We start from the raw sequence: 70,721 nt of genomic DNA, 5'->3' as shown, positions 1-70,721 counted from the left end.
CAGCCAAGTCCCATTCCCTGCCCCACACGGTCTCTGCTGGGCATCATGGGGACAGGACCACTCCCTCATCTGCATCTGCTGGCACTGTGCCAGGCCCACCCGCTGCCAGAAGCCCCTCAGGCCCTGGCACTGGCAGAGGGGTGTTAGTGAGTCAACTGGTGCCAGGTGAGGTTGCCCAAGTGAGCACACCATTTGCCACAGTCAGCACACCTGTACAGCCGCTCCCCGCTGTGAATGCGCTGGTGGTCTCAGGTATTAGCTCTGTGCAAAGCTTTTTCTGCAGACAGTGCATTGGAATGGCCGTTCCCTGGTGTGTGTGCCCTGATGTATTCAGAGGTTTGAGCTGTGTGCAAAGCCCTTGCCGCAGTCAGCGAGCGATCTGGATGCTCCCCGGTGTGCATGTGCTGGAGCTGGGTCAGCTTGTTGGCATTGCTGAACCTGTTACCACAGTTGGCACAGCAGTACAGCTGCTCCCCGGTGTGTGTGTGCGCTGATGTCTGGTCAGCGTACTGGCATTGCTGAAGCTTTTCTTGCAATCGTCACAGTGGTACGGCCGCTCCCCTGTGTGCGTGCGCTGGTGTATCCTCAGGGTTGAGCTCTGAGCAAAGCCCTTGCCACAGTCGGTGCAGCAGTGCGGGCGCTCCCCGGTGTGCGTGCGCTGGTGTAGTTTCAGGGTTGAGCTCTGGGCAAAGCCCTTGCCACAGTCAGTGCAGCGATACGGCCGCTCCCCAGTGTGTGTGCGCTGGTGTATTCTCAGCTTTGATCTCTCTGCAAAGCTCTTGCCACAGTCGGTGCAGCGGTGCGGCCGCTCCCTGGTGTGCGTACGCTGATGTGCTCTCAGGCTTGAGCTCACTGCAAAGCTCTTGCCACAGTCGGTGCAGTGGTGCGGCCGCTCCCCAGTGTGCGTGCGCTGGTGTATTCTCAGCTTTGAGCTCTCTGCAAAACCCTTGCCACAGTCGGTGCAGCGGTATGGCCGCTCCCCAGTGTGCGTGCGCTGATGTTTTCTCAGCTTTGAGCTCCCTGCAAAGCTCTTGCCACATTCAGTGCAGCGGTACGGCTGCTCCTCGCTGTGTGCGCGCTGGTGTTTTCTCAGGGATGAGCTCTGTGCAAAACACTCATCGCAATCAGTGCAACGGTGCAGCCGCTTCCCGGTGTGTGTGTGCTGGTGCATTCTCAGGTATGTGCTCCGTGCAAAGCCCTTGCCACAGTGAGCACAGAGGTACGGCCGCTCCCCAGTGTGTGTGCGCTGGTGTATTCTCAGTATTGAGCTCTGTGCAAAGCTCTTGCCACAGTAATTGCAGCGGTACGGCAGCTCCCCGGTGTGTGTGCGCCGGTGTCTTCTCAGTATTGAGCTCGTTGAAAAGCTCTTGCCACAGTCGGTGCAGAGATACGGCCGCTCCCCGGTGTGCGTGCGCTGGTGTATTCTAAGCGTTGAGCTCTCTGCAAAGCTCTTGCCGCAGTCGGTGCAGCAGTGCGGCCGCTCCCCGGTGTGCGTGCGCTGATGTATTCTCAGGCTTGAGCTCTGCGCAAAGCCCTTGCCGCAGTCGGTACAGTTGTATGGCAGTTCCCCAGTGTGCGTGCGCTGGTGTCTTTTCAGGTGTGCAAACTGTGCAAAGCCTTTCCCACAGTAAGCACAGTGGTGCGGCCGCTCCCCAGTGTGCGCGTGCTGGTGTGTTCTCAGGGTTGACCTCTCTGCAAAGCCCTTTCCGCAATCAGTGCAGCAATATGGCCGCTCCCCGGTGTGCGTGCGCTGATGTGTTCTCAGGGCTGAGCTCTTTGCAAAGCTCTTGCCACAGTCAGTGCAGCAGTACGGCCGCTCCCTGGTGTGCATGCACTGGTGCTGGGTCAGTGCGGAGGGGTTGCTGAACCTCTTGCTGCAGTCGATGCAGCGATGGGGACACAGGCCCATGGGGAGTCTCTGCTGTGTAGCCACATCTGGTCTCTGGCTGAGTTTACCCCAGGGATGGACTGCGTCCTGTGCATGGATCCCTCTGTGGGCTGTTGGATCCTGCTTTCCTGCCGTGCTCTCCCCACACTCAGACTGTGTCCTCATTCCCCCCAGGATCCTGAGCCCTGCTGGAGAGAGCAGAGGCAATCCTGGTGTTAGCTCACAGTTAGGGCTACAGATTTGTCATGGATGACTGTTTTTTGGATGGGTGCCTACCCTGCAATGGCGGCTCCTGTCCCACAGGTCAGGACCCAACGCCTCACTCCGGGCACTGAGACCTGGCCTGCGGGGTTACAGTGCCACTTAGATTTGCCCCCGTCCCAAGTCATGACGGTGAGGGAGGCAGGTCAAATTTCCATGAATGGCCTTGCCCCCCAGATCCCCTCTACCCCAACCCCTCTGCAGCAGGCCGGGGTTAGGGTTGCAGCGCTGGCAGAAGGGTGCTTCTTTCGGTAGCAAGTTCCCCACGGGCAGGGCGAGGAGGGGGGCAGGGGTTGGAAGCACACTCAGCTAGCTGTAAAAACTCTTAGTAGCTGTTCTCTTTGCTTTATCTGGTTTTGTTTTCAAACTGATTTTGTGTTTATTTCAATCAGAGGGGTTTATTTACATGGTGCTGGTTCTTCACTTTCTCCTGTTTTATAGCATGAGGCCTGTTCCCCATTTTTTTTTTTGGGCTGTTATAATTATAATGGTTTGAAACTAGTTCAGTTAAGGGGCTACAATCCCTTCATGTGGATGCAGTGAGACCGGTTTAAAGCTGCTTAGAACACTGTAGCTTATTCCTGTGGGGGAGTGAGTCCTTTTCTAGGAATTCCTTTAGAAGAAATCATTCACTCTCGGCCTGAGGTTTCAGTCTTTGTGCAAAACTAAAACTAAACTAAAATCCTCAAGAAGGTGAGGGTTTTGGGGGTGCGTGTGAAGGATTTGAGGGGATGAGCAGTCACTCAGGGTTTGTGCGATGTAACCTGGAAAACACGTCTGTATTGAGTCACAACCCAAGCCTTGGCACTGCTGAGCTGGAAGGGGTGAATGGTGCCACCCAGCCTTTGGTCTGTGGGCAGTCTCAGGCATGTTAGGACTGAGGGCTGTGCTAAGCACTGACACTGAAGCAATGTAAGTGACAAAGGTTTCATGCTACAAAGAGGAGGAGAAGGAGAGGGGCTGTGACAAAGGCCACCCCACCACCCTCTCTCTCACACCCAGCCCCTACACCAGGGTACTCGAAGACACGGCCCACAGGATGATTTAATCTGGCCCCCAAATGTGTCTACTCCCCCCACAGCAGCTGCCTGGCATGCGGGGCAATTTTAGATTACAGCGAAACGCTGCAAGTGCTAGAGATCTGCTCTACACAATGGCATCCTCTGCATGGCATCACCTTACACTAGTCATATGTGACTGATCCTGCCCTGCGTTATTCCCAGCTTTTTCCTGGCTCGCTGGGGACAGGTTTCTCCAGTCTGAGAGGTCATGTGTGAAGTGAAGTGGCAGAGAGGGGGTGGAGTGGGAACCTGGAGAGGACAGCACCTTCTCTGCCAAGGGCCAGTGACTCGGGGATGCTCTTGCAGGGGGCAGAGGCATGAAAAGCCATCTGAAAAGTCTCTAGGGTGCCTCCAACCTTGGTATGATTTTCTGAGGTGTGGGAAGCCTAGCAGGTGTTGTGGTCTGTGGCCGGACAGGCTTGTCTTTCTACCCAGGTACTTGTTTGCCTCCCAGCAGCCAGCTCACACAGTCTCTCTCTTTCTCTCCGCTCCTCCCCACCACCAGTCCACGTACCCTGTCTCCTCAGAGTGAGGGATGGGGATACGGGGCTCAGGAGAGCTCTCAGTGAATGTCTTAGAGACGGCACACAGCGTCTCTGAAACTTCCCCAGCAGCTAGCACACAGACTGACTCTGTGTATCTCTCTCTCTCTCTCACACACACACACACACACACACAGTGTCTCTGGCTCTTTCACACTCACCTCCGCACACACACTTGTTGTATTATTGTTACTTCTTGGTACTTCCTATAATGCACACATATTCTCCGCAATTTTACTCTTCCGAAGTGTGTTACTTTAGAGTTTTGACTGGTCTGTGCATTTCATGATTTTTATTTCTCTTGCACTAAAATTTAATTAAAATTTAATTAGTGAGTTCTAAAATACCTAACCTCTCCTGGCTGGAGTAATTATCTCTATGGTAACTTTTAATATCTAGGCACATACCTCGCACATAACAAAATTTATTCTGCAGATGGATGGGAAAAATGAGAGGGAACATTGCGCTCACAGCCCCAGTGCCCTTTCCATTAAACAGCTGCGGAAGCTGAGGCATGTAGTGACTCGCTTCTAGAACTGAAGTGAGATCTTCCGCATCCTACTGCACTGTCCTACCCACTGGATAAATGAGGCCCCCAAAAGCTTCCCCCACCATGGAGATCTCTCTCGTTCCCTCAGCACCCCTCAAGTCTCCCACCCCACCACTGTCCCATATCACAATTCCACCCCCCTTCCCATTTCATCACAGCCCCATCTCTGATACATTTCTTCGTCGTGGTTTGGAGGCCCCATCGTATGTAGGTCTCATTCTAGGTCAGAGATTACCAACATACAGAAGAAATAGTAAGTATTGTAAGAGCCCCTCTGGTTGACCTAGAAGATTTTCAATGACTTGAAATTCAAAAAAGAGTCATACAAGAAATAGAAAGGCCAAGGCAAAAAACAAAACTAAACTAGGGATATAACGGGAAAAAACAAAGCATTTTACAAATACATGGGAAAACAAGGACAGGGTAGGTCCATTACTAAATGAGGAGAAAAAGACAAGAAGAGGAAATGCAGCAATGGCTGAACTGGTAAATGCCTCTTTTGTTTCAGTTTCTGCCAAAAAGTTAGCAGTGATCGGTCAACTAACAAAGTGAACATCGGTGTCAGTGGGGTAGGATCTGAGGCTGAAATAGGAAAAGAAACAGTTATGAATTACCTAGACAAAATAGAAGTTTTCAAGTTGGCAGGGCCTGATGAAATACATCCTAGAATACTTAAGTAACTGGATGAAGAGCTCTCTGAGCCATTAGCGATTATCTCAGAACTCGTGGAGGATAGTAGAGGGACCCAAGGACGGGAAAAGGGCAGCTATAGACAGGGGGAAAAGGACTACCAAGGGAATTACAGCCCAGCCAGCTTAACTTCAGTGCCTGGAAAGATAATAGAGGAAGTAATCTAACGTTCTATTTGTAAGCACCTAGAAGGAAATAAAGTAATAAGTAAGAGTCAATATGGATTTGTCAAGAACAAATTTTGTGAAACCAACCTAATATCCTCCTTTGACAGGTAACAAGCCTTGTGGATAGGGGAGAAGCAGTAGATGTCACATATCTTGACTTTATTAAAGCTTTTGATACTGTCTTACATGACCATCTCACAAACAAAGTAGAGCAATATAGGCTAGGCAAGGCTACTAAAGGTGGTTGCACAACTCAGGGTATTATGGTTCACAAACAAGATGAAAGGGCACATTGAGTGGGATCGTGCAGGGATCTGTCCTGGGTCTGGTTCTATTCAGTATCTTCATAAATGATTTGGACAGTGGCACAGAGAATACACTCAAAGTGTTTACAAATGATTCCAAGAGAGGCGTGGTTGCAAGTGCTTTAAAAACAGGATTAAAATTCAAAAGGATCTTGACAAACTGGAGAAATAGCGTGAATAGAAAAGGAAAAAATTCTAAAAGATCGTATTCAAAGTACTACATTTAGGTAGGAATAATCAATCACACAAATACAGAATGAGAAGTGACTGCCTAGGAAGGAACTGCAGCATGAGCGTGAATACCCACTTCTTCAGATGCAATACCCACTTCTTCCTTGCATCTGAAGTACAGATCCATACTAACATGGCTACCCCTCTGATACTTGCCTAGGAAGGAGTACTGCAGAAAAGGATCAAGCAGTTATAGTGGATCACAAATTAACTACGAGTTGAACAGTGAAATATAGTTGGGGAAAAAAGCAAATATCGTTCTGGGATGTATTAGCAGGAATGTTTTAAGCAAGATGCGAGAAGTACCGTATATACTTGTTCATTAGCCCGTTCGTTTATAAGCCAACCCCCCCCAAGATGGTTAGGTAAAAATAGCAAAAACTGTATGACCCTTTCATAAGCTGACCCTATATTTCAGGGATTGGCAAACTTTGGCTCCCAGCCCGTCAGGGTAAGCCGCTAGCGGGTTGGGACGTTTTCTTTACTTGGAGCGTCTGCAGACACAGAGCCCCTCAGCTCCCAATGTCCGCGGTTTGCCGTTTCCAGCCAATGGGAGCTGTGGGAAGTGGTGCCTTGACCGGTCGGGAGCCAACGTTTGCTGACCCCTGCTATATTTTAAAAGCTGTCATCACAAGAAACAATCAAAAGTTTTGCTACAATTATTTTAATGTAATCTAATGAAAAACCTGTTGTTATAATAACTGAACAAATATGTATTCACCTTCAAAATTACAGTCACTATTTAAAATCAGTAAATGGATATTTAAAACAAGTAACTTAGACCAATATGAGACTTTAAAAAGTCTTAAAATCCTTCAAAGTCTGAATTAGTCTCTGATTCACCAAGCAGTTCATTTAACTCGGCTTCAGTCACAGCTGCACCTGCATTGTCATCGTAGATGTTGGCAGTGTCGTCTTCAGACTCAGATTCCTTCTCATCAGCAGCCTCTGTTGTGTCATCATCAAATATGGCATCACCTTCTGACCCGTCGAGTGCATTGCTGATACAGCATTTCCTAAATGATTTTTCTACCATCTCCGAGGGAATGGACACCCACGCGTCCTTGATCCACTGGGCGACCAGATTGATTTCGGGCTTCATAAGATTCCCGCCTTTTGTCAACTTCGCCATGCCTGAGCACATCCATTCAGACCACATTTTGCGTAGCCTGTTTTTAAAGGGTTTGTTCAGGCAGACATCAAGCGGTTGTAGAACTGAAGTTAAGCCTCCAGGTATTACAGCCAAAGTCGTTTGCATATTTTTGGCCACATTTTTCACCTTATCCATCTTGTGTGCCCTGAACGTGTCCCAAACGAGCATAGCAGGTTTCTTGCAAAGTGCTCCTGGTCTCTTATTCCACACTTTTTCCAGCCATTCAATAGTCCCACTTTCATCCATCCATCCCTTTTCGTGTGCACGTACGATGACACCAGCAGGAAATTTCATGTTTTTAGGCAAGGTTTTTCTTTTAAAAATAACAACAGGAGGGAGCTTTGATCCATTTGCCAAACATGATAAAACCACCGTAAAATAGATTTTTTCATGGCCAGGGGTTTTAATTAAAACTGTTTTTTCACCAACACCGGTTACCGTTCTGTTGCTCAGGAGATCGAATGTCATTGGTGTTTCGTCCATATTTCCTATTTGTGACAGTTCAAATGCATATTCCTTTCGATATTTTATAATAAACCTTTGGAAAGATTCGATTTTATCTTCCAGATCTCTCGGCAGCTTCTGCGCTATCTTAGTTCGCTGACAAAGACAGAGACCATGACGGTTCATGAAGCGAGTACACCAACCTGCTGATGCGACAAACATTGACGGCTTTACTGACTTGTATTTGTCATCTTTCGACATTTGCAGAGCACGCAGACGAATTCCGGTTCTAGTGACTATGTACCCATTTTGTTGACATTCAACAATCCAATTATTGAGATCTTTCTCTAGCTCAGGAAATGAAGCGCACCTCGTTGGACATTTTTTCTTGCTTCTTGGCATGTCTTTTAGTGTTGTTTTATTTTTTCGCCATTCTCTTACTTGCTTCTCATTGATACAGAATTCACGAGCAGCGGCGCAATTATTGTTTGCTTCTGCATATTCAATAACTTTAAGTTTGAATGCTGCGTGATAAGCAGACCTTTTTCTTTTGATTTCACCGTTGTTCATTTTAAATACTAGTATGAAAATAGATTATTATTATTATTATAGTTATAGATTTTGTAGGACTTTATATAGGAATGTCACCTGCTTTATCAAATTATTATTGTTCTTTGTCTATTTCAAAGGAGCCCTGTAGATTGCCATGTCTGTGGCGATAACAGGCTATTTCAATTTTATTAGAGATTCCATCGATTCTGCACGTTATATTTTCATACTGGCTCGAGAATTATGAGGTCCATTGGTAGAAATGCATGAAGAGATCAAATTACACAGTAGCGGACTGACACCAGTGCTATAGTACTATTATTCATTGTATTTCTCTGACTGGCTTGTAAGGCGTAGCATTTTGTGAAATGCATGGGTCAAATGTCATGCAGATCTGCAGCACTGCTCTTTTAGTATTCCTTTCAAGCCAATCTAGTCCACTAAACAAAGCCTTTGCAACTTTAAAAGGCTGCAGTATTGACATCAATAAATGGGTCGGCAAACTTTGGCTCGCGGCCTGTCAGGGTAAGCCACTGGTGGGTCGTTTTGTTTACTTGGGAGCGTCTGCAGGCATGGAGCCCCTCAGCTCCCTGTGGCCGTGGTTCCCCGTTCCCAGCCAATGGGAGCTACGGGAAGTGGCACAACTCCCATTGGCTAGGAACGGTGAACCGTGGTCACAGGGAGCTGAGGGGCTCCATGCCTGCAGATGCTCCAGGTAAACAAAACGCAATGTATTATATATTCAATTCAATGATTCCGTAGAGTTTAAAATCATCAAATTTTGGTGTAGACCCATTTATAAGCCGACCTCCGCTCTTTGATGCGTCACTTTTTTACCAAAAATATTCAGCTTATGAACAAGTATATACGGTAATTCTTCCACACTATTCAGGGCTCATAAGGCCTCAACTGGAGTAACTGTGTCCAGTTCTGGGCCCGACACTTCAGGAAGGATGTAGACCAATTGGGGAGACTCAGAGGAGAGCAACAATACTGATTAAATGTCTAGAAAACAAGACCTATGAAGAAAGTGAAAACATTGGGTTTGTTTAGTCTGGAGAAGGAGGGGAGGGAAGAACCCTTGACAACAGTCCTCCCAGACATAAAATATTGTTACAAAGTGGAGGGTGATAAATTGTTCTCCTTATCCACTGAGAACAGGAGAAAATTTAATGGGATTCAATTGCAGCAAGGGAGATTTAGGTTACAGATTAGGAAAAACTTCCAAACTCTGAGGGTAGTTAAGCACTGGAACAAAATTACCTGGGAGGTTGTGGAATCTCCATCATTGGAGGTTTCTAAGAACAGGTTAAACAGACACCTGTCAAGGATGGACTAGGTAATACTTAGTCCTGTCTCAGTGCAGGGGACTAGACTAGATGACCTACCTTGGTCTCTTCTAGTCCCACATGTCTATGATTTCTACGATTCAAAGATATCAAGGCCAGACAGGCTCATTGTGCCCATTCAGTCTGGCTTCCTGCCTATCCCAGCCAGAGAATCTCCCCAGCGATTCCTGCCTCTGACCCAGGAACTCCTGGCTCGGTTAGAGCGGGGCTTTGAGAGAGAGTCGCCCCATCTCCACCGACAGACTCCCAGTGAGGGAGAATCCATTGCATCCTGAGGGGAGCTCTCCTAGTGGTTCATTCCCCTCCCAGATAAACACGGGCCCCTAATTCCCAGCTTCAATTTGTCTCTCTTCAGCTCCTAGCCAATGGAACTCACTCTGCCTTTGCCTTCCACATCAAGGAGCGCTCCACTAGCAAGTGTGTAAATCAGAAGGGATCAGATTATGACGACTCACCTGAGGGGGGGTTCTCAGACCCAGAGTTTACCCTGGAGCCCTCGGCATCTCGGATCCAGAGCTCTGCCTCCCCTATCTCGATCCGATGGATTAAGTCCGGTTTGGAACCTGAAGAGCCTGTTTGGAGGGGAATGTTTTATTACTAAAGTTTGGGGGGCAGGGACTCATTTATATGTTGGTGCAGCCCAGCACAACAGGGCCCTGACCTCGGTCATGTTTTTGCATGCACCTAGCATGACGGGACACTGCTGTCAGTCGCTGCTTCAGAGGAAAGCCCAAGAGATCTCAAGCAGGAGAATAAAGAAATAAACCATCCTTAGATGAGATTTCTTCCCATCTCTCATCAGGCAAGTTCAGTTTGTACTCTGAATCGGCAACATCTATACCCCTTCTCACTTTGCAGTGGGGGCAGAGTTTAAAGCCTTGCTGGGGTAACTCTAGATGTTCCATAGAAATATCCCATTCTGCTAACACCTTGGCCTCTATGCTAACTTGTGGCACCACATTCCATAGGATAAGTGTGTGACATGAATTTCCTTTAACCCACAGAAAATCCAGTGAACACCCATTAGTCTCAGATTAAGAGAGAGGGTGAATAGAAAATCCACAATCACCATCTTTCTGGTCATTATTTCACTTACTCAACTATCTCCTGAAACATTCATCACAGGGAAGACTTTGGAAAAAGGGAACATTGGTCCTTTGCCATCTTATAGCTGTTGAAACGTTTCGGGCATGTCATTAAGGCTCATTGGCCACAACATGTCATGGCAGGTGTCACCAGGTGGCGCCGGTACACAGACATTCCAGTTCATTTGCATTGTTCAACTGTACAGATGTTAAATTTACTATGTTCGTTCTTTGCGGGAAAGTGGGGAGCTGTTGCAGCAGCATTTTTTCCCTGCCTTATTTGTCTAACTAGAGTCATTTCCTGAGGCAGAGTTGCTGCCCTCAACGTCTGGCTGGGATTCCTGGAAGAGATTGTTGCTCCCGGACTGTTTGCTAACACCACTAATGTGCCATGACTGAGGTAGGAAACGCAAATAAACAAGTTACACTAAGGGCTGGTCTACACCGGCAATTTAAAGAACTGCATCTTTCCCGCTCAAGGGTGTGACAAAACACCCCACTGAGCGCAGCAAGTTTCAGCACTGTAAACCACCAGTGCAAACAGTGCACCAGCGCTGGCAGCTATGCCTTGTGGAGAGGGATTTTTCAGAGCGTTTTTTTTTTAGAGCTGCCGTGCTTTAGAGTTGCCAGTGTAGACTAGCCCTAAGATTAGCCCCAGGCTCTGTAGCCCTGAGTTCTCCCCCAACAGGGAGCTGACCTGAAAGGGGTTGGCATTTGCCACCACTCAGTGATAGGGTGGCACATGGCAGCCAAAGCCTTGAGGGAACCCAAATATTTTATACATTTGAATAAATGAAGGGAAATCAGTCCTTACCCAGGGAAACGAGGGTCCAGTAATTCCTCAGCATCTGGTCCCGGTACAGCTGCTTCTCTGGCTGGGATAGGAGCTCCCACTCCTCCCGGGTGAAATACAGAGCGACGTCCTCAAACGCCACCTGGAGCTGCTGGCACAAGCGTTCCACACTCAGCACCTTCCGCCCCAGCCCCCAGCCCGGAGTCTCAGCAGGGGACGCGGTTTCTAGGGGAGCGACTCCCAGGAACCCCCCGCCCAGCACCTGTGACCCAGGGACACTCCCCCACCCAGCTCCCCCAGGGACCCGGGGCCCTGCTGGCCGGGACAGGAGTCGCCCTCGGCTCCCCGCGGGGCTCTGGGCGGGGCGCTGGGAAGGGCCCGAACCCCAGGGCAGGGAACAGGCTCCGCCCCCCGCCCCGCCCCCGGCCGGAGTCCCCGCCCCCGCCACAGGCCTGTGCTCAGCCCCGCTCCCGCCCCGGCTCCGGCTCCTCTGCCCGGCCGGGGCCGCGCTCGGGGGAAGGGGCCGCGCCCGGCTCCGCGTGTCCGCCCGGCCAGGGCCCCCCAGCCCCGGGGGGGGGCCCCAGCGCCGCTCCCCGGCCCCCGCGCTCCGGCTGCTGCAGCCCCCGGCCCCGGGGTCACTAGCGCGGGAGGGACCCGGGTCCCGGCCCCCCTCGGCTCGGCCCCCAGCCGGGACCAGCCAGTGCCCGGCCGGGGAGTCCCCGCCCCGCGTCCTACCTGCGCCGGCCCCGCTGCAGCCATCGCCGGGCTCGGCTCCGGCCCCGGCCGCTTCCTCCGCCCGGGCAGCGACTTCCCGCCCCGCGGCTGCTGCCTCCCTGGGGCCGCCTCTCGCCCGCTCCCCGCGCTGGGGCTGCAGCCGGGACCCGCCTGCGCACGGGCCGGGCTGGGACCCAGGGGCCGGGCTGGCCCCGCTCCGCCCCGCGCCTGCGCCGCCGGCTCCAGCAGCCGGGGGAGGCTCCAGCAGCCGGGGGAGGCCCCAGCGCAGGGACCTTCCGGCCCAGCCCCCCGGACGCCTGGGTCCCGAGTCCGGCCGCCGGGGGCGCTCGCGGCACCTGGAGCCCGGGCGGCCGGAGCCCGTAAGGGGGCAGCCCGGTCCCCGCTGTGCCGTGGGGGGCTGGGAGCCCGGACTCCTGGGTTCTCTCCCGGCTCTGGGAGGGGAGCGGGGACTATTGGGAACAAGAGGGCCCCGGCCAGGCTGTGCAGCGTGTGTCACAGTAAGAGACGGCTCGGGCTGTGTGATGATGCGTTTGTTACAAGGGATCACAGCGTGGGGTGTGATCCCCTGTAATATGTTACAGGAGACCTGTCTATGTGTTAGAGGAGGGCTCTGGGTGTGTGTGTTTCAGGAGCTCACCCCCATGTCCCTGCCCAGCGCCATGGGGAGGGCAGACCAAAGTAACCAACCCCCCCTTCTCCAAACTCCATGTGTTGTGAGGTATTTTTTCCTTCTCCAGCCCTAAAACACAGATCAGGGTGGGCTGCGTCAATCCAATCAAGTAGCTATTGTGTAATGGGTGGAACCATCAAAGCATCAGATAGATTTTCATGGAAGAAAAAAAGCAGCCGCTGTCCTAGGGGGATGAAGCCTGTGCTGTGCAGCCAGCTACTGCTGCCTTCAGCCCACCTTTGCACAGAAAACATCTGGTGCAATGGCTGCTCCTCTGCAAGAGGCATTGTGCTGTTTGACTCACATCTGAGAACATCTACAACCATTTCCCTCCCCTGTGTGCATAAGTTGTTTTTACAGAAGAGAATTAATTTGCAGTGTGAGCTGTCGGAGGGGGAAATGGCAACTTCAGGCTCTTCTAAACGGGCACATGGTAAAATAAAAAAACCAAACCTCTTTCTCTGGTTTTAACCATGCATGTACAATTTATAATTTCCAAAGCATCCTGGTGGATTCTCCATCTCTGGCAATTTTTAACTCAAGATTAGATTTAAAAAAAATGAAAGCTCTGCTCTAGTTCAAACAGGCATTAACTCAGTGAAGTTCTTTGGTCTGTTATACAGGAGCTCAGGCTGAATGATCACTGTGGTCTCCTGCATAGGCCTGGGGAAATTGTGCACCATATCGCAGGCACAGAATTCATGTCCCCCACAGATTTTTTTTTTCCTCTGCAGAAAATACATTTTGCCAGAGAGGCACTGCAGTTACCCCCTTTTCCCCACCAGGAGATATTGTGGTGTCAGAATAGAGGGCAGCCAGCTCACAGCCATAGCGGAAGTGACATTCCTCACAGCAACCTGTGAGGAAACATGCAATATTGCGGGGACGGAGACAGAGCAGGGCACACAGGGCTTCTGTGTGGGTCACATAGACCAGGTTCAGAAGGGCTGGGGAGGGGGGAAAGACTGGGGTGGGGGCTAACTGGGAGTGGGGGTGCAGGACCACATGGGGTAGGGGGATGCACTGATATGTGGGGACAGGGGGTGCATGGGGGCTGGGGTGGGCGAGTGGAGGTGCAGGGACAGATGGGGATGGGGGAGGAAGGTGCAGGGATACATGGGTATGTGGGAGGAGGGATGCAGGGACACATGGGGACAGGGCAGATGTGCCTGAGTAGGAGAGGCTAGGGTGTCTGCCACGGTCCGCATGGAAGAGACTCCCCACCTTTCTAACAATCCCTCCCCCTCAAACAAACTGTTGCATACTTTTCCCACCCACACCCAATAACCCTCCTGCTTCACACCCAGGCTCCTTCCCAGCAATTACTTCCCTTTCCCTGAGCTCCTCCATTACACCCTGACTCCCCCAAACCTTTGCACTGCTTCTGAGGGGTGCGGGAAATAAGGTTCTGTATGGCAGTTTACATGAATTCTTACTCAAAGTTCTGTGTTAATATGCCTAGTAAAGAATCTATTTGTCAAAAAACACAACCTGAATCTTTTTTTGTTGTCTGTATTGTTACAGACATACTTGCTGACAGATATTTTGAAATAAATTACCAAAATAATTGAAACTAGTATGATTATATTGTGTTATTTTGACAAATGAAGTATGCACCATTTTAAAATATTGTTTGCAGAATTTTTTGGCGCAGAATTTCCCCAAGACTAATGGGAAACTCTCTTTGTGCACCTGGCAGGCCTCACGGTCAGTTCAGCCCTAGAACATTTTGATTGGTTACACTTTACACTAGCTTCTCCACAAGCCATGTGAATGCATCAGCTTCTTTAATAGAAAAGAAACACCGGGGTTAGACAGAGCTTTGTTACACATTAGGTACATAGTTCTTCTTTGTTACATTTCTATTTAGAATAGACGGCATGAGCAGTTCCCGAGTCTTCTTTCAATCACACACACAGGGCTGTCCTGCCCCGCCCCTTGGACCAATCCATGCTGAGACAGGACTGCAAATCCCACCTCTAGATGACACCCAAGAGACATCCTCTGGCTGGAACCAAAGTGGGTGTGGGGGTGAAGTTCCAAGCTGGGGCCCATCGAGATGGTGGAGGGGGAGAGGGGGAGTGAGTGTGTGTGGGATGGAAAGAGAGAGACCTGGTTGGGTCCCACCTAATGGAGTAGGCTGTGACCATCTACTCTAAATTCCCCCCACCTGTCTGCTCTTCCCCACACTGCTGAGCCAAGTCCCCTTCCCTGCCCACCCCCCCAGTCTCTGCTGGGCATCACGGGGACAGGACCATGTCCTGATCTGCATCCTGCTGGAGCTGTGTCAGGCCCGCTGGCTGCCAGAAGCCCCTCAGGCCCTGCAGGTGGCAGCGGGGCATTGGGGTACATGACCGGGTGCTGGGGAGGTTGGCCAATCTAGCAAACAGCTTGCCCCAGGCAGCACAGCTGTATGGCCGCTCTTGACTGTGAAAAAACCAATGTGGTAGCAAGGAGGCGGCCCGTGCAAAGCTCCTGCTGCAGCCAGTGCATCACAACGTCCTCTCCCTAGTGTGCGTGCGCTGGTGCTTGGTCAGTGCACTGGTTTTGCTGAAATTCTTCCTAGAATTGTTACAGCGGTGTGGCTGCTCCCTGATGTGTGCGCTGGTGTATTCTCAGGCTTGAGCTCTGTGAAAAGCCCTTCCCGCAGTCAGCACAGCTGTACGGCCGCTCCCCGGTGTGTGTGCGCTGGTGTCTTCTCAGGTTTGAGCTCCGTGCAAAGCTCTTCCCGCAGTCAGCACAGTGGTGTGTCTGTGCCCCGGTGTGCGTGCGCTGGTGTGTTCTCAGGTTTGAGCTGTGCGCAAAGCCTCTGCCACAGTCAGCACAGCGGTGCGGCCGCTCTCCCGTGTGTGTGCGCTGGTGTAGTCTCAGCTTCGAGCTCTCTGCAAAGCCCTTCCCGCAGTCAGCACAGTGGTGTGGCCGCTCCCCGGTGTGTGCGCGCTGGTGTAGTCTCAGCTTTGAACTCTCTGCAAAGCTTTTCCCGCAGTCAGTGCAGTGGTGCGGCCGCTCCCCGGTGTGCGTGCGCTGGTGCAGTGTCAGTGTGTTGGCACTACTGAACTTTTTACTACAGTTGGCACAGCAGTACTGCCGCTCCCCGGTGTGCGTCCGCTGGTGTGTTCTCAGGTTTGAGCTCCGTGAAAAGCTCTTCCCACAGTCAACACAGCGGTGTGGTCGCTCCCCGGTGTGTGTGCGCTGGTGCGTTCTCAGGTTTGAGCTCTGTGCAAAGCTCTTCCCACAGTCAGCACAGCGATATGGCTGCTCCCTGGTGTGCGTGCGTTGGTGCAATGTCAGTGTGTTGGCACTACTGAACCCCTTACCACAATTGGCACAGCGGTGTGGCCACTCCCCCGTGTGCGTGCACTGATGTAGTCTCAGGTGTGAGCTCTGTGCAAAGCCCTTCCCGCAGTCAGCACAGCGGTGTGGTCGCTCCCCAGTGTGTGTGCGCTGGTGTGCTCTCAGGTTTGAGCTCTGTGCAAAGCCCTTCCCGCAGTCAGAGCAGTGGTGTGGCCGCTCCCCAGTGTGCGTAAACCAGTGTATTCTCAGGATTGAGGCCTGCCTAAAGCTCTTGCCACAGTCAGCACAGGGATGGGGACACCGGCCCGTGGAGAGTCTCTGGGGTGTAGCCAGGCCTAGTCTCTGGCTGAGTTTACCGCGGGGACAGACTGCGTCCTGTGCATGGATCCCTCTGTTGGCCGTGGGATCCTGCGCTCCTGCCGTGCTCTCCCCACACTCAGACGGTGTCCTCAGTACCCCCAGGATCCCGAGCCCTGCTGGAGAGAGCAGAAGCAATTTCAGTATTAGCTCACTGTAAGGCTACAGGTTTGTCAAGGCAGGAAAAATGTCACGGATGGAGCGATCTCCCCATTTGTCCATGACTGTTTTTTTGGATGAGCACCTCACTCAGCAATGCTGGCTCCTGTCCCACAGGGCTGCACCCAGCAACGCACTCTGGGTACTGAGACCTGGCCTGTGGGCTTACAGTGCCACTCAGTGAATGGACTTGCCCCTCATCTTCTCTAGCCCGCAGCAACCCCTCTGCATCAGCCTGTGGTTAGGGCTGCAGCATTGGGGGGTTGCTGCGTGGTTGGTGCTTCCTGGGCAGGGCGAGGAGCAGGGCAGGTTTTGTTAAAAATCACGGAGCCGTCTCAGTAAATGTAGTGACCTGGGACTTTTACTAAATTTACTATAACTGCTCTGTAGTTTCTGATGTGAAATGCTGGCCCAAAGCTGCAGCCTGACTCAGGGTGGTTCTACCCTATGTTGTTTGTGCAGCACCTAGCACCTGCTCCCACGTGCGCCACACACCTCTTGGGTTGTTTGATGCTTAAATGGTAGATTGCCCAGGATATACCCAGCGCCTGGCACAACAGGGCCCTCATCCAGAACTAGGGCCTCAAAGTCCTAACAAACAGGGTCCGGGTTTTGTTTTCACACTGATTTTGGTTTTAGTTCAATCAGAGGGGTTTATTTACACGTTGCTGGTTCTGCACTGTCTCCTGTTTCACAGCAATCTCCTGTTCCCCGTATTTGCTCTGTTTAAACTATATTGATTTGAAACTAATTTAGGATCTACAATCCCCTTGTGGACGCATTGAGACTGGTATAAAGCTGCTTACGTCAACATAGCTTATTCCTGTGCAGGAGTGAGTCTGAGGAGGTTGAGGGGATGACATGTCACTCAGGGTTTGTGTGATGTAACCTGAAAAACATGTCTGTATTGTGTCACAAGCCAATCAGTGACACTGCTGAGCTGGAAGGGGTGAATGGCTGCTACCCGGCGGGCCTTTGATCTACAGACAGTCACAGACCGTGTTAAGGCTGAGGGCTGTGCTAAGCATTGACAGTGAAGCAATATCAGTGACAATGATTTCGTGCCACTGAGAGAGCAGGGGGAGAGGGGATGTGACAAAGGCCATTCCCCCCCCCCACACACACACACACCCAGCCCATACACCAGGACACACTAAGTCGTGCCACGCAGGAGGATTTCTTCTGGCCCCCACAGCAGCTACCTGGAACGCAGGGCAGTTTTAGAGCATTATAGTGAAATGGTGCAAATACTGAAAACCTTCTCCACAAAATGGCCTCCTCTGCATGGTGTGACTTCACACACATCATACATGACTGATCCTGCCCTGAGTCATTCCCAGCTTTCTCTTTGCTCACCAGGGACAGGTTTCTCCCGTCTGAGAGGTCAGGTGCAAAGTGAAGTGACAGAGAGGGGGCAGGAACCTTGAGAGGACAGCACCAAGCGCCAGTGACTCTCCCAGGCTGCGAGCAGGTTTTTGCCCCGTCTGAGCTATGTCTGGATCCAGGTGCCCCCCGGGCCACAGGACACCAGCACAACAGCTTGAGTCAGGAGGGGCAGAGGCATGAAACCCATCTGAAAAATCTCTAGGCCACCCCTGCCTTGGTATGATTTTCTGAGATGTGGGAAGCCTAGAAGGTGGTGTTGTGGTTTATGGACCAGCAGGCGTGTCTTTCCAGCCAGGTGTTTGTCAGATCCACTGACACACACAGATTTTATCCTCACAGCCCCGGTGCCCTCTCCATTACACGGGTGGGGTAACTGAGGCATGGTGGAGCTGTAGTGACTCGCTTCTAGAACTGAACCGAGACATTTTGAATCCTGCTGCAAAGTCCTACCCACTAGGGAAATGCGGCCTCCCCTATGCTCCCCCCCCACCACGGAGACCTCTCTCTTTCCCTCAGCATCCCTCAAATCCACCATCCCACATCTCTTCCAAGTTCATCACCTCCCCATCTCTGTTCCATTTCTCTGTCGCAGCTTTGAGGCCCCATCATTTTTAGGTCCCATCCTAGGTCACAGATATCCAATGAGTAGGAAAGATAGGAAGTATGATGATGACAAGACTCCCTGGCTTAACCAGGAGATCTTCAATGACCGGAAACTCAAAAAAGAATCATACAAGAAGTGGAAACTAGGTCAAATGACAAAGGATGAATATTAAAACAACAAACCCAGAAGCAGGTAGGAACAAAATTAGAAAGGCCAAGGGAAAAAAAACAATTAAACTAGCCAGTAATATAGAGGGAAAAAACAAAGTATTTTACAATGGAGGAGAGGGATAGCTCAGTGGTTTGAGCGTTGGCCTGCTAAACCCAGGGTTGTAAATTCAATCCTTGAGGGGGCCACTTAGGGATCTGGGGCCAAATTCAGAACTTGGTCCTGCTAGTGAAGGCAGGGGGCTGGACTCAATGACCTTTCAAGGTCCTTTCCAGTTCTAGGAGATAGGTATATCTCCAATTATTATAGGCAGGCAGAGGAAAACAAGGACAGGCTGGGTCCATTACTAAATGGAGGGAAAGACAATAAGAGAAAACGCAGCAAGAGCCAAACAGTTAAATGCCTCTTTCGTTTCAGTTTTCACCAAAAAAGTTAGCAGCGATTGGCTGACTAACATACTGAACATCAGTGTCAATGGGGTAGGATCTGAGCCTAAAATAGGAAAGGAAATAGGTATGAATTACTTAGACAAGTTACATGTCTTCAAGTTGGCAGGGCCTGATGAAATACATCGTCAAATACTTAAGGATCTGGATGAAGAGATCTCAGAGCCATTAGTGATTATCTCTGAGAATTTGTGGAGGATGGTAGAGACACCTGAGGATGGGAAATGGGCAAATACAATACCTAGGTAGAGAAAGGGGATACGGACAACTCAGGGAGTTATAGACCAGTCAACTTCAGTACCAGGAAAGATACGGGAGCAAGTAATCAAACATTCTATTTGTGAGCACCTAGATGGACATAAAGTAGTAAGTAATAGCCAGCATGGATTTGTCAAGAACAAACTAACTATGTCAAACCAACCTAACATCCTTCTTTGACAAGTAACAAGCTTTGTGGACTGGGTGGACACAGGAGATGTCACATCTCAAATGTAGTAAGGCTTTTGATACTTGTGACGGTGCACTCCATATGATGTTATGCAAATATGCAAATGAGTGTGAATATAATCTAACTAGAATACGCTTCATGCAAAAGGTCTCTTGTAAGATATCTTTACAAAGCTTATAATCTACTGAGTGTGGTCGTCCTATTTGTATAAATGTATCATTCTTGTATCTGAAACTAGAAATATAAAATATAACTCTGAGGGCCTACTGAAATTGTTCAAAGTGTGGGCCATTAATAGTGGTTTGGAATCTTGATGGCTCCCATTAACCAGGACAATTGGTTGTAAATGGCTGTTTACTTGCAAGTCTTCCTCTATACCTGTGTGCTGGCAAGTGGATAATGAAGTCTTACAGTGACATGTGATTGTATCACCTGAACTGGAATCCATCTTTAACCTGGTGCTGTTCCATTTAGAAGAAGAGGTGGGAACCCAGAGAGGGACAAAGGATTCCCACTTTATGCAAAAGATATATAAGGGGGTGGAATAGAACAAAGGGGGCTGCAGTCATGAGAAATCCTCTAGCTACCACCTGAGCTGGAACAAGGGCTGTACCAGGGGAAAGGATTGGGCCCAGAGTAGGAAGGTGTCCAGTCTGTGAAAGAAGCTTATTGAAACATCTCTGAGGGTTAGATTTTATCTGTATTCAGTTTTCTACTGTATTAGGCTTAGACTTGCGTGTTTTATTTTATTTTGTTTGGTAATTTACTTTGTTTTGTCTGTTATTACTTGGAACCACTTAAATCCTACTTTCTGTATTTAATAAAATCACTTTGTACTTATTAATTAACCCCGAGTAAGTATTAACACCTGGGGGGGGCAAACAGCTGTGCATCTCTCTCTATCAGGGTTATAAAGGGCGAACAATTTATGATTTTACCCTGTATAAGCTTTATAACGGATTTAATTGGGGTTTGGACCCCATTGGGAGCTGGGTATCTGAGTGCCGGAGACAGGAACACTTCTTAAGCTGTTTTCAGTTAAGCCTGCAGCTTGTGGGGGACGTGGTTCAGACCTGGGTCTGTGTCTGCAGCAGGCCAGCGTGTCTGGCTCAAGCAGGCAGGGTACTGAAGTCCCAAGCTGGCAGGGGAAACAGGCTCAGAGGTAGTCCCGGCACATCAGGTGGCAGTCCCAAGGGAGTTTCTGTGATCCAGCCCATCACAATACTGTCTTACATGATCTTCCCATAAACAAACTAGAGAAATATAGCCTACGCAAAGCTACCAGAAGGTGGGTTCACAACTGGTTGGAAAACTGCATTGAGAGAGTGGTTCTTCTCATTCTCTAATGAGCTGAAAGGGCATATCGAGTGGGATCCCAAAAGGATCTGTCCTGGGTCTGGTTCTATTCTGTATCTTCATAAATGATTGGGACAATGGCATGGAGAGTGCACTCATAAAGCTTATGGACTATTCAAAGCTGGGGATGGGTTTCAAGCCCTTTAGAGGACAGGATTAGAATTTAAAATGATCTTGACAAAACGGAGAAACGGTCGGAATTGAAATGATTGCCTAGGAAGGAGTACTGCAGAAAACCATCGGGGGTTATAGTGGATCACAAACTAAATGAGTGAATAATTTAATACTGTTGGCGGGGGGGGGGGGAAATATCTGGGATGTATTAGCAGGAACATTGCAAACAATACACACAAAGTAATTCTTCCACTCTACTCAGCACTGATAAGGCCTCAACTGGAGTACTGTGTCCAGTTCTGGGCCCCACACTTCAGAAACGATGTAGACAAACTGGACAGGATCAGAGGAGAGCAACAAGAATTATTAAAGGTTTAGAAAACATGACCTATGAGGTAAGATTGAAAAAAATTGGGTTTGTTTAGTCTGGAAAAGGGACGAGCGGGGGTGGGGGGGGTGTTGATAACAGTCTTCAAGCACGTAAATGGTTGTTACAAAGAGGAGGGTGATAAATTGTTGTTCTTATCCACTGAGGCCAGGACAAGAAGTAATGGGCTTAAATTGCAGCAAGGGAGATTTAGGTTAGAGATTAGGAAAAACTTCCAAACTGTAAGGGTAGTTAAGCACCGGAACAAATTCCTTGGAGAGATTGTGGAATTTCCATCATGGGAAGTTTTTAAGAGCATGTCAGGCATGGACTTGATAACACTTAGCCCTGCGTCAGTGCAGGGACCTGGACTAGATGACCTACCGAGGTCCCTTCTAGTCCTACATTTCTAGGATTCATAGATATCAAGGTCAGACAGGCTCATTGTGCCCATACAGCCTGGCTTCCTGCCAATCCCAGCCAGAGAATCTCCCCCAGTGATTCCTACTCCTGGCTGAACAAGAAGAAAGCTTTGAGAAAGTCACACCCCATTTCCACTCACAGACTCCCAATGAGGGGAAAATCTATCGTGTCCGTAGGGGAGCTCTCCCAGTGGTTCATTCCCCTCTCAGATAAACACTGTCCCCTAATTCCCAGCCTCCATTCATCCCCTTCGGCTCCCAGCCAGTAGATCTCGCTGTGCCTTTGCCTTCTACATTAAGGAGCCCTCTGCTAGCAAGTGTGTAAATCAGAATGGACTGAGTTATGACGACTCACCTTGGGAGGGGCTCTCAGGCCCTGAGCTTTCTCTGGAGTTCTCGGCATCCTGGATCCAGAGCTCTGCCTCCCCTACCTCGATCTGGTGGATTAAGTGTGGTATGGAACCTGAATAGCCTGTTGGGGAGGGGGAAAAGAATCAGCTTCATAACTAAAGTTTTGGGGACAGGGACTCATTTATATATTGGTAGACTAGCACATAAGAACAGCCCTACTGGGTCAGACCAAAGGTCCATCTAGCTCAGTGACCTGTCTTCCAAAGGACACTGCATCCGAAGGACACTGCTTGCATCCGAAGAAGTGGGTATTCACCCACGAAAGCTCATGCTGCAAAACATCTGTTAGTCTATAAGGTGCCACAGGATTCTTTGCTGCTGTCTTCCAACAGTGATCAATGCCAGGTGCCCAAGAGGGAATGAACAGAACAGGGAATCATCAAGTGATCCATCCCCTGTCGCTCATTCCCAGCTTCTGGCAAACAGAGGCTAGGGACACCATCCCTTCCCATCCTGGCTAATAGCCATCGATGGACCTATCCTCCATGAACTTATCTAGTTCTTTTTTGAACCAAGTTATAGTCTTGGCCTTCACAACATCCTCTGGCAAGGAGTTCCACAGGCTGACTGTGTGTTGGGTGAAGAAATACTTCCTTTCATTTGTTTTAAACCTGCTGCCTATTAATTTCATTTTGTGACCCCTAGTTTGTGTGTCATGAGTAGTAGTAAACAACACTTCCTTACCTACTTTCTCTACACCAGTCATGATTTTATAGACCTCAATCATATCTCCCCTTAGCCGTCTCTTTTCCAAGCTGAAAAGTCCCAGTTTTATTAATCTCTCATATCCGTTCATACCTCTAATCATTTTTGTTGCCCTTTTCTGAACCTTTTCCAATTCTACTATATATCTTTTTTTGAGCTGGGGCAAGCACATCTGCATATGGTATTCAAGATGTGAGCGCAGCATGGATTTATATAGAAGCAATATGATATTTTCTGTCCATTATTCTCAACATTCTGTTCGCTTTTTTGACTGCCGCTGCACACTGGGTGGATGTTTTCAGAAAACTTTCCACAATGACTCCAAAATCTCTTTCTTGAGTGCTAACAGCTAAACAGCACAACGGGGCCACGATCTCAGTTAGGGTGTCTCTGCGCAGCACCTGGAATGATGAGGCCCCAATCTCGGATGCTGCTTGAGAGGAAAGTGCAGGAGATCCCAAGCAGGAGAATAATGAAATAAACCTTCCTTAGAGGAAATTTCTTCCCATTTCCTGCTAGGCAAGTTCAATTCGTACAGTAACTCCTCACTTAATGTTGTAGTTATGTTCCTGAAAAATGCGACTAAGCAAAACGATGTTAAGCAAATCCAATTCCCCATAAGAATTAATGTAAATAGGTGGGGTTAGGTTCCAGGGAATTTTTTTTTCCCACCAGACAAAAAACTATATATTATACACACACACACACAATAAGTTTTAAACAAACAGTTTAATACTGCACACAGCAATGGTGATTGTGAAGCTTGGTTGAGGTGGTGAAGTTAGAGGGTGGAAGAGGGTGGCATATTTCCCAGGGAATGCCTTACTGCTAAATGATGAACTAGCATTCGGCTGATCCCTCAAGGGTTAACCCATTGTTGTTAATGTAGCCTCACATTCTACAAGGCAGCATGAATGGAAGAAGGGGAGACAGCATGGCAGACAGAGACACACACCCTGTGTGAGAGAGATTTGCATTGCCCTTTTAAATATGCTGATACCTCTAAGTACATTGCCCTTTTAAGTAGATCAGAAAGTTGAGACAGCAGCTACCGCCAGCAAGCTCCCTCTGTCCTGATCCCTGTCATGTCCCCACCCTGCTCTATGGAGAAGGTGTAAGCGGGGTGCAGGAGCAAGGGGGAGGGGGACACGCTCACATTAGTCCCCCCCCCCAAACCGTGCACAGCAAGTAGGAGACTCCGGGAGCAGCTCCAAGGCAGAGGGCAGGAGCAGCACATGTCAGTGGGGGAGGGACAGCTGAACTGCCAGCAATTGATAGCCTGCTGGGCAGCTGCTGCACAGAGAACTTAGGGGAGTGGGGAGCTAATGGGGGGCTGCCGGTCCACCCTGGTTCCAAGCCCCCACCAGCTAGCTGCAATGGGCTGCTCTTCCTGCAAGAACTGGACAAAGCAGGCGGTTGCAAAACATTTTAAGGGAGCATTGCACAACTTTAAACGAGCATGTTCCCTAATTGATCAGCAACAAAACAACATTAACCGGAATAACTTTAAGGGAGGAGTTACCGCACTCCGAAGCAGCAATGTCTATGAGCCTTCTCACTTTGCTTTGGGGCTGAGTCATGGCAGGTGTCACCGTTACACAGACTTATCAGTTCTTTTGCTTAGGGTGCAAGTACTGTTCAACTGTGCGGTTGTTAAGTTCATGATGTTCATTCTTTTGGGGGAGGTAGGGAGCTGCTCCAAGCAGTAGAAGAGTTTTCTCCCTGCCTTATTTGCTCATGTGCTGCTGTTGTAACCAGCCCTGTACCACGACTGAGGTGAGGTGGGTAATGCAAGTAAACAACTTACACTAAGATTAGACCCAGGCGCTGTAGCCCTGATTTGTTCAACAGGAAGCCAAACAGAAAGGGGCTGGCATTTGCCACCACTCAGCCATGGGGTGGCATCAAGGGAACCCAGATATTTCACAGCTGTGAGTAAAGATAAATAGGTCCTTACCCAAGGAAACAAGGACCCGGTAATTCCTCAGCATCTGGTCCCGGTACAGCTGCTTCTCTGGCTGGGATAGGAGCTCCCACTCCTCCCGGGTGAAATACAGAGCGACGTCCTCAAACGCCACCTGGAGCTGCTGGCACAAGTGTTACACACTCAGCACCTTCCGCCCCAGCCCGGAGTCTCGGCAGGGGACGCGGTTTCTAGGGGAGCGACTCCCAGGAACCCCCCGCCCAGCACCTGTGACCCAGGGACACTCCCCCCCCCAGGGACCCGGGGCCCTGCTGGCCGGGACAGGAGTCGCCCTCGGCTCCCCGCGGGGCTCTGGGCGGGGCGCTGGGAAGGGCCCGAACCCCAGGGCAGGGAACAGGCTCCGCCCCCCGCCCCGCCCCGCCCCCGGCCGGAGTCCCCGCCCCGCCCCAGGCCTGTGCTCAGCCCCGCTCCCGCCCCGGCTCCGGCTCCTCTGCCCGGCCGGGGCCGCGCTCAAGGGCCGCGCCCGGCTCCGCGTGTCCGCCCGGCCAGGGCCCCCCAGCCCCGGGGGGACCCCCGCGCCGCTCCCCGGCCCCCGCGCTCCGGCTGCTGCAGCCCCCGGCCCCGGGGTCACTAGCGCGGGAGGGACCCGGGTCCCGGCCCCCCTCGGCTCGGCCCCCAGCCGGGACCAGCCCGGGCCCGGCCGGGGAGTCCCCGCCCGCGTCCTACCTGCGCCGGCCCCGCTGCAGCCATCGCCGGGCTCGGCTCCGGCCCCGGCCGCTTCCTCCGCCCGGCAGCGACTTCCCGCCCCGCGGCTGCTGCCTCCCCGGGGCCGCCTCTCGCCCGCTCCCCGCGCTGGGGCTGCAGCCGGGACCCGCCTGCGCACGGGCCGGGCTGGGACCCAGGGGCCGGGCTGGCCCCGCTCCGCCCCGCGCCTGCGCCTGCGCCGCCGGCTCCAGCAGCCGGGCCCGGGGCATTTCCCATTGCGCCCCGAGGAGGCGCTGGCCGCCCCGCGGTGGGGATCAGGGTCGTTGTGTTAACGTGCGTAGGCCGGGCGCACGCCGGGCGGACCCTGCAGCTGCACATAAACCGTTTATAAACGCGCCTTAGTCTCGTTCCATTTCAAAGGGGACACGATCAACGTGCTTTATGAACAGTGAATGTGCATCGGGTTGCGGCTCGACAGCCTGCGCCCAGCAAGCTAGTTGAGGGTGGATCACATCGCAGTGTCACGAATCTACCGCCCTAGGCAGCTGCTTAGCTTGCCCAGGTTTGGAGCAGCTGGTGGGTATTGCACAAGAATAAAGCTGGGGCAAGAAATGGCATGGCCAGGTGGTAGAGGACAGGCAAACAGCCTGTGGTGACCCAAGACATGCTTGGTCAGTCACTGTGGCAGCCACAGACAGCCCGCGTCCTCACTCCAGAGCCATCTGTAAAGTGGAAGGCGGGGGAGGTGGCATGAGTCTTGTGATATTTGGGTGATATTCCTGAAATCCCCAGTTCCTGGAATTGTGTTTATGCCAAAATCTTCACTGTCTTTTTAAAAAAGGATAAGCCCTGAGGCTTGAGAGAAAATCTTGGAAATGCAGCAACCCCTAATGGCTATGAAACAAGGCAAATAAACAAAACCTATTTTGTAAGGGCTCATGGTTTTTAAATTGACTTGATTTTTTGAGGCTTGGCTCATTATTTTTGGACAGGTGCGGTGGGCAATGCTGTGCTAGTTACTGTTTACGGAAGGACTCATTTACTTTGCTTTTGTTTTAGTTTACAGGTTGATTTTTAAAGGCAAATACAATATTTTCAAAGATTTTGAGGCTGGAAGAGGCTATTTTGCCCATCCCATCTGGCTTCCTTTGTAACCCAGGTCAGATAATGCCCCCAGCAATTCCTGCCTAGGGCCCAGTATCTTGTGGTTGTTCTACAGCTGAGCTCATTGTCAGATAACAGAAACTGCCAGAGCAGTGGTGAACTTTTCAAAAACTACATAGGGTCCTAAATCCCATGGGCTTTCAAGGAGACTTAGGCGCCTCAGGAATTTGTCACTTTTGAAAATGGGAATTAGTGTTAAGGGCTTTCCCTTCACCTGGTTCTTGTCACACAGACAGAAAGCAGAAGACCAGAAGTCCAAAGTGCATGCAATGCAATGTTTATTGGGGTTAATTAGGCAAGCCTATCCATAGCTCTGACAACGCAGGGCCTTTTCCCCAGTGTTCCTGTTCCCACCTCCTCCTCCTCAGCAGGCCCAAATATACCTGCAGTGCACACCTCTGGTCCCACCCCTTACAATTTATGGTCATGTTCCATTTTGGAGGGTCTTGGGCCTGGGGGCTTTGGTACCACCTCTTTTATACCCTGTGAGAAGGGTAGGCAATGAGGTTAGGTCAGGGACAGACATTTCTTTGACTTTTTAATATTTCTTATACCTTCCCCTCAACCCTCCTCACTAGTTGCTTGACCTTGGCTTCAGAGAGGAGCCAGCCAGCCAGCCAGCCTATGCTCATATATACAATACTGGCAATGGATAGCATCCATCAGAGTCCTCTCCAGCATGGTTCTGGCAGTTGGAGTAATGAGCGTGTGCTCCATGTTCTTCACCCAGGGCATCAGGGCTCCCAGCTCCTAGCTACCACTAGTTGTTCAGGGGCAAGTTTTCCAAAGTGCCCAGTGTTACTCTACAGGCTTGTTTGTTAGCCTGAGAGATAAGTTTCAGTTTGATTTTTGATACTCGTGTATCCTTACTAATATGTAAGAACGAAGACACTGTGTGTTGTATGTCCCACAACCAGATGAGGCTTTTAGAACAATAAGAAAAGATAAGAGATGGAGCCAATGTGTCGCTGGGTAGAGATGGTTGGCACAAGCCATACAGTGCTTTCACTTAAAGCTTCTACTTTATTTAGTTTCAAGCACATAGAAACACAACAGATTATAGAGCACCCAAAATCAATAGTTATCCCCAAAGATCTGGAGTGGTTAACAACAGCCTTCTGGTGGCCTGCCTGCCATCTGCTACTGCTGACTGTAGCAAGTCAAAACTCACTGGTGCGGCACCTCCTGCTAGTTGCTCCTGGAAATTAGCTCAACTGGAGCACCTGCTATTGCCTTCTCCAACATCTGGGACCTGCATTGCTCCCCAGCTTGCAGCACCCTCTTCAGAGCACAGCCCTCCGGCCATGTCCCAATTCAGTTCTTCCCCCCTTCTGGGGGAAAAATCAGCCATCCTCAGATATCCCATGCCACCATGGTGAACTGTGGCCACTTAGGCTATCCTATCTCACAGGGGCAAGCTGCCATCCTTCTAGTTGGCCACTCCCTCTAGCAACCAGTGGGGGAGGACCAGGCCCACCCACTACTCTGGGCCCTGGCCTAGGGATCCTTGAGCAGTAGCCACTCCCTGCCTTCCTCCACTCCCCTTTACTGCCTTCATTCCCTGGGCCACTTCCCCAGAGCCCTTACACCCACTCAGCACTTGTATCTAGGCCTGCAGTCTGGCAGGGGTCAGCCAGAGCTGCTACCACTACGCTGGTCTGTCCAGCATACTGCACCTTCTGCCAGTCCTCCTCCCTTGCTGGTCAGGGGGAGACTGATCTCTTGGCTGATCATCAGCCCTTTTATAGGGCCCAGCCTGGCCCTGATTGGCTGCCCACGGGCCCTTTCTGATTGGCTGCCCATCTGCGCAGCCTCTCTGGCTTGCTTTAACCCTTCTCTCCCCCGAGTGGGGCAGCTGCCCCACTATACTGACTTTAAGATGGGTTCACTGCAGAGTCCACCCAACTGAGACCTTTTAAGCTTTTTATGCTTGTAAGTATCACATAGCTTGTCAATCACCAATAACCGCCAAGCAAGCAGTTTGTTAAACAAGTTTAAAGCCGTTATCTATACAAATATGTTGTTGCAAAGGCTGCAGTACTATAGATCCAGACAAACACCAGAAGTCGATATAGACAGACACCCTGTCTTTCAAAACCCTATACTTCAGCAGTTTGTAAGAAGACAGGATGGTGCCGGATCATGCTCAAGTCTCACGGTTACTCCCCCTCCCCTCCTGCCTAGTTAGGCTAAGGCTCCTACAAAGGCCTTTGCAGCTGCTTTTGGCAATAAGCATAATAATCAATATTCCAGTTACTGGCAGTGGCCTAAGCACTTTGCTGGGCTGTTAAAATCTTCCCTTACACCAACCACATGTTCACAGCCCCTTGCTGGCTTTCCCCAGCCTTGTTTACAAACACTGAGATGCCCCCAACACCCTCCTAGTCCTGAATTTTCCCCATACCCTGCGCTCTGTAATGTCCAGCTCTCCCCTGGACAGTTCAGAGAACTAATAATGTTTGCTTGTTCCTCTAAAGCCTCAAAAGCACATCATAACTTACCTGGGGAAAATGCACCCCTCCCTTTAAAACACAGCACTGACTTCATTGATAGTGAACTTTAAACAAATTTATTAACAAAATATACAAGGTTAAGTGAGCTCAAGGATAAGGAATGAAGATAGAAAGAGTTACAAGTAAAACCAAACAAAACATGCTTCGAACAGTCTAAAACTTGATCTAGCAGGCTTTGTTCAAGATGGTTTCTCTCACCAGTCATCCTTCTTCCCAGCCGTGGCTGATTTTCCTTTAGTCAGGTGTGACGGTGCCTCCCATAAGGCTTTATGGAAATATGCTTATGAATGTATATATGACATAACTAGAATATGTTTTATGCTACATATGCCATGTAACAGATCTCTGTAAAGGTTATGATCTACTGAATCTATTAATCCTATTTGTATGCATGTATCATTTTTATATTTGAAGTTATGAATATTGGCTGTGAACTGGCTTGATTTTTAAGTAGCCTTTGTAAAGCATTTGGTCATCTTCTTGAGAAAAGAATGTGCAAATTAAGTGCCCAGTCAAGACACACTTAAAGGACAACGGATCTTGGAAGGCTCCAATCCACATAAGTCTACATGAGGACATTCAAGGTAGCAGGTAAGTAACGGATGCTGCCTGTAAAAACTGAGTCATGCATGGACATGTGACTTGCCCATGTGACTCCAAAACTCCATCTTAGAGCTGGACTTTGCATAGGAGAGAGGAGGGGGTCTCCACCCACAAGAGAAAGTCTATTTAAGCCCGTGGGAGACCCCTCTATTTTGTCTTCAGCTGGCTCAAGAGAGCCTCTCCACCCCCAAGGATACCGGAAAGAAACTGGAACAAAGGACAGTAACTACAGGGGGTGTGAGTGATTGCTGGACCCAGACTAGAAGGAGACTAGTCTGTAAAAGGAAGCTTACTGGAATTCCTCTAAGGGTGAGGTTTTCATCTGTATTCAGTTTTCTTACTCTATTAGACAGATTTGTGTGTTCTATTTTATTTTGCTTGGTAATTCACTTTGTTCTGTCTGTTACTACTTGGAACCACTTAAATCCTACTTTCTGTTTTTAATAAAATCACTTTTTACTTATTAATTAACCCAGGGTATGTATTAATATGTGGGGAGGGGGGAACAGCTGTGCATCTCTCTCTATCCGTGTTATAGAGGACAAACAATGTATGAGTTTACCCTGTATAAACTTTATACAGGGTAAAACAGATTTATTTGGGGTTTGGATCCCATTGGGAGTTGGGCATCTGAGTGTTAAAATACAGGAACACTTCTTAAACTGCTTTCAGTTAAGTCTGCCACTTTGGGGCATGTGGTTCAGACCCTGGGTCTGCGTTGGAACAGACTGGCAGGTCTGGCTCAACAAGACAGGGTGTTGGAGTCCCAAGCTGGCAGGGAAAGCAGGGGCAGAAGTAGTCTTGGCACATCAGCTGGCAGCCCCAAGGGGGTTTCTGTGATCCAGCCCGTCACATTAGGAGCTTCCACAAAAGTGAAAGTTCTTTGCTTCAGCAGGCTTCTCACCTATGTTCAGTTCCAGAGACTTCAACCCACCCTTTGTTGAAGGACCCATCCTTCTCAGCTTGTAAGAGCTCTGTCCTCTTGAGTTTGTCTAGTAACGAATGCCAAAAGGTAGCTTCCGTCCTTGCTTATATCTTTCAAAGCTCAATGAACTTGTTTCAAGAAGCAGGATGACCTCATGCTGTTCTTCTGTTCCTGTGAGCATCCCATCCCTCTGCATGCAAATGGAGCTTCCATTGTTTTCTTTCCACCATGTTTAATTTACATAGGAGACACCTATCTGGGAGGGAACCGGTTTCTCCCTGTTTGGCCACAGATTTGAGAACACAGTATTGTTATGCACCCATATTTCCTCATACAGTGTTAATACAGACATTTCACAATGATGTTAATCACCAGGGTGTCAGTAGCTTTAAAAAAAGACCTCACTTTGTACACTTTTATAATATGGTAGGATTTCAGTTGATTCAATTACTCATCACTTGAAGTTGAGCCCACGTCTTTATATTCCTGTAAATCTTTTAAATGGGTTCTGCTGAGGGTCACCCCTTAGAGTAAAGTTTATTCAAGCTACGAGGAAAGCAACGTGGAGTCTGGTGGGGAAGGAAGCTCCATGCTCTTTCTTCCCTCACTTGTACTTACTGAAATGCAAATTGTTATGTTTCCTGCCCTCTCTTCCCCCTGCTGCCTTGAGGGCCCCGTTTACGGCTTAGATGTAAACTGAGGTAAACACGCATTCCTTGCTTTAGGACAGACCTGGGAAACAACTCCCCTGGCTTACTCACACTTCAGTCATAATTCCAAAACTCTGAATACCCACTGCGTCCATACCTCAGGCGAGAACATTAATGATCAGGTATTTAGTTATTCATTATCAAATGATACCTCACAAGGCCTATTTTGTGCAAAGACTATTACACTGGTGTGTAGGGTGTGAACAGAGGGATGCTTATGCTTAGTGTCACAGTGTCCTCGTACAAAATAGGAGCAGCCAGACTCTCTTATCTGGGACACTGGGCAGGAGGAGGCCACATCTATCCACATCCCTTGAAGGTGGAATCCATTGTGAACTGGCCTATATTCCAACCTAAAAAGCAAGTCTGGTTTTTTATAAGCTTGGCTAATTACTATTGCAGATGTGTAAGTGGTTTCAGTGAGATTGTGGCTGCTATTGCAGGCTAGCGCAAAACACCAAAACCGAGGGAAGTAGCGTGAAAAGAAAGGCCCTGACAAGGTAAAAATGATCCTGCCAGGAAAGCCCATTGTGGCCAGTCCAAAGGTTATGGGCTAATGCAGGAGTGAGTGGGTGAGGTTCAGTGCCTGCAACGTGCCATTCCATTGTGCAAGGTTTTTTTATCACACTCTTCTTACAAAGACAAACTTTAGTTCTATCCTAGTCTGGGTGGGTGATTTTGCTACCAGAAAGAGACTATGGATCCTTCAGTAGAGATTCTTCCACTCAAGCTTATCTGCTAATGGAGCCACAGGACTGCTTGTTTAGTTGAACTGACACCAATTCTCAGTAGAATTTAGAAATTTAGTCAAATTACTTCATTATCACGAAATGTCAATTCATTTCAGGAGGACAATGCCCGGGGATACTCAGAGCCCAGCTTGTACAGGCACAAGACTACTCCACGTTAAAACCAAAACCTAACATCCAGGGAATGATTTTGAAGCTATTCTACTTTCTCTAGAATTTAACCAGTTCTTATGCCACTATAACCATACATTTAAATAGTGGTAAAAATCTTCACCTCACAAGTTAATTCAAAGCTCCTTCCCCTCTGTCTATGAAGCTGTCAATTTTCTTGACCACAACAATCTGTAGGATTTCTAAGACGAACTCTTTGAAACATTCAGGCATGGTCAACACCTAAAACTTAGACATAAAAATGTCACACCCTGCGCAACTTAGTTAGGTCAATCTTACTCCTACTGTAAATGCAGCTAAGTCAATGGAAAAATTCTTCCATCTACCCTGCTACCGCCTCTCAAGGGGGTGGAGTTACTACAGAGACGGGAAAACCCCTTCCCTCGCTGCGGTGAGTACAATGCTACACTGTGCTACAGTAGCACTTGTAGCATAGACATGCCCTCAGGGTTTCTTGCAGTAACTTTTGCTACAGGAAAGCTGTTTCCTGTTCTAAATAGAACATAGCCTCTGTCAGCATAGCAGACAAAGACAGAAGGAAAGCTACCTCCCTCAATGACATTAGCTGCATTGACAGAAGCACTCTAGTTAGTGTAATGAGTTTCTCCAGCCTCAGTGATCTCAACTGAGGCTTGGTTACCATTTGAAAGTTACATTGGCATAGCTACATCGGTCAGGGGTATGGAAAAAAAACCAAAAACACGTCCCTGACCAACACAGCTATTCCGACAAAATCCCAGTATAGACACAGCTACCTCCGTGGAAGAGTACTTTTGTCAGCATAGCTAACATCAGAGAAGTCTACACTTAAAAATTAGGGCTGTTGATTAATCACAGTTAACTCACACGATTAACTCAAAAAAATTAATCATGATTAAAAAGAATCGCAATTAATCGCACTGTTAAACAATAGAATCCCAACTGAAATTTATTAAATATTTTTGGATGTTTTTCTACATTTTAAAATACATTGACTTCAGTTACAACACAGAATACAAAGTGTACTGTGCTCACTTTATATTATTTTTATTACAAATATTTGCACTGTAAAAATGATAAACAAAAGAAATAGTATTTTTCCATTCACCTCATACAAATACTGTAGTACAATCTTTATTGTGAAAATGCAACTTACAAATGTAGATTTTTTTTTTGGTACATAACTGCACTCAAAAAAAAAATGTTAGAGCGTAAAAGTCCAATCAGTCCTACTTCTTGTTCAACCAACCGCTAAGACAAGCAAGTTTGTTTACATTTATGGGAGATAATGCTTCCCGCTTCTTATTTACAATGTCATCTGAAAGTGAGAACAGATGTTCACATGGCACTTTTGTAGCTGGCATTGCAAGGTATTTACATGCCAGATATGCTAAACATTCGTATGCCCCTTCATGCTTCGGCCACCATTCCAGAGGATATGCTTCCATGCTGATGATGCTCGTTTAAAAAAAAATGCATTAATTTAATGTGTGACTGAACTCCTTGGGAGGAGAATTGTATGCTTCCTGCTCTGTTTTACCCACATTCTGCCATATATTTCATGTTATAGCAGTCTCAGATGATGACCCAGGATGTTGTTCGTTTTAAGAACACTTTCACTGCAGATTTGTTAAAACACAAAAAAGGTACCAATCTGAGATTTCTAAAGATAGCTACAGCACTCAACCCAAGGTTTAAGATTCTGAAATGCCTTCCAAAATCTCTGAGGGATGGGGTGTGGAGCATGCTTTCAGAAGTCTTAGAAGAGCAACACTCCAATGCGGAAACTACAGACCCTGAACCACCAAAAAAGAAAATCAACCTTCTCCTGGGGCATTTGACTTAAATGATGAAAATGAAAATGTGTCGGTCTGCACTTCTTTGGATCGTTATCGAGCAGAACCCATCATCAGCATGGACTCATGTCCTCTGGAATGGTGATTGAAGAATAAAGGGACATATGAATCTTTAGCGCATCTGGCATGTAAATATCTTGTGATGCCAGCTACAACAGTGCCATGCAAATGAATGCCTGTTCTCACATTGAGGTGATATTGTACACAAGGAGCGAGCAGCATTATCTTCTGCAAATGTAAACAAACTTGTTTCTTTGAGCAATTGGCTGAACAAGAAGTAGGACTGAGTGGACTTGCAGGATCTACAATTTTACATTGTTTTATTTTTGAATGCAGGTTTTTTGTACATAATTCTACATTTGTAAGTTCAACTTTCATGATAGAGATTGCATTATAGTACTTGTAATGGGAGAATTTAAAAATACTATTTCTTTTGTTTTTTTTACAATGAAAATATTTGTAATAAAAAATAAATCTGAAGTACATTTTGTATTCTGGGTTGTAACGAAAATCAATATATTTGAAAATGTAGAAAACATCCAAAAATATTTAAAGAAATGGTGTTAAATTATTGTTTAACAACATGATTAACCGCATGATTAATCATGATTAATTTTTTTATCCACATGATTAATTGCAATTAATTTTTTTAATCACTTGACAGCCCTATTAAAGGTCAAACTGATCGAATAAGCTCTTTCATCTATTTAGCAAAAATCTACACTATGGTGCTATGACTGCATAGCCATAGATGTGCTGCTGTAGCCTGCATATGCTCAAAATTCAGGGAGTTGGTGTTCCTACCCCGGCAGAAAAACATCTTCTGTCAGCATACGCTCCATCTATACTAGGTAACTATGCTGTTATAGCCCCATCAACATAGGCTCCATAGTGTAAACCTAGCCTGTTAGTGATTCAGTGTAACTTCTAGACAACTCATAACTAGTGAAATACAAATACACATCACAGATTTTAGTCGGCCAGAGGGTTTTAACCCTGGTATGAAGCATTTAGTTTAAACACAACCACGCCATCAATTGGGTAAACAATACATAGATATTTCACTAGGAGGGTGGTGAAGCACTGGAATGGGCTACCTAGGGAGGTGGTGGAATCTCCTTCCTTAGAGGTTTTTAAGGTCAGGCTTGACAAAGCCCTGGCTGGGATGATTTAGTTGGGGACTGGTCCTGCTTTGAGCAGGGGGTTGGACTAGATGTCCTCCTGAGGTCCCTTCCAACCCTGATAGTCTATGATTCTATGATAAATGTCATTTTGCTATATATATCAGTTGAAGTTGGCATGGAGGTGACTTCTCCAGCTCAGCTTCACCACTGCGATGGCTGGCTCTAGAGACAGTGAGGGAGATCATTCAGGTGATTCATTCAAGGTGCTGTGACGGCCGTATTCCTGTCCTCTGTGAGAATTTCTCAGTGGTGCTTGTCGGCAACCAGATTTCAGTTGTTACCCAGTACGAGGCGCTCAACCTGGCCAGGCAAGTATGCTCCCATTCACCAGCACTGTCATGCAGATGTTTCTATTTCAGGAAGCGGGACATTTTATACCTTTTCTGATGGGCAAAGCTAATGTGGCCCAATCAGGAAGTGATCCAGACTCATAGAAAAAATTTGGAAAGTCCAGCCAGGATATGAGTTATGTCCCTTCTCATCATCCAATGAGAAAACAAGGCCTCTTGCAACTTCAGAAAACTCCAGTGTCTTTGTGTAAAACACTTTGTGCCATCGCCACTTAGGTCAGACACGCTGGGCCACGCACTGAACGTCTGCTGGCTCAGCTCCAGTCAGTAACCTATTTCTGCAGGTTACTTTCCGTGGGCCCCCTGCGGTATGCTTCTTTGGCTCACTGTGTCTGACTCCATGCTCCTTCCATCTTAGCTGTCTGCAGCAATGTCCAGCAATGTTCTGGAAGTTAGAATAAAGTCTCTATGGAAAAAGTCTCTTCCTCCTCCTGGGTGGCTCTGTCCTTGGGTAGTAGTTCATAACGCAGCCATATACAGTCATTTGATTCACTTGCTTGGTCCACCAGCAACAGCAGAGAACAGTTAGTGAAATAACACAAGGCAGCTCCATGCACCTCCATACCAGGACTTGTTTCCTACACCTCAGTGACACGGTCAGTAGGATCACTTCACATGTGACCCTCTCTCTGGGCACCTGCCAGTCACAAAGTTCATCAGGCCTCATAATCAATTAGGCCTTAGAGAACATTTTGGCTGGTTCACTTTAAAGATTTACATTTCACATTGGCTTCTCCCCATGCCAACAGAATGGATCAGCTTCTTTAATATCAAATATAGTTAGACCTTTGTTAAAGATTCGTTATATATTTTTTATTGATCACGTTTCTATTTAAAATAGACAGCATGTGCAGTTCGTGAGTCTTCTTTCAATCACAGAGACAGGCTGCCCATCCCGTCCCTCAGACCGATCCATGCTGAGATGGGACGGCAAATCCCACCTCTGGAGTGTCCTGTCTGGAAATGATGGTTGTGGGGGGAAGTTCCTGGCTGGGTCCCAGTTACAGGTAGGGGTGTGTGTGAGAGAGAGACAGGTGGATCCTGGCTATAAAGCAGGGCAGGGAGTGTCCTGGCTGGATCCCAGCTAGACGGGATGGGAGGGTCACACTAATGGAGTAGGCTGTGACCAATTGCTCTGAAGGCACAATAAGCTTATGGGCATCTCCGCAATCCATCTGCCCGCCCTTTCCTCACAGTGTTCAGCCAAATTCCCTTCCTTGCCCCCATATGGACTCTCTGCTGGGCCTCAAGGAGACAGGACCACAGCCTGGTCTCCATCTACTGGAGCTGTGCCAAGCCCACCGGCCCCCAGAAGCCCCTCAGGTCCTGGTGGTGGTAGAGAGGCATTAGCATGTGTGGCTAGGTGCCTGGTAAGGTTTGCCTGTTGGCTGAAGTCCTTACCGCAGGTGGTGCAGCGGTACGGCTGTGCCCCGGTGTGCGTGCGCTGGTGCTTGGTCAGCGTGCTGGCATTGCTGAAGCCCTTGCCGCAGTCGACGCAGCGGTACGGCCGCTCCCCGGTGTGCGTGCGCCAATGCTGGGTCAGGGTGCTGGCATTACCGAAGCGCTTGCCGCAGTCAGTGCATCGGAAGGGCCGCTCCCCGGTGTGCATGCGCCGGTGCTGGGTCAGTGTGCTGGCGTTGCTGAAGCCCTTGCCGCAGTCGGCGCAGCGATGCGGCCGCTCCCCGGTGTGCGTGCGTCGGTGCTGAGTCAGCGTCCAGGCGTTGCCGAAGCTCTTGCCGCAGTCGGCACAGAGGTAGGGCCGCTCCCCGGTGTGCGTGCGCCGGTGCCGGCTCAGCGAGGCGGCATCACAGAAGTCCTTGCGGCAGTCGGCGCAGTGGTACGGCCAGGCCTGGGTGTGTGTGCGCCGATGCCGATGCAGTGATTTGGCCCAGCAGAAGCTCTGGCCGCAATCAGCACAGCGGTACAGCTGCTCCCCGGTGTGTGTGTGCTGATGGGCTGACAGGTGTGAGAGCTGAGCAAAGTCCTTGCCGCAGTCAGCGCAGCGGTAGGGCCGCTCCCCGGTGTGCGTGCGCCAGTGCTGGTTCAGTGCGGAGGCTCTGATGAAGCCCTTGCCGCAGTCGGCGCAGCGGTACGGCCGCTCCCCGCTGTGCGTTCGCCGGTGCTGGGTCAGTGCGGAGGCGCTGCTGAACCTCTTGCCGCAGTCGACGCAGCCGTGGGATTGCTGCCCCACGGCAAGGCTCTGGTGTGTAGCCAGGTCCGGTCTCTGGCTGAGTCCATCCCCACACTCGGCATGGGGATTGATTCCATCCTGTCCATGGTTCTCCCCGGGGGCCGTGGGATCCTGCTTTCCTCCCACACTCTCCCCACATTCAGACCGTCTCCTCGTTCCTCCCCGGATCCCGTGCCCTGCTGGAGAGAGCAGAGGGAATCCTGGTGTTGGCTCATAGTTAGGTTTGTCAAAGTGAGAAAAATCTCATCGATAGCTCGACTGTCCCATTTGTCCGTGACTTGTCCGTGACTCACCCCGCAATAGTGACTCCTGTCCCACGGGGCTGGGCCCGAAGCCCTGCACCAGGCAGTGTAACCTGGCATCCAGGGCCAAAGTGCCACTCACGTTTGCCCCTCTGTCCCACCCATGACAGGTCAAACCTGAGCCCCAGGACAGGAGCTGTTGCTGAGGGGTGAGGGCAGTGAACCAGGACAAGCCCTATAGCCAGGAGCTCCAGGGACTAACACTGTGGGGTGAGCACGGGGCAGGCTTACTCTTGAGTCTCCCCCCACCCCCCAGCCTCTCCACACCAGGCCAGGATTGGGGTCACGGTGCTGGGTGGAGGGTGCTGCTGTGAATGCTCGGTGCCCATTGGATACCAAATGCTGTGATAAATCTGCAGCCTGACTTATGGTGGTTCTACCCCATCTTGTTTGTGCAGCACCTAGCGCCTGCTCCCACATGAGCATGCACCTCGTGTCTCATTTTATGCTTAAATTGTAGCGTGCCCGGGAAACGGGCAGCAACTGGTACAACGCGGCCCTGATCCAGGACCAGGCCCCCTCCATGCGAATGCAGCACAAACAGGGTCCGTTTTTTCTTTTCAAACTGATTTAGTTTTTATTTCAATCACAGGATTTTATGTTGTTGGTTCTTCACTTTCTCCCCATTTTGTCGCATGAGGCCTGCTCCCCCGTTTTGGTACTGTTTTAACTATGCCACTTTGAAACCAGTTTAGTTAAAGGGCTACAGCCCTCTAATGTGGACACAGTTAGACCAGTATAAAGGTGCTTGGAACAACACGGCTTATTCCTGTGGGGGAGTGAGTCCTTTTCAAGATGTCACTCCCCCTGGGCCTGAGGTTTCATTCCTTGTGCAAAACTTAAACTGGAAGTTTGGTTTTTCTTGCAGGTGTGGGGGAAGGGACAAATTACTCAGGATTTAAGTGATGTAACCTGAAACCACTTTTGTATTGTTTTACAAGCCAATCAATGGATATTGTTACGTGGGAAGGTGTTCATGGCTCCTACACAGCGGGCCTGTGATCTACAGACAAGCACAGACCTCATTTAGGCTGATGGGCGAGCTAAGCAATAGCACTGAAGCAATGTTAAGTGACACTGAGGGAGCGGGAAGAGAGGGGGATGAGAGAGAGGCTGTCCCACTGCACTCCCTCATGTAGATCCTAGACCTGGGTTCAATGCCTCAGTGCCCTTCCCACATTGCCGGGAGTCCTGGAGAAATGGCTCAGAACTCATTCTAAGGCAAGAATCCTATCTGCAAGGCAGCCTAGAAGAGAGCTCTGTGGACCAGCAGGCCTGTCTCACCCCCCCAGCTCTGCAGAGTCTGATCCCTTGACACACAGATGGAGGTTATCCTCACGGCCTCACAGCCCTCCCCGTTACACAGAGGGTGAAACTGATGCACAGGGAGTGCTGTCGTGATGCGCTTTAGGAACTGAATCCAGAACTTATGAATCCACTCCAATGTGCCACTCCAATGCGCCACCTCTGTGTAAACATAGCCCCCCATGTCCTTCCGTCATGAGCGCTCTCTTTCCCTCAGCACCCCTCAAATCCCCCATCACACTGTCACATCCCATCTCCTCACCTCCCCATCTCCCATTCATGTCTCTTTCACTGCTTTGAGGCCCCATCTCTCTTAGGTCCCATCCCGGGTCATAGATATCAAGCCCAGAGAAGCCCACTGAGCCCGTCCCGCCTCGCCTCCTGCCTAACCCAGCTGGAGAATCTCCCCAGCGATTCCTGTCTCTGGCCCAATAACTCCTGGCTGAGCTAGAGCGGGGCTTTGAGAGAGAGACGCCCCCATCTCCACGGACAGACTCCCAGTGATGGAGAATCCATCCCGTCCCTAGGGGAGCTGTTCCAGTGGTGAATTTTCTCTCCCCCCACCCTCCCCCGGTAAGGGGTTGGATTATTATGACTCACCTCGGGAGGGGCTCTCAGGCCCGGAGCTTTCCCTGGAGTCCTCGGCATCCCTGATCCAGAGTTCTGCCTCCCCTACCTCAATCCGGTGGATTAAGTCCGGTGTGGAACCTGAATAGCCTGTTTGGGGGGGAAAGAATCAGTTTTATTACTAACGTCTTGTCTACACTACACAGTTTTGTTGACAAAACAGTGGAGGTGTACACACTACAATGCAACTTTTGGTGACAAATAAAACCACCTCGATGAGAGGTGTAGAGCTTTTTGAGGCAAAGTTTTAGCGACACGTTGTCAGTGTAGACACTGTGCTTGATTATGTCGCTGTAAGTGTCCTCCAGGAGGTGCCCCACAATGCCCGTCCTGACCGCTCTGGTCAACAGTTTGAACTCCGCTGCCCTGCAGCCAGGTACACAGGCATCCACCCCGCCCCATTAAAGCCCCACAAATTTTTGAAATTCCACTTCCTGTTTGGTCGGCCTGGAGAGCTCACATCGCATCTTCCCAGCTGATCATGGCGGCTCCTCATTGCAAACACGCTCCTGCTTGGACCACTGCGGAGCTGTTGGATCTGCTCGGTATATGGGGAGAGGAGGCTGTGCAGTCCCAGCTGTAGGAAGTTCGATACCTACAGGCACATTTCTCACGGCTTCTGTGAACAGGGCTACGATAGAGACATGCTGCAGTGCGGAGCGAAGATAAAGGAGCTGAGGCAGGTGTACCAGAAGGCGAGGGATGCAAACCGTCACTCTGGTGCTGTACCAAAAACCCGCCGCTTCTATAAGGAGCTGGATGCCATCCTTGGTGGTGACCCCACTTCCACTGCCCCGTGGATACTTCAGCAGGGCTGGAGGCAGTGGAAAGTGAACCTAACCCAGAGGATGAGATAATGGACGAGGAGGTGGAGATTGCGGTCTCCAGGTGGGGTGGTGAGTCAGGACCTCTTCTCCACTCTGGAGGAGTCTACCCAGTCCCTCTCTGCCGAGCAGGAAGCAGGAGAGGAGACCCCGGTAAGTGACTTTCTTGAGTTGATGCTGTTCGTTTATATGATGTCCAGCTTCCCTTCGCTTTGTGTAGTGCGGAAGTGGGTGAAGGGTTAGAAATCTACCAGCTGTGTTTCTGTGCACTGCACGTTCCCCTGTGCAGCTAAGCAGTGCAGCAGAACAGTGTGTTGATGCATACCGAGATTTCACGGGAATCTTCCAGAGAGATCTCTAGGAGACTCTGTAGGAAACTTTCCTGTGCTACTCAGCCATCCCTTGTTCAGGGACCAAAGTGGCAGAGACGTGAGCAGCATAGGGACCAGATCTGAACCCACAAGCATGCAGCAGATGCACCCTTGCATCCTTTCTTACACTCAGGAGTCAGATATCAGCTTTAATGACCCCCCGCTGGTGGAAAAGGATGGAGAATTTACAATATTGTCCCTAGTCACCTGCACCGCGACCCTTGAATCACCACCATTGCTCTTTTTCCAAGCTGGAACGCCCCCGCCCCCAACACACACATATATATTGGGCTGAACTCATCATGCTCAGGGTGTTTGCAAAGATGTCTGCCTGCCGAGGGTCTGTGAGAAACTGCTTGGGATGTTACAAGCGGTGCATTTTACTTTAATGATTCAATGGGGTGCGTGAACTAACACTCATGATTCTGTGTATCGTTTCTTGTGCTTCTGCAGTTGTGGCCTTCAGGGGAACCCTTGCCCACCAGCAAAGCGCCTTTCCCACATAAGAAAGCTGTGAGGGTTTGGGCCCTTTGGGATGTCACCCGATGTGCTGGGATGCCACTGAGTCAGCCTGGGTCCCCTTTACCTGGCCTGGCTGGGTTAGACTCACAAGCCTCGTCCAGCCAAGCACACAGACAGGGCCACACCCAGCTGCAGAGAGAGACACAGCTCCGCTCTGGGAAGATTCAGCCGTCGGGGCTCGCCCCAGTGCCCTGGTGCCCACGCTCTTTAAGGGGTGCAGACTCAAAGGGTTTATAAAATTTGCCCCCTCCCTCAATGCAAAGGGAGATATGCACAACCTCTTGCACCCCCCCTCCTGTTAGAAATTACATAAACTGGCTTATATTATAAACAAGCAATAAGTTTAACAGCTACAAAAGGTGACTTTCAAGTAAATATAAGAGATGACAGACCGTACAAAGCAGCTTACTGACCAAATAAAGCAAAATACGCAAGCTAAGCTCAATAGCCTTAAGAAACAGGTTACAAGATGTCAATTCTCACCCTAAATATTATCGTAGGCAGGTTGCAAAGTTTCTGTGGTTCAGAGTTCCAGTTCTGTTCCTTTTCAGACTGGACCCATCTTAGTCTGGACTCCCCCTTTGCCTTCCCTTCAGGTGGCTCTAGCAGTCTTTCTTCTTGGGCAGACAGGCCATGGAGAGGAGTCCTCCCATTTGCCTTCCTCCCCACCCTTAAATAGGATTTACATAAAGCAGGAATCCTTTGTTTCCCAAACTTGACCCACCCCCCTTCCCTTCCAGTGGAAAGTTACAAGAAGTTCCAGGCAACATTTAGTATCAGGTGACAAGACCACCTGACTGTAGTATCACAGCGTCCGTGAGTCAGTGGCAGTATGGAGCATCTGCGGGAAGGCCAAGCCTTTTCACAGTCCATTGTCTTCGCTGAGGGGTCAGCAGCCGTGCCTGGCTTTTCCATTGTTGTACCTGAAGCGTTAGCAGTGGGCGTCACCCAAAGTAGCATAGTTGAAATACAGATACATAGTCAATATTCCTAACTTCAGATACAGAAATGATACAGGCATGCAAATTGGATAATCACATTCAGTAAATTATAGCCTTTCCACTCATCTCTTACAAGACCCATCTTGCATAAAGTACATCTCAGTTCTGTCATATTCATATCAGAAGCATATTTTCATAAAGACTATGGAGTGCAACGTCACAAAAGCGACCAAGGCGGAGCACAGAGGACATGTTCCAGGAGATCCTACAGTTCTCTGACACAGAAAGAAGGGAGTGCAGGGAGCAGATAGAAATGGAAAGGCGGGTCAGAAAAGAAAATCAGGAGATTGTTCAAAAGGCCACTGAGTGGATGATAAAAGTAATGGCGGAGCAAACAGAGATGCCGAAGTCCCTCAACATGCTCCATTCTGAACAGATGCACGCTCGCCTCCTCAGAACTGTGTTCCATACCCTCCCCAAACTCCTCCCACACATTCCTTTCAACTTTCTGGGACTTCTTGGTTCACTCCACAGCTTCCAAAATGATGCTGGATTTATGCACAGCTATGACAGTCTACCCTTCACCGTACCTCCCTTCCCACCAAGCCTTTGTGTGTGGGGGTGTTAATTGGTGTTTAATAAAAACAAAATATCTGGAAGATAACTAATCTTTATTTGTGTACTACAAATTGTGATAGCAGCTAGCAGTAAAACGTATACAGGCAGTTTAGTCATTTTCTTACTGAAAACCTAGTCTACGAACCATTGCATGTGTTTCGTAACTAAACTTGACTTAATGAAGCACAGCAGATTGCTACATAGAAATATACACCACTGGTTCTCATTCTCAAAACGTTGCCTCAGAGCCTCCCTGATTCAGATTTTGTTCTCTTAAATTGTGTCTCTCTAATAGCCCTGGCATCAGGCTGCCCAAAAATCAGCAGCCAGGCGATCTGCTTCTGTGCTCCACCCCTGAGCAAACCTTTCACTCTTAGCTTCACAACTATTATGCGATGTGCAGCAGGCGGCTATGACCACGGGAATATTTTCCTGAGTGAGGTCTAACCTCCCATAAAGGCATCACCAATGCACCTTTAATCTGCCAAACACACACACCATGATCAGTCTGCACCCACTCAGCCTATCGTTGAAGCACTTCTTGCTGCTGTCCGGGTTTTCTGTATAAGGCTTTATGAGCCATGGGAGTAACGGGTATGCTGGGTCTTCCAGGGTCACTATGGGCATTTCAACGTCCCACACTGGACTCTTCTGGTCTGGAAAGAAAGTCCCTGCTTACAGCTTTCTGTACAGGCCAGTGCTCCTGAAGGTGCATGCTTCATGCACTTTCCTGGACCACCCTGCGCTAATGTCAGTGAGACGCCTGCAAAACCATGAAGAATTAGCCCTTTCTATTGACATAGTCAGTGGCAATGTGGTCCAGTGCCAAAATTGGGATATGCGTGCCATCTATCATCCCTCCGCAGTTAGGGAAACCCATTTCCGCAAAGCCATCCACAGTGCCAAGAGTCATGGTCCTTCGTAGCAGGATGCAATTAATGGCCCTGCACACTTGTGCTAACGCAGCTCCAGTGGTCAACTGCCCGACTCCAAACTGATTCATGACTAACTGGTAGCAGTCGGGAGTCGCCAGCTTCCTAAATGCAATCGCCACATGCTTCTCCACCAAAAGGGAAGCTCTCATTTTGATGTCCTTGCGTTGCAGTGCTGGGGCGAGCACCGCACAAAGTTCCAGAAAGGTGGCTTTCCGCACCCGAAAGTTCTGCAGCCGCTGCTCTTCATCCCAGACCTGCAGAACGATGCAATCGCATCACTCGGGGCTTGTTTCCCTAGCCCAAAAGTGATGGTCCACCATGTGCAACTGCACCATGAATACCAAAAGTATCTGGCGTTGTTTCTATCCATGGCCCGGAGCAGGTCAGGCAGCTCTGACTCATGCTCAGATAGGAACCTCATGATTAAGTACACTACAATCTGCGATGTGCTAATGATAGTTAACAGAGTAGTGTGGGATCCACCCTTTCACACAGAGATGGTGGGCGCACAGTAAACAGGGACCACTGTAAAATACCGCAAAACACACTCAGAAGAGCACAGAATGCTGGGACGGAAAACAATGCATCATGGGACATTGAGTCCACACCCATGATGCGCTGCAATCCACTTTGCCAACCCACAAGTCATAACAGCATAAGGTGGTGAGTAGCACTGTGGGATAGCTACCCACAGTGCACTGCTCTTACTGTGAATGCTAGAGCACCAAGTGTGGATGCATTCTGCCGAAAGAGGGAGCGCAATACGCAATAGTGATGTTATTATAGCGCTTTTTGGTCGTCGACATAACTTTTGTCGTCATAATACTGTAGTGTAGACAAGGCCTGAGCTTTTGGGGGCAGAGAGCTACATTTATAATATGTCTGTGCAGCACCTGGCACAACAGGGACCTGATCTCTGGCACTGTGTGCACAGCGAGTGGCACGATGGGGCCCTAATCTCGGTCACTGCTTTAGAGGAAAGTGAAAAAGATCCCAAGCAGGACAATAATGGAATAAACCTTCCTTAGGAGAGATTTCATCCCATAGCCCTCCAGCTGAGTTTAGTTCATACTCTGAAGCAGCAAGGTCTATAATCCTTCTCAACTTGCAAGAGATGCTTATTTTTAAGATCTTTATTAGGGTAACTCTAAATGTTCCAAAGAAATATTCCGTCTTTGTCTCAGTGCTATCTAGCACCAGTGTGTTCCACAGGACACCTGCGTGACAAGATTTCCTTTTACCCATTGAACATCCCTTTGTCCTCAGATTAGGAGACAGGGTGAACAGAATGTCCCCCACTACCTTCTCACTTCTGGCCATTGTTTCACGTACCCAATTGTCTCCTGAAAAAATTTTCAGGAAAAAAGTATTTGGAAGCGTTTGCTTCTTTGCCGTCTTATTACTGTTTTCAACAGCTCTTTGCAGAATGCCATAGTGTGTTATGCAGGTATTATTAGGTGACACTACTACGTAGTCCTGCACGGTTTTTTTTTGCTTAAGGTGAAAACACTGTTCAACTGCATGGTTGTTAAATTTATGATGTACCTTCTTTTTCAGAGGAGTGGGCTGAGGGGGGAATGAGGGAGGGAGAGGCCGTGCAAGCAGCAGGAGAGTTTGTGTAAGGTCTGAGGTCTTTTTCTGCAGCCATATTAGGAGAGCAGCAGCCATGAGCCAAGAAACAGGAAATCACATCTGCACATTCCATCTAAATTATTACATTGTTTCAATGTAATATCAGGCTGTTAAGAAGACTCCTGTCCTAATAGCACCCACCATCACCAGCTAAAGAAACAGCTCTTACAACAGTTAAAGAAAACTTGGTTTGATAGCATTCTGTCTGGTAAGGAATCACTTATCAACAGTTGTGGGTGTGAAATCTCTACTTCGTTTTACCTTTACGGTCCCTACTTCGCTATTGTTTATCTGTATGGTTTCTGTCTGTTCTTTGATCGTTTCTCTCTGTTGCATAATTAATTTTATATTTATACCAACTAAGGTATGACTGGGTAAAGAATTGTTTCCCCAATATGTTAAGGCTGGCCAAAGACTTATTTTGTAGTACTTTACTTTAAAATGAATGGTAAAGGTACAGCTAAGCAGGACTCAAGTTTCACTATATAAACTGGGGTCCAAAAGGAAGTTCTTTGGAACCAGATCCAGAACACAGTCCCAAGATCAGAGCTGCCAGACCTCAACACCCCCAGAAGCTGGAGTCCCCAGACAACCTGATCCTGAGTGGCCAGCAGGAAAAGTTCATCTGCCTTATTGGGAGTGGTGAGCATTGTATGCTTAGTGTGAGCATTCCAATTTGGTGATTGTTAATAAATAGAGATTAAGGATATTACTGTGTAAGGTTCTTTCAATAGTTTAAAAACAAAACAAAACAAAAAAAACCAACCACAAACATGCAGAGTGTAAAGTTACACCCTGAGCCCTAGGAACTGGGTAAGGGTGGGTGCCCTAGAGCATGTGGATAACATTTTCTCCATGCCTTGAGGCAGAGTTGCTGCCATCGGTGTTTGCTACCACTGCTGTGCCAGGACTGAGGTACATAATGAAAGTAAACAAGTTAAACTAAAATTAGCCACAGGCTCCATAGACCTGAGTTCTCCAACAGGAAGCCAACCTGAAAGGCGCTGACGAGGGTTGTCCATTAATCTCTGTTAACTTATATGATTAACTCCAAAAAATTAATTTAAATTTAAAAATTGCAATTAAATGCGCTGTTAAACAATAGAATCCCAATTGAAATTTATAAAATATTTTCAAATATATTGACTTCAATTACAACACAGAATACAAATTGTTATTTTTATTACAAATATTTGCAGTGTAAAAATGATAAACAAAATAAATAGTATTTTTCAATTCACCTCGTACAAGTACTGTAGTGCAATCTTTATTGTGAAAGTACAACTTACAAATGTAGCATATCTGGCACATAAATACCTTGCAATGCCAGCTACAAAAGTGCCATGTGAACGTCTGTTCTCACTTTCAGGTGAGATTGTAAATAAGAAGCGGGCAGCATTATTTCCCGTAAATGTAAACAAACTTGCTTGTCTTAGCGGTTGGCTGAGCAAGAAGTAGGACTGAGTGGATTTTACGCTCTAACATTATTTTGTTTTTGAGTGCAGTCATGTAACAACAACAATCTACATTTGTAAGTTGCGCTTTCACAATAAAGATTGCACTATAGGACTTGTATGAGGTGAATTGAAAAATACTATTTCTTTTGTTTTTTTTACACTGCAAATATTTTTAATAAAAAATAAAATATCAAGTGAGCACTGTCCATTTTGTATTCTGTGTTGTAATTGAAATCAATATATTTGAAAATGTAGAAAACATCCAAAATATTTAAATGGTATTCTATTATTAAAAGTGCGATTAATTTTTTTAAATCGCTTGACAGCCCTAGTACTGACATTTGCCACCACTTGGCCACTCGGTGGCACATGGCAGCCAAGGCTTCAAGGGAACCCAGACATTCACAGCTGTGAACAAAAGAGGGAAAATCAGTCCTTACCCAGGGAAACGAGGGCCTGGTAATTCCTCAGCATCTGGTCCCGGTACAGCTGCTTCTCTGGCTGGGATAGGAGCTCCCACTCCTCCCGGGTGAAATACAGAGCGACGTCCTCAAACGCCACCTGGAGCTGCTGGCACAAGTGTTACACACTCAGCACCTTCCGCTCCTGCCCCCAGCCCAGAGTCTCAGCAGGGGACGCGGTTTCTAGGGGAGCGACTCCCAGGGAACCCCCCACCCAGCACCTGTGGCCCAGGGAGACTCCCCCCCCCCCCAGGGACCCGGGGCCCTGCTGAGGGGACAGGAATCAGACTTGGCTCCCCACGGGGCTCTGGGCGGGGTGCTGGGAAGGGCCCGAACCCCAGGGCAGGGAACAGGCTCCTCCCCCCACCCCGAGTCCCCGCCTCCGCCCCAGGCCTGTGCTCAGCCCCGCTCCCGCCCCGGCTCAGGTGCCTCATGGCTCCTTTGTCAGGCCAGGGCCCACAGGGTAAAGGGGTCGTGCCTGGCTCCGCATGTCCACCTGGCCAGGGCCCTCCCCTTCCTAGTCCCCAGGGATGCTCCTGGCTTTCCCTGGCTGCACTGGTGCAAAATGGGACCGTGGGCACTGCCAGGCCACGCTGCTCCCTGCCTAAGGGCAACGCTTGGCCTGGGGCAGCGCCACCCTCCCCAGGAGCTGCTGCAGCCCCCAGGCCCGGGGTCACTAGCACAGGAAGGAGTTGGGTCCCGGCCCCCCTCGGCCCCCAGCCGGGACCAGCCAGTGCCCGGGGGAGTCACTGCCCCCAGCCAGCATCCTACCTGCGCCGGCCCCGCTGCAGCCATCACCATGCTCCGGGGCTATTGGGGTCTGGGGCAAGGCGGGGTCCTGGGTAGCAGGGACCGGGCGTGTCCCTTCGGACAGACGATCTGGAGGGAGGAGAGAAGGGGCCTAGTCAGTGCCCAGGGAATCCCCCGAGGCGAGCGGGGCCCCGTTATTCTGGGCCGGGGCAGGTGTGACAGTCCCAGTAACATCCCAGGGAGGGGGCGGGATTACCCCCCCCCGGGTGTCACTGCCCTACTACGGGGGTGGAAATAAAGCCCCGGGTTAGCTCAGCCGCAGAGCCCCCGCTGCATTGGCGCTGGCTGGGGGGGGGTCTCTCCAGACCCCCCCGATTCCGACCCCCCCCCCCAGCGGCCGCTTTCTCCGGGCAGCGATTTCCTGCCCCCGCGGCTGTTTCCCTCCCCCGCTCACCGACCGATCCCCGGGCTGCAGCGGGGACCCGCCCTGTGCACGGGCCGGGCTGGGGACCCAGGTGTCCGGCCTGGCACGGGAAGGCTCCTCGGCCCCGCCTGCTCCGGGGCGGATTTAGCGCCCCAGCCTTTAACCCTTCCCGCGCCGCGCCGCGCAGAGCGGGCCGCAGAGTCCCGGCTGGGCTGGAGGCGGGAGCCGCCCCGCCCCCTTCTCCAAGAGGCAGGGGCCGGGCGGGGGCTCCCTGGGGCTGGAAGCGGGGCCAGGCGGGGCAACAGTGGGCCTGGGAACCCAGGCGTCCGGGCGCTGGGACACGTGGGGCAGGCACAATCCCCGCCCCGAGCCAGCCCGGAAGCGAGCGGAGGCTGGAGCAGGGCCGGGCAGCCACCGGCTCCCACTTGTGCCTGGCCAGGGCCTCGGCGAAAACAAGTCTAAGCAGAGTTACAGTGATACAAATTGCTGCATTGTGCAAGTGTCAGTTCCGTTCCGAATGTCCTGGCCTGGAGCCAGAGCAAAGCTTGTGTGTGTGTACACACACACACACACACACCCCGAAATATAATATTCAGAAAGCTCTTCTAATTTCTCTGGAATTTAACCAGTATTATATAGGGTGACCGTATTTCCCTAAACTGAAAATGGGACTCCGCACCCGGGTAAGCGGCGACGCCAGTAGGGTGACCAGATGTCCTGATTTTATAGGGACAGTCCTGATATTTGGGTCTTTTTCTTATATAGGCTCCTGTTACCCCCCATCCTGATTTTTCACATTTGCTGTCTGGTCACCCTAGATGCCAGGCAGCCTGGTGGCAGTGCTATCTGATAAGAAGCTCACCAACGCAGAGCTGTTAGACAGGGGTGAGAAAGGCCCATGAGAAATCGGGCTTTTCCCATCAGAAAAAGCTCATGCGCAGTGATGTGGGGTGCAGGGGTCACCGTTAGCGTGGTGATGTACGAGAAGGGGGGTTGGGGCAGTTTAAAATTCAGGGTCCAGTATACCCTAAAACAGCGTTTATCCTCTTGTGTGATGATCATTACTTTGGGGTCTTGGATGTGAAGAATATGTAGGGGTAAGATATTTCTGTGACCTTTGCTACATGACCTGTAACCCTAATAGCCAGGTTTGCCACCAGAGCTGCAGGCTCTGCCTGAGCACAGAGTGTGTTACCCGCCGCAAATTCTCTGTTACTCACACGCTCTGGGGGCACCCACCCTTACCTGTTCCTAGGGCTAAAAGCGTAACCCTCTTCATTTAGGCACCCCCTTTACCCGTTCCTGGGGCTCAGGCGTAACCTTACACTCTACAGGTTTGCGGGATCTTTTACCAGTGAAGAGCCTTACACAGTAATATCCTTATCCTCTATTTATTAATAATCACCAAAACCAGAATGCTCACGCTCACCATACAATGCTCACCACTCCCAATAAGGCAGACCAACTTTTCCTGCTGGCCACTCAGGATCAGGTTCATACAGTGGAAAATACAGTAGGAAGATATATATATACACAGAGAACATGAAAAAATGGGTGTTGCCATACCCGCTATAATGAGAGTGATCAGTTAAGGTGAGCTATTATCAGCAGGAGAAAAACAAAAACAAAACCTTTTGTAGTGATAATCAGGATGGCCCATTTCCAACAGTTGACAGGAAGGTGTGAGTAACAGTACGGGGAAAATAAACATGGGGAAATAGTTTTACTTTGTGTAATGACCCATCCACTCCCAGTCTTTATTCAAGCCTAATTTAATGGCATCAAGTTTGCAAATTAATTCCAATTCAGCAGTTTCTCATTGGAGTCTGTTTTTGAAGTTTTGAATGAAGTGTTCTCCAACTGGTTTTTGAATGTTATAATTCTTGACGTCTGATTTGTGTCCATTTATTCTTTTACGCAGAGACTGTCATTCACAAAGTAAAACGATTTCCCCATGTTTATTTCCTCCCCCTACTGTTACTCACACCTTGTCAACTGTTGGAAATGGGCCATCCTGACTATCACTACAATATGTTTTTTTTTTCTCCTGCTGATAATAGCTCACCTTAACTGATCACTCTTGTTATAGTGGGTATGGCAACCAGCGGCGGCTCCAGGCACCTGCGTTCCAAGCATGTGCCTGGGGCAGCAAGACACCGGGGTGCCCTGCCGGTCCCTGCGAGGGCGGCAGTCAGGCAGCCTTCGGCAGCTTGCCTACGGGAGGTCTGCCGGTCACGCGGATTCGGTGGCAATTCGGCAGCAGGTACGCCAAAGCCACGGGACTGGGGACCTCCTGCAGGCGTGCCGCCGAAGGCAGCCTGCCTGCCGTGCTTGGGGCAGCAAAAAAGCTAGAGACGCCCCTGATGGCAACACCCATTTTTTAAAACAAGAGGCTTCAAACTTGCTTAAAACTGTAAATATATCAATAAAACATTGTGTTCAAGTGATACTCTCTATATATTATGGCTAGGGAAACTAAAGTTCAGCGTTTCATTTTAATCACCGAAAAATGTGGATTTTTATGTTTTTTTATGAGAAATTTTGTGGGTTTTTTTATCACGGAAAACTAGGATCCCTGATGATGTTGAAGACTGTGATGACCTAAACCCGGGGTTCTCAACACGCGGGCCGCATGCGGCCAAATTAGCACACAGCTGCAGCGCAACTGTGCGATAAAAAAAATTCAAAATTTGTTGCTCTGGTCTTGCAGGGAGCAGGGCTGGCTGAGGGGGAGACAGTGTCTTGCAGCCTGCACCAGCGCTCCTGCCAGCAGGGGACTGGTGAGTGCCACACTGGGGTAGGGGCTGGGAGAGTGAGTTTGTTGGTAAGTTTTCGGGGGCGGGCTCTGGGAACGAGGGATTTGCCCCAGGTTTTAGGTAGGCCTCCACTCCTGACCCTCTTCTTGGGTCCTGGCTGCCAGCTCCACCGGCTGCTATGCTCCTGGCTGGCGCAGGGATCCCAGCTGCTGCCTGGCCCTGTGTGGCGGGGTCTGGGTCCCCACTGCTCTCCAGCTCCACTCCTGGCCCCACTCTGGGCAGGGGCGCTGGGCATAAGGGACTGTGAGTGGTTTCAGGCTGGGGGCACATTGTGGTTCTCAACCTGCGGCTCATAATGATAAACAGGTTGAGTACCACTGATCTAGACAGACGTCTGTGTTTCATGGTCAACAACTCAACATCAGTGCAACCAAGGCATCAGAAAAGTAAATTGTGTATGTTGTGTGCAGGGGACCCCTGACCAGATCCCTAGTTACATTTTTGCAAAGCAAGATCTGCTGGCAGTTTACGGGTGTGGAATGTGTTGCAGCCTTTGCCAGGACCTTTCTGGCTAAGCTCTTTTGGAACCGCATCGTCTAGCTCCCTGCGGCAAAGGGGATGACAGACACATTATCCTGAGACAGATCTTGAAGGAGAAGATGGATGTAGAGCTGGTCGCGCAATAAGGCAAAGTCCTGGTTGTGAAGGTGACGGCCTTGGACATTTGTTTTATTGATTCTTCCTATTCTTACCTATGAAGCTCAGCCAGCTAACACAGGCCCTGGGCTTGGCCTGGGACAAAGGGTATTTTCCTCATTCCTCACTAACACTTTCAAAATGAAGACTAGGTCGGGGCTATGGCAGACTACGGTGCTGATTGCATGATGCCCGACAGTTTCTCTGAGAGGGAAGGTGTAGATTCACACAGAGTCCACGTCAAGGTGAACCTGGCTAAAAGGCAAATTGCAGAATTGTTTCTGAACTGGCTGTGGGGGAAGTTCGGACAGAGATCAAACCTGCCCAATACCATGCTCCTGAGAGACACAGACCAGCTCCAGGAGTACCTGTTTTCCCCAATATATAACGTTCATTCCTGTGAGTTTATCAAGAATGAAACAGCCTGTCTGGGCTGAAAGTACATGGTCCCTTCTGGCCCTGCGTTTCTATGATTTCCACTGAAACTTTCCAGAACATTCAGCCTGAGGCAGGCACCCGGCATGAAGCATTTCAGCCCGAACGGCTCAAGTCTGAAAAAGCCATAAGTAATTGAAGACAGGGTCTTACAGTGAATGCACCAGGCAACTTTAACTAGGCACCATTCTACCTAGGATGTGTCCCTCTTGTTTACAGCTGGCCAGCAGCAGTAACACCTCCGGGCTGATGTGTGGAGGAGATACGTGGCTGCCTGAGGAGCTGTCTCCCCACCCTCCACACTGGACCTGGGCAGACTTCTCCCCCCCAGCCCCGCAGTGGAAGAGCAGAGTGGGGGCTATGACACATGGACCCCTGCACGGGTCAAATCCCAAATGTGCAGCCCTATATTGTACCTTCCTGTCACAGCCTGAGGGCTCTGGTTCCTACTCCTTGGCAGTGTGATGGTGGTGGCAGGTTAGAGGGAGACAGGGGAACCTGTTTCAGTCACTGGCAGTTTTAGCTCTTGCCTGAACAGCTCCTAGGAGCTGAAATGCCCCGATTTGGAAGAGCGACACTGGGCCTGAGAGCTCAACCCCTGCTCCTAGCCATGGCCAGCCTGACCCACCCCCAGGGGCAGCCAGAGCTGGGAGCAGCCCAGCCAGAGCATCCCCGCAGCTGATGGCAGGAAGCAGCCATTAACCCCCTCCTAGCCTTTAGCAAGGAACAGCCAGCATTGGGCCCAACAACACGGCCACAGCTCCCCAGCCCAGGACAAGGAGCACAGGGGCAGAGCCTCAAGAACCCACGAAATATCCCCAAACACCAGCCTCCGGGGAAGTCAGAGCCAGCTGGGAGCAGTGCCAAGATCCAGAGCTGTCTAAGGCCAGAAGGGACCATTATGATCATCTAGGCGGTTCTCCTAGCTCCCCCAGTGTTTGCTCTATGGTGCATCCTCATCAGGCTTAAGCTCCGGTGATCTCTCCTTCATGCAAATAAAGCTGTGTATATTCAAATATGCAAATTGAAGCATTAAGTCACTTGTGCACAGTCTCCCGCTTTCTGAGCATTCCGCTGGTTAGACTGGCAGTGTCACAGACTCTCATGATTTGTTTGTGAGTTTCATGAAGTTTGGTGTTTTTTCTTAAAGCCCCAGCTCCCGGAGTCAGGGGATTATGTGAGAATTTCAGCTGTCATTTAAAAAAGAAGACCATCCCTAGCCCTCATGGTTGAGAAGAAGAGTCAGAAAATGTAATCCTCCACAAAGGCTCAAACCGTGGACGGGAAGTAAAGAGATTGCCAAATTTATTATATTTTTTAAATCTCATGGTTTTTTAAGCCAATCTCATGATCTCTTGGCGGCCTAACACATGATTTTTGTTTGTTGAATTTGGGGCTGGCAATACAAGAATTTGGTGGCAGCATGAATGTGGAGATATTGAATCTGGGAGTGGTGACACTGTGCAGCGTTTGGTGGCTGTGAATTTGGATTTGGTGGCACCATGAATTTGGCAATACAGTACATTGGACACTGTGACTCTGGGGTTTCTACAGTGTTTAAATTGTGATGAAAGAGGTGCCGGGGCTTGAGCAATTTTTTTTTACTTTCATAACTGACGAGGAGAGGCTGGCGGTGCCGTGGCTATGAACTGCCAAGCCTGGAAGTGCCGGGCCTCAGCCCTGGCAAGCCCTAGCACAAATTAAGCACTGGGTTTCTACTTTCATAGATTTTAAGTCCAGAAGGGACCATTAGGTCATAGTCTAACCTGCATAATACAAGTCAGACAATCTCATCTAGTTATAGGCTGGTGTTATGGGGTGGGAGGACCTCATCCTTCAAGCTCCCTTCTGTCTCTAGGCCGTGAGACCTAAGGGATGAAGTCCATTGAGTTGCCATGATCCACGGGGTTCTAAGGCCCAATGGGTGGAGTCTATGTAATCGCCCTGATCCACAAGGCAGTAGGGTCACATGACTTATGTGGGGGGGGGGGGGGAGCCTTTCTCTGCAGGGGAGTGAGGCCTAGCAGCTAGAGTCCATAGAGATACCCTGGGTTTGCAAGACAGGAAGGTCTAGCAGCTGGAGTCAATAGAGTTGCCCTCCAGGGTGGGGCTGTATGGCCTAGTCAGGGCCGGCTCCAGGCACCCGCGCAGCAAGCAGGTGCCTGGGGCAGCCAAGGAGAAGGGGCGGCACGTCGAGTTCTTCGGTGGCAATTCGGCGGCGGGTCTCTCAGTCCCTCTCTGAGGGAATGACCTGCCGCCGAATTGCCGCCTAAGAATGAAGCGGCGGTGGTAGAGCTGCCGCTGATTGCGACTTTTTTTTCCCGCTTGGGCGGCAAAAACACTGGGGCTGGCCCTGTGCCTAGTGTCCAGTTGGGGTGTGTGGGCTGCCACCTAGGGTGTGGTGGCGGCCAGGTAGGGGGACCTGGGCCCTCCCTGCTCCATCGGGTCCCAGCCTAGGGCCCTGTCAGGGTATGTCTACACTTACTGTGGATCAACGCTGCGGCGATCGAGCCACCGGGGGTTGATTTAGCGGGTCTACCCGCTAAATTGACCGCAGACGGCTCTCCTGTCAACTTCGGTACTCCACCAGCATGAGAAGCATAAGGTAAGTCGACTCCAGCTGCATTATTCACGTAGCGGGAGTTGCGTAACTTAGGTTGACTTAACCCTGTACTGTAGATCTGCCCTTAGTGTCGAGTGTGTCCGCCACTGGGTCAACAGGGATCCGTCTGCAACGTGCTGACCATCATCTGGACAATGGCTAGTCCCCCACACCTTGGGCTACTTCCTGCCGTGTTACTCCTGGTGGCGGTCTGCATGTCTTCGGGGTCTCCAGGTTCCTCAGCTGGTGCAACTCCCTGTAGCTCAGACCTCCCTGGGGCATCCACAGGTAGCTGGGCATCTGCTAGGGTCTCAGCGCCTCTGACTTCCGCAGTCCAGGGTTCCCGTGGTTCCTGGGCTGGAGCTGGCAAGGAACATCCTTCCTCTCCGGTGGTGAGCTGCTCCCTCTTAAGCTGGTGCTCATAGGCTCCGGCTCCATGGGTGCTGCGGGTCTGGAGCACCCACGGGGAAAAATTAGTGGGTGCTCTGCACCCACCGGCAGCCAAGCTCCCCGCGCCCCCACCTGCTCCTTCCCCGAGTGCGCCGCGTCCCTGCTCCTCCCCCTCACAGCGATTCCCGCCCGCCGCCTAACAGCTGTTTGGCGGCACTTAGGACTTTCCGGGAGGGAAGGGGAGGAGTGGGGACGCAGTGCGCTCCAGGGAGGAGGTGGTAAAGAGGCAGGGCAGGGGCGGGGACTTGGGGGAAGGGGGTGGAAATGGGTTGGGGCAGGGGTGGGACTGGGGGAGTTAGCGCCCACGGGGCAGAGGGGAAGTTGGCACCTATGCTGGGGCTACACCCGAAGCAAGCCCAGTAGGGATGTGGGGGCGTGGGTTCCTCTGCCCACATCTAAGAGTTAACCCTTCCCTGTCCAGTGCCGGGTGAGTTCACCCCGTCACAGGTGGCCACACATCCTGTTTTGGCGGGGACAGTCCCTTTTTAAGCCCTTTCCTGGCCGACCCCACTTTTTTGGCAAAAGTTGATCAGCTGGCAAGAGCAAATGGGACAAATGCCCAGTTTTGTCAAAAAGTGGGGTGCAGAGGAATGAGTGTGTGGGGGAGTGGTCATACCAGCCCCACACGGGGGAGGGGGTAGCTGGACATGGAGGGGGGACAGGCAGGGCTCAGGCAAGCAGCGAGGCCCCATGGGAGAGTGGGGGCTAGAGTGACTAGATGACCCGATTTTATAGGGACAGTCCTTTTTGGGGGGGTCTTTTTCTTAGACAGGCTCCTATTACTCCCTACCCACTGTCCCAATTTTTCACAGTTACTGTCTGGTCACCCTCAGGGGGGGGCTCAGGCCACTCAAGTATGGGGCAGAGGGGGGGCTCGGGCTAGTCCCCGCCGGCGTGTCCCATTTTCCCTTTGACCCTATCTAGCCCCCCCACCCCGTGCTGAGCCGAGATTTGAAGCCCTGCCCCCCCCCCCAGCCCAGCCCGTCCCCGCCCCGGCGGACAGACCCGCCCCCGGTCTCTGTCCGCGAGTGACGAGCGCGGGAAATGCCCACGGGGGTGGGGCGAAGGGATCCCGGGAGGCCGATGGGGAAATCGCTTCCCAGCAGGGGCGGGCAGCAGCGCCGAGCTCGCGTCGGGCAGGGCCGCCATGGAGCAGCTGCTGAAGCAGGTGCTGGGCCCCCTGGAGAAGAAGGGCGAGCGGGAGCTGCAGCGCTTCAGCAAGAGGGTGGAGAAGTGTCTGCTGAGGGAGGGGGAGAAACTCCTCGCCGCGGACACGCCGGAGGGCGGGGCGGAGCCGGCCGCGGATCTTAACGGCCGCGGGGACAGCGCCGAGCACTACGGGCTGACACACCCGGACCGCATCAGAGACCTGGCAGAGGCGCTCGGCACAGACGGTACAGAGAGATGGGGGAACCCCCACTGCCCCTCCCCACCCCCAGCCGGCCCCCTTGTTTCTGGGCACGACTAAATCCCCCCCTCCACCCCGCGGGGGTCTCTAGGAGCTGGAAACAACCCCCAGTCTGACTTTCTTTCCCCTCTTTTCCAGGCTGGGATTTCTCTCCCCCTGCCGTGCCCCACTTTCACTTTCATTCTCTTCTCCTCCCAGCTCTGTCCTGCAGCTCCCCTGCTCCTTTCCGGCCACATCCTGAGCTGCTGTGGCATTAGGGACCATTTACACCAGGGGAGAATCTGCTCCCCACCCCTACCTCATGTGTAAAAAATAAGAGAGGGTTGTTGATCCATTAGCAAAAACCCCTGCCGCCCCCCCCCCCAACACCTCCGTCCCACTCAGGCCCTTGGACCAGCACCCTCCACCCCCAAACCAGCTGAACGCTCACCAGCTCAGGTGGATTGTTCACTCACTGCAGGCAGGGACGCTCGTTTTGTTCTGGGTTTTGTACAGTGCCTGGCGCAATGGAGGCCCAGTCCCTGGCTGGGCCTCCCCGGTGCAGACATGCCAACGCTCACGAATGCATCGCGAGAGATGTGATTTCTAGGTAAAATTGAGCCTCGCTCATGATCTCGCAGTAGAATTCTGTTTTCGGCCCGAGTGGCAGGGCTCCTGCTCTCAGCCCCGCAAGGAGGGACTCCTGGACAGTCCCTCTTCATGGGGCCGAGAGTGCTCTGTGGGGTGTTTTAGGTAAAGTAAGTGAGAGAATCTCTCCATCCAAACTGCAGGTTAACAAAGTTGTTTGTTTTTAAATGGAGAATTTCCTTATTTTTTTTTATTTATTAATTATGAATCGCTCCATGCTCATCATGACAGGTGTCCAACGCAGGCCTTGCAGACTGCACCAGAATGAACCCTATTCCTTCCCAGTGGACTCCTTTCCACTGCCGTATCTGTCCTCCTTCCATCCCGTTCCCTGGGCCAGCCCCCCTCCCCGGCCCCATTTGTAGTAGGTCTGTGCAGCATTCACTTGAAAGAAAATGTGATAGTTAGAACAGGGTCAATGAACAAATCTAGCTGAGGAGCAGAAGCATCTGCTTGAGCCCTCTGAACCCCTGTTTCTCTGCAATTATGGATCCTTCTCCCTTTGCCCCTGACTCTCCCCGACTCTGCTATCTCACTCGCACTCCTGTTCTGGCCTCTGAGAACTAAGTTTGTCCTCTGTGTGTATGTGTGGGGAGGAGGGAGGGTGGGCTGTGCTGTGAACTGACCACGGGTCCGAGACTGATTTCCCCCCTTTTTTCTCCAGTGCCCCCTGAGTCTGCAGCCACTGCTGTGCAGAGCAAGCCCCTTCCTGCCGCTGCCACAGCCGGAGCAGCAGGTGAGTGGGGTGCAGCTCGAGAGGCGCGTGAAAGGCTCTGAAAGGAGGATTCCTTTCCCCCAGCCCGGGACAGATCATTCCCTTTCCAAAGCCCAGGCTTGGAGACACCTGGGGCCATAGGCGCCAACTTTCCCCGCTCACGCCCACCCACCCTAGGCCTTGCCCCTGCCCCGACTCCACCCTTTTCCCACCTCTGCCCCGCCCCCATTCCAACCCTTTCCCCAAAGTGTCTGACCCAGCTCCGCCCCCTCCCTGCCCCTATTGGACCCCTTCCCCAAATCCCCGCCTGGCCCCGCCTCTTCCCCCGAGCACGCCGTGTTCACCCCCCACCCAGCGCTTGCTGCGTGAATCAGCTGTTTTGCGGTGCAAGCCCTGCGGGGGGTGGGGTGGGGTGGGGTGGGGGTGGAGAAGCAGGACGCTGCGGTGCGCCCAGGGGAGGAGGTAGAGGCAGAGCGGAGGTGGAGGTGAGCTGGGGCGGGGGGGCAGGGAGCTGCCGGTAGGGGCAGCTGAGTCGGCACCTATGCCTGGGGCAGCTTTGGCTCATGGCTCTTCCCCAGTCCTCTAGATTTCTGGGGGGATCATCACCCCCATTTCCTGCTGTCATGGACTAGTGGCAAATGGCAAGTGTTGGGGGGATAAGGCTCCCCGTGAGTGGTCTCCGCCCCTTCCAGCTCTGAGCTGCGACTCGCTCTATAGCACTGACGCGTCCTCTCTGTCTCATTTGCTCCAGAGTCCCTCCCCACAGTGATTCCTGACTCTGAGCAGCTGGAAATTCTCCCTTTGGACAATGCAGAGGGACACACAGGTCAGTAGTTCAGGAGAATGTAAGCACTACAACAAGGGGAGTCCTCCAGGCCCATCCCGCCCTCCCATTCGGGGCTCAGGGCTTCAGCTGTGGGGCACCATGGCCCCCCTGAAACCATCTCGTGGCCCCCCGGAGGGCTGGGATCCCAGGTTGAGAGCCAACAGCATCAGGCTGGAGTCAAGGGGAAATATTTACTGGAGCTCCGCTCTGGATAGCTGAATTTAAGCCCTGCCTTTGTGGATTCAGCAGGTACCACGTGGGGCTAAGCAAAGAGGGCTGAGTCCCCTTCTCCGCCCCAACAGAGATCCATGTTGGAGTCCAGAGACATCAAGCGCTCCTGGAATGTAATGATGGGACATAGGAACTGCCCCAATGGGCCCATCTAGCCCGGTATCCTGCCCCCTCCATGCCACTCTGGATCAAATCATTGGGCCAGTCTAGACTGTATCCTGCCCCTCCTTACAACCCCAAATCAGATCAATGGGCCCATCTAGTCCAATAGTCCAACTCCAATAGTGGCCATTAGCAGACGCTACAGATGGAAGCCTCACTCCGAGGCAAGATTTCTCCTTCCCTCTCTCTCTATCCATTTGACGTCTCAGTTGTCCTGCGGAGCCCGGAGGTATCAGAAATATTCCAGTCTCAGCCACTGGTGGAGGGCAGCCACGTGGCCTTCAGCTGCTTCGTCGCAGGGTACTTCCCCCAGGAGCTCACTGTGACCTGGCTCAGGAGGGAGAGTGGAGCCAGTGTGGCCACGCCCATCGAGGACTCTGCTGATTACGCCATCATCCACAAGGAGACCCGCACCAAAGACAAGGAGACCTACCAGCAGATGGTGACGCTGTCCTTCACCCCGTCGGCACAGAGAGACCACGGGGCAGAGTTCATCTGCCAGGTGGGACATGTGGCCCTGCAGACCCCCATTGAGAGGAGCACCGGGACGCTGGAGGTCAAAGGTCAGTCTGAGTTTAAAGATGGAGAGCTATTGCCCATGGGTTGTTTGTGTATCTGTCTCCAGTCCTAGATCCTAATACTCTGGTTTGTTGCCCCAGGCCCCAGCCAGCCAGTCCATCTCCTAGACCCCAGTTTGCTGGTCTGGATTATATTTCAGGTGTCAGTCACTGCAGTACTTGGTAGCTTTAGTACCTGACCCTGGAAATAAGTAAGTCACTCACCGCTGAGCTTCTATTGCTGGCATCTGTGAGCAATCCGAGTCCCTTTACTGAAGCTTCTCCCAACAGCAAGTGCTGCGCCGGGTGATACCCCAGTGAGGTTTCGCAGGATGAGGCCCCATATCTGTGGTTTCCTCCCACTCTTGCTTGAACTGGGATTCATCCATAATGGGGTCTAGAGAGCCCTCAAGCTCTCCTGGAACAAAATGATGGGACAGAGGAACTGCTGCTCCAGATCCAACCAATGGGCCCATCTAGCCTGGTATCTCGCCTTCCCCATGCTGCCCCGATTCAGACCCATGGGTCCATCTAGCCCAGTATCCCACCTCTCCCTGCTGTCCTGGATCAGACCCATGGGTCCATGCTCTTTGGGGCAGGGATCATCTTCTTGTTCCGTGAGTGTACAATGCCTAGGGGAAGGAGTCTTGGTCCAGGAGTGGTGTTCCTGAGAAAAGTAATTAACAATAATCTCAGGTCCTGACTTCCTGGGATCTTCTAAAGTGCTGCTTAGCTGGGGTGAGTACAAAAGTCCAGACCAGAAAAGTCCTTCCAGAAAAAGATATTGGGAAACAAGGACCTGACATTTTGAATGTTAAGATTACGGGAAGGATTATGTTTTTCCCAAAGAAATGTGCTGGGCAGTTTAGCCAGGGCGTCAGGGCAAGAAACAGCACAAACATATGTTTTTGCTGAGCCTTTCACCTCTATACCTGACGAGGAATCCAATACAGAAAGGACTGTTACTCTAACTTCCCTGGTGAAATAGCTTGTGTAATGTCTTCTCCTGGTCTCTAACTCTGTTTCCTGGGGTCTCTGAATAGGTGTAGCTACTCCCGACGCCAAGGAAGTTGCCCCCGATGACAGGGAAGTTACTTCTGTTTCCAAGGAAGTTGCCCCCGACATGAGGGAAGTTACTCCTGTTTTCAAAGAAGTTGCCCCCAACTCCAGAAAAGTTACTCCTGTTGTCAAAGAAGTTGCCCCCAACTCCAGGGAAGTTACTCCTGTTTTCAAAGAAGTTTCCCGTGACTCCAGGGAATTTAAACCCATTTCCAGGGAAGACAGAGGAAGCGGAGCTGGTAGAAAAGGTGAGAGGCAAGCTTTGATGGGCAAGGTTTTTATATGACATTGAAGAGAGCTGAATGGAGGGTGGGGCGAGAGGTAGATGGGCCCAGAAGTGCGAGTCCAGCTCTGGGTTAGGCTGCAGCTCAGGGTCAAAGGCCAAATCAGGGTGAAGTCAGGTTCCACAGTGCCGGAGTTCTGCCAGTGGCTCTCCCTCGATTTCCTACCTGCATCTTGGGCCAGATCTAAACCCAGTGATGAAAACAGGCCCCTCTCAGTTTTGGATCTGACTCAAATCTTGGCTGTGGATTTGAACCCAAAGGGGCTGAGGGTTTAAGGTTCCTTTTGGACCCAACTTTTAGAAACACCATTGTTGTTGTGAGCCAAAACTGAACCCTTGGGCACCAAGATAGTGGCCTCTCAAATCCCATATCCCCTTGGTTTGGAATGGAGTGGAGAGGGGTTGATGTGGATGTGAAGGAGGCCGAAGGGGATAAAGACCTGGAGAAAGAGGAAAGGACAGATCTCAGAGACACTGAGGAGGAAGACGTGGTAAGATTTGGGCACTGCCTGGATATGAGGGTGTCAAGAGAGAAGGACCGAGTCAAAGATGCAGCCAGGTCATGGGCTGGAGTGGCAAGGAGGATGGTGGTGCTGTCAAGAGACAGAGAACGTAGGGCCTCGCAGGGGAGATCTGGTTGGCCAATGTGAGCTGACAGCGAGGTACCCAGGAGGAGGCTTCAGAGAGACAGGACTGAGAGGAGCGATTGGGTTGGAGTGGGAACAAGAGCAGAGATCTGAGAGTCACAGGCATGAAGATAGCAGCGAAAGCCATGGGAACAGTTCAGAACAGGGCGAAAAGGAGGGATCCTCTCAGCGAGAAGTGGGAGCAGCAGGGAGGAGATCCGCTGGATGAGTCACCGGAGCAACCAGAGAGGTAGGAGGACAGTCAGCAGAGGAGGGAGTCTTGGAGCCTAAGGTAGGATGAAGTACCAAGCAGGAGGGGTATGATGGATGGTGTCTGAAGCAGTGGAGAAATCAAGGATGAGGATGGGGTTAAAATGCTGAGACTTGGCCCAGAAGAGGGATTTGGTGATGGTGGAAGCCAGATTAGAGGAAGGGAACCAAGGTGGACCTGGACGGGTGGTTGTTGGTGGCGGATTGAATGGAGTTGGAGGTGAAGGGGAGACAGGGCTTAGCGGGAGGGGTTGGGGATTGGTTTTGGATGACAGGGCAAACCAGATTAATTATGCATGGGAGGGAGGTTACAGAGCAGAGAAAATCTGCCTGAGTACAGAGGGCCCCGTGGGGGTTAATAGCTAGGGACTGAGCCAGTAAAAGGATCAGTAGCAATACAGGCATTTGAGCAGTTAATCAAGATGGGCAGGTGATTGTGTGGATAACAGACTAGTGAGCAGACTGTGGAAAATGAAGTAGCTAATAGACTATGTGGATTCTTATATCTGGAGTAGCTGATAGACCATGCACATAATCAAACAGAATGCATCGATAAGAGAGTTGCTAATGGACAGTGTTGCTAATCAAAGTGCAGCAGAGAGCATGATGCAGACCATTTCTTTACTCTCTTGTGTTCCTCTTTTTCCCCCTCAGAGACACACTTTGTGGACCGGCACCGAGAACAGCTCATCCAGCGAGTAACTCTGGTCGAGGGTGTCCTGGATAAGCTGCTGGGTGACGACGTGCTGGACAATGAGCAATACGTGACCATTACAGCCGAGAGAACCAACCCAATGAAAATGCGGAAGCTGTACGAGTTCATGGTGAGCTGGAACAAGTATTGCAAGGACCAGCTCTACGAGGCGCTGAAGGACAAGTGCAAGTTCCTTGTTGCGGATCTGGAAGGGGAATGAAGACAATGAACACACACCCCCACCACACACACACACACAGCCTTTCCCTTTGCTTCCAGTGTCTGTTCCAGGGAGGAAAACCCATTTCTGGCTCTTCCCCATGTTTCCAAAGGTGTCACAACTGGTTAAGACGAGGGCTGCGTGAAAACTTCCCCTTGAAATTATTTTCCAATGGAAAAATCAGGTTTTTAAGAAGATAAAATATCTACTTTCTGAGAAAAAAAATTGTTGAAAAACCAAACACCCAAACCAAAAAATATTTCAGCCAAAACCTGAACATATTTCAATTTGGATATAACTTATGGTAGTTGTAGTTCACTTGCCTCATCCCCATTCTCATCTATGGACCAGGGCCCTTAGCTGGACTACATTTCCCATGATACACCATGGCCAGGGATTCCCATGATGCAACTGCCTCCTCACCAAAAGGAGAGACCCTGGTGCATACTGGAGGCCAGACTGCAGTGGAGAATGGGGTCATGGGGCACCCAGATTTCAACGCCCACTTGGAACAGTTCCAAATCAAAATATTTTGGTTTTAGTTTATGTGTTTGGGTTTTTTTGTTTTGTTTTTGCTGAAAAGTTGAACTTTTCAGTGAAAAATCTGGACAAGAATGAAATCTGTTTATCTGTTTTTGTTTTGTTTTAAAACATCAGTGGAAAAATCCTTCGTTTGCCAACATCTGAGCCCCAAACCAAACTGCAGCTCCCTCTCCTCGCCTGGCTCTTCCAGCCACCTCAGCCCCTGGCTGCTTCATTCTGTTGGCAACTGAGCGTGAAGGGCTGGAGGCTGAACTGAACAGCTGCTGGGCTGCGCTGGTGAGGACTGCCAATCTGGGGGGCTCATCTCCATCTTATCCTAGTCTCTGGGAAGATAAAGGACGTCAGCCCTGAATCCCCACAGCTACATTCCATCCCTTGCAGGGCCAACACTTGGCCACCGCATCCCTCTCTTTGGATACAAAAAGTCCAGAGATGCCATCCTAGAGTTTAAAGCCAGAAGGGACCATTAGATCCTTCAGTCTGACCTTCTGTGTAGCCCAGGCCCTGACATTTCACCCAGTTATCCCTGCACTGAGCCCAGTGACCTGCGTTTGACTAAAGACTCTTCCACAATGGCAGCTGGTCAGGTTTTGAAGACACCAAGAAATGGAGGATTCACCACTTCCTTTGGGTGTTTGTTCCACCCTGAGTGAGAAAAATCGGGGCCTGATTTCTAATGTGAACTTGTCTGGCTTCAGCTCTCCAGCCCCGGGTTCTTGTTCTGTTTTTCTCCAGTATATTGCAGAGCCTCAGACGCTGCAGTATGCTGTGCCCTTCCCCCACGCTCTCACTTCCATTACAGACCCATTCGTCCTTTGTATCAGGGCTTCGGGCACGGCGATTCCACCACTGCCAGGACGAGGCTCTGCTCTGCTTCTCCCTAGACGTTCCCCAAGCCAGAACCGGGCAGCTGCCCTGGGCCGTTGCTGTCCATCTAAGTCCGCCAGCACCAACCTCTCGGGGCCCTGTCGGGAGAGGGGGCTGCCTGTCACCCAGCCTGCTGAAAGGGGAAATCACTGTAATTCTCTCGTTAACTAATAGGGGCTGGTTCTTGTGATTAGTTTAACATAGAGCAACTTTTGTATCTTTGTATTTAAATTAAAAAGCAGGTGGTACCGGGCTGAGAGTGGGGCAGTCGCTCGATGGTGGCAAGGAGGATTTTGTGGTTGGGGGGTGGAGGTGGAGGCGGGTGCAAGGGAGGAAGCAGCAGCTGCTGGGAGGGAGGCAGGGAGGGAGAGAACACTTGGACTGTGATAAGTAGGGGCGGAACCCTGAGCCAGACTTTCCCAGCCCCAGCTGAGTGGGAAGGGGACATGGGTGGGGCAGAGTCAGGACTGGGTATTCCCTGTGTAAACAACAAAACCCCAAATAGGGCAAAGGCTGATGCCCTTAGGGGTGTGATCAGTGCAGCTGGGAGTGTGCCTGGGTCTGTGGCTTCGTGCTAGCAGGCAGGAGCAGCAGAAACGCTCTTAAACTGGGGGGACCACGGGCACCTGAACCCTCTGTAGCACCCCTACTCCCAGAGGCTCTGTCCCGCCCCTTCCCCTGAAGCCCTGCCCCTGCTCTGCCCCTTCCCCCAAACCCCACCCCCACTTGCTCCTCTCCATCCTCTCCCCACAGTCACTTGGCCAGTAAAAGTGAGTGGGCCATGATCTCCTGCCCCCCCCCCCCCCTTCCAGCAGCCCTGTTAGGAGGGCTCGTGGTAGCCTGCTAAAACTGGCTGTGTCGCCACTGCAGCTTGCGCTGGCATTCAGGCTGGTGTGGGGGGAGGCGGGAGGAGGGGTGTCAGCTTGGGAGCCTGAGCTCCAGCCTGTAGCATGATACAAGCACTCTAGCACAAGTCTGTGGAGCTGGGTGGGGAATCTCGCTCCCAGATGCATGGCACGCGAAACCTTACATCAGAGTGAATAAATGAAGACTTGGCACACCACTTCTGAAAGGTTGCCGACCCCTGATCTAGAGGTTACAGTGGATCACGAGTTGACTACAGGTCAACAGTGTGATGCTGTTGCAGAAAAGATGTCATGCTGGGGCGTATTAACAGCAGTGTCGTATATAAGATGGGGAGGTGATTGTTCTGCTCTTCTCAGCACTGGTGAGGCCTCAGCTGGAGCACTGTGTTCGGTTCTTGGTGCCACAGTTTAGGAAATATGTGGAAATATGTTGAGAGTCCAGAGGAGAGCAACAAAAATGATCAGAGGTTTAGAAAACCTGGCCTGTGAGGGAAGGTTGAAAGAACTGGACTTGTTTAGTGTAGAGCAGGCCTGCACAACTCGTAAAGTGGCGAGGGCCATATTACTCCAAAGAAAACAGCTGAGGGCCAACCCCCCCCCCCCAGCACTGCCAAGCCCCCCCGAAACACAACACCCCCCCAGCGCCATCCCCAAAATACTCCCCCCGAGCACCCCCCGCCACTGCCCATCCGCCTCTTCAGCCCCCCTCCCTCACCCACTGCTTGCCTACTCACCCCCCACAGGCCACAGCGTGAGCCCACACGTGGGCTGCATGGTGTGCAGGCCTGGTCTAGCGTATAGAAAGCTGAGGGTGGATAACAGCCTTCAAGTATATCAAAGGTTATGATAATGAGAACAGTGGTCAACCGTGCTCCATGCCCACCCAGGGGAGGACAGGAAGGAATCGGCTTAGTTTGCAGCAAGGGAGATTTAGGAAAATCTTTCTAATTCTATGGATACTTAGGCACTGGAACAGGTTCCCTGGGGAGGTTGTGGAAGCCCTGTAAATGGAGGTTTTTAAGGACATATTAGACAGGGATGGTCTAGGTCTTAGCCCTGCCTGAGTGCAGGGGATGATCTATCAAGGTCCCTTCCAGCCCTACATTTCTATGATTCTGTGCTCCAGGCTAGGGCTGCAGGGGCTGAGCCAGACTTTCTCTGCAATTACTGCTCTGGGCTGCTGCCTCCTTGGGCCCCAGAACTGAGAGCAGGGTGACTGTCTCTCCAGTGTTCCCAGTACCCCTGCTGCTGGTGCCCCACCACAGGGGCTTGGGCACTGGCTTAGGCCATAGGAGACCCAGGTTCGTGTGCCTGCTCTGCTATGCACTTCCTATATGACCTTGGCCAAATCACTTAACCTATCTCTGCCTCAGTTCCCACAGGCACAATGGGGATAAGGGCACTGGGCTGTGAGGATAAATACTGGGTGGGAAGTGCTTTGAGATCTCCTGATGAAAAGTGCTATATAAGACAGGCATGAGTATCGTGAAGCAACCTGACTTGGGATGCAGAGGCTGGAGGAATGGGGGGGAACACCTGGGAGAGAGAGCTGCAGGAGCCAGAGGGTGGGGGGGATGATAGTGGGGGGGGACACAGGAACTGCGGGGGGGTCAGCAGAGGCAGGGAAGGGAAGATGAGCTGGGAGAGGGTTAGGTTTTGGGAGGGTGTATAGGCACCGATGGGGGGGGAGGATAGTAGCACAGTGGGAAGGGGACAAGGATTATAGGAGTAAGGATAGGGGCAGAGGGGTCTGTAACCACCTCACAAAGCTTTTCCCTTTCTCAAAGCTCTGACATACCCATAAAAGGTGATCGCATGTTTCTTCTGCCTTACAGGGCACACAGAGTCTGTCTTTGTGTCTCTTCATCTGAAAAAGATTTTAGTTTGAGCCAGAATGTGAATACTCTAAACAAAAGCACTTCCTGCGTATGTCCTGTCCAGTCCCGAAGCATGTCATCATCCTCAGTGCTAGAGCACAGTTCAGCTAATCAGCTTCCTCTTTAACCATTAGTGCAATTTTTTTTTTTGCCATTTCCCTTTACATTTTTCTGTACTAGGCTTTGGAATTCCTACTTACTCAAGGGCATTTCCGTGTTAATCCTTCCATTTCTCACAGCGTTTTTAGCTGCTTTGTTAGCCATTTTGTTCCCTGTTATCCCAGTAAGCACTTTTTTGGACCCACCTGTATATGTGTAAGCAGGGTCTGCTGAATTCTTCCCCGACAGCTACCTGGGAGAGACTTCAAGAGCAAACTGTATTTACATGAGCACACCTACTCTGCTTAGATAGCCAGCAGATAGAGCAGTGTGTTGCTCAAAGTGATAAACTGTGGCTGGTGTTGGGTTACAAATCATCTTAGTAGTGAATGCAGGAGTAGCGAAATGCTGTTACCAATGTGGGCATTATTGTGAATAAAGGGGAGCAGAACTGTACTTAACATGTCCCAAATGAGGGGGATCCCCCTCAGCTGAAAGGACCTCGTCAAGCCAGGGGCTCAAATGCCAGCGCCCCATCAAAGTAAGAGGGGTGGGGATAGATGTCCCAGCCAGGAGATGTGGAACTTCCTCCAAAGGTCCTTCCTGGACTGGTTTTACTTGTTTCCCTCCACTCTTCAAAGAAAGAGCTAAATAGGGTTTATTAGGAGCCTCTCTAGATCTGCACTGACCAAGGACAGCAACTGTGAGTGGGGTGCAGAGAAGGGATGGGCACGTTAAAGGGACTTTTGGATTGCTGGACTTAAGAACCTGAGGGGGAAAGGGCACTGCCCAACTTATTTGGGGATGGGTCTTTTACTCATGGTTTATGAACCCTGTTTGCAGTGTCTTCCCAAATTAATGCCAAGTCACTCCCCTCCTTTTATTAAAAGTTTCTTTTCTACACTCAGACTCTGTGCTTGCGAGAGTGGAAGTATTGCCTCTCAGAGGCACCCAGGGGTGGTGTATAATTTTCCTAGGTTACTGGGTGGGAGCTCAATCTCGTTCTAAGTTGTAGCAATGGAAAAGAACCCCTAGATGTTGAACCTGGCCCTGGCTGTTGCGGGCTCCACCTGGCAGAATGGTTACAATAGATTGACAAAAGTGACTCCACTCCTCATCTATAGACTGGTACACTTCATTTTCAATACCTACTCTCTCTTTTTTTACCCTCAACTTTATAAAATAAATCTAAATCCACATTTGGGCATGTGACTTTCCATCCCTAACTAATTTTCCCATGACTAAAAGTTTTGACTTCATTCAGGTTTTCCTTGTCTTTCAACTCCTGCATGTGGAGTTCTAACATCCTGTGTTTGTAACGGGGCACGATTTGCCACCATGGTGCCTCCTGCTGGCCATCCTAGGAATTAGCTCTCAGTTCCTCCAGTCCGCCTTCAGCTAGTGGTGTCATGCCTGCCATCACTGCTGTCTCCACTCTTTCGACCCACGTTGCTCCCTGAACTGCAGCATTCTCTTCTAGGTATGGTCCTCCAGCTGTGCCCCCACCCCAGTATCTCCCTTCTTCTGTGGGACCAGCAGTCCTTAGTCCTCAATGGCCAGCTGCAGTCCAAGGTTCAGCCCCTCACCTCAGGTGCAAACTGCAGTCTGGATACAGGCAATTCTCCTCATTGGCAAGTGGGGTGCAAAGGGGGGGGAACCCAGACCTGCCTGCTACTCTGGGTCCTGGCCCTGGGACCCTATAGCTAGCAGCCACCTACTCCAATCTACTGCCTGTTTTCCCTGGGCCTCTTCCCCCGCAGCCCTAGCATCCTCTCAGCCCTGGTAGCAAGACCCCAGTCTGGTAGTAGTCAGTCAGCAGCTCACCCTCATGCTCTGCTGCTCCTGCCCAGCACTCCTCTGCTCTATCCATAGCACTTCTTCAGGCACCCAGTGCTCCACCCTTGCCTTCCAAAGAGAGACTGCCCCCTGGTCTGCTGAACAGTCCTTTATATATGGCCCTCACCAGCCCTGATTGGCTGCTCCGGCAAGCCTTCCCCCTATTGGTGGGCTCAATAAGCCTTTTCCTGATTAGTGGGTTCTGCACAGCCTCCCTGGTGCTGCTTTTAACCCCTTCTTCTCCCGTGTGGGGCAACCATCCCGTCACAGTGCTATATAGTTCACCTATCAGATTCCCAACAAGCCTCGTATTTTGCTTGGCACTTTCATCATTGCAGTTCCCATTAACTTTGGCCCAGAAAGTTAGGACCAGTCGTTTCATTTGTAGCGTAGCTGGCATTTCACTAGAAGCGATCTGTAGTGCGCACAGGTGTTGTAATAAATGCACTGTTCGCAATTCATAGTGCCTGGGCTTGTATTAAATCTAATTTTTTAAGTTCTGATTTTGACGCTGACCCAAACATTTGAGAGCCAAGTCAGTAACTGGTCTGATTAAAGCTCTGTAGGCTGAAAGCAGTGTTTTCTTATCTGCTCTCCCGCAAGAGAGAGATTAATCCGTCCTGCCCACTGATCTTTAACATAGGTTTTATGACCTTTCTAAAGTAATTTAGTATCAAATATTAACACTAAGAATTTGAACCTTGTAACTATATCTGTTTGTTCTACATACAGATATAGTTTACATTCCTTTGCAACTTTTCTTTCTGTAAAGACCAGTTCTTTGGTTTTAGCAATGGAGAACGCAAAGCCCCACCTTATTTCCCCAGTCAGAGGGCTCTCCAAACACATTGATTCTCTCTTCTGCCACCTCAGTATTCCTGCTCCTAATACACAGAGCACAATCATCTGTGAATAGAATGACACCTGCCCCAGCCCTTATTTGTTTTGGGAGATCGTTTACAGTATCATAGTATTAAATAAGGTTGGGCTGATAACACGTCCCTTTGGTGGTCCATTTTGAATATTGTACATCAGGGGAGGGCAAACTTTTTGGCCTGAGGGCCACATCGGGGGTGAGGAAATTTCATGCAGGGGCAGGAATGTAGGGCTGGG

At 50.5% G+C, this 70,721-nt stretch overlaps 1 protein-coding gene, 1 long non-coding RNA gene and 1 pseudogene across 3 annotated transcripts; 1 reads left to right on the top strand and 2 right to left on the bottom strand.

Annotated features, from left to right (window-relative positions):
• Positions 1 to 14,241: 14,241 nt before the first annotated feature.
• Positions 14,242 to 25,630, bottom strand: LOC120403154 (annotated as a pseudogene).
• Positions 25,631 to 56,895: 31,265 nt separating this feature from the next.
• On the top strand, positions 56,896 to 65,183 carry LOC120403177. Of its 2 annotated transcripts, XM_039534006.1 has the most exons (6): positions 56,896 to 57,236; positions 58,542 to 58,613; positions 59,344 to 59,418; positions 60,021 to 60,374; positions 61,412 to 61,675; positions 63,261 to 65,183. In XM_039534006.1, the coding sequence occupies exons 1-6, from the start codon at positions 56,990 to 56,992 to the stop codon at positions 63,518 to 63,520; spliced, it is 1,272 nt and encodes a 423-aa protein (XP_039389940.1). In that variant the 5' UTR covers positions 56,896 to 56,989; the 3' UTR covers positions 63,521 to 65,183. The 2 variants fall into 2 exon arrangements, with proteins under 2 accessions (XP_039389940.1, XP_039389941.1); XM_039534007.1 differs by lacking the exon at positions 59,344 to 59,418 and having other exon boundaries at positions 56,898 to 57,236.
• Positions 63,368 to 69,700, bottom strand: LOC120403229. The gene is made up of 3 exons (XR_005597486.1): positions 69,597 to 69,700; positions 67,595 to 67,663; positions 63,368 to 63,505 (listed from the first exon to the last, which is right to left on the bottom strand). It is a non-coding gene; the product is annotated as an uncharacterized LOC120403229 (long non-coding RNA).
• Between the last annotated feature and the right edge of the window lie 1,021 nt (positions 69,701 to 70,721).

This window comes from Mauremys reevesii, linkage group 4 (assembly GCF_016161935.1).
Source record: "Mauremys reevesii isolate NIE-2019 linkage group 4, ASM1616193v1, whole genome shotgun sequence".
NCBI lineage: Eukaryota > Metazoa > Chordata > Testudines > Geoemydidae > Mauremys > Mauremys reevesii.
The sequence above is the reverse complement of the archived record's forward strand: the minus strand, read 5'-3'. Positions and strand labels throughout refer to the sequence as shown.

What these genes read in the sequence shown, in the direction of transcription:
- LOC120403177 (XM_039534006.1), top strand. Translation starts at nt 56,990, where the DNA reads ATGGAGCAGCTGCTGAAGCAGGTGCTGGGCCCCCTGGAGAAGAAGGGC. An exon ending in AGAGGCGCTCGGCACAGACG is followed by an intron (nt 57,237 to 58,541) that starts GTACAGAGAGAT and finishes TTTTTTCTCCAG; the next exon opens with TGCCCCCTGAGTCTGCAGCC. An exon ending in CGGGACGCTGGAGGTCAAAG is followed by an intron (nt 60,375 to 61,411) that starts GTCAGTCTGAGT and finishes GTCTCTGAATAG; the next exon opens with GTGTAGCTACTCCCGACGCC.